We start from the raw sequence: 72089 nt of genomic DNA on the forward strand, positions 1-72089 counted from the left end.
TTCTATTTTTCCAGGGCTAATGAAAGCCCCTTGTACAAGTCAGTGCTCCTGAGCTCCCTCTATATGCAGAGTTTTCCCAACAGAAAAGCATTGTGGGAAGAGATGTGTTAGCAACTTGTTCTAATCCAGTTGTTACCTTTTTATGGAAGGAGGGAAGCTTTTTTTAAAAAAGACCAGACCTTCTAGTTTTCCAGGACTGCTAGTTCACTCTTTTGTAAAGCCTATATCTTTGCTATCCTCCTGGCAATAGCAACAGAGTCTGTGTCCATGAAGCCCAATATAATTAGTCTCATCCTTTGCACCTTTTCCTTTGGTGTGCTCCATCCCTATGGTAACAATAATTTCACCTTGTCACTTTGCCTGTTTTTGAGCTTGTGTTTACTGAAGCAAAGGCCATGGATCTGGAATCTGATTAGGACGGATGTGCCGGAACTGTGTCTCTGAAAGCAGGAGTGGAGTTAGTGGGAGCTGACTGACATAGCAGAAGGCCAGGATTGTTGTAGAGGTGCCTGCCGTGTTCATTAGGATGTCTCTTCCTGACTTTCCCAAGTGTGGTGCTGATGTTCTCCTCTGGTGGGGTTGTTCCTCAGCTGTGTTAGTGGTGAAATGTCATGAAGTCATGAGCACATCGGCAAAAGAAATGGGTTCATGAAAGCTAATTGCTTAAGTGAAATGACTGTCCAAAGCTTCCATGATGTGATTTTGAACTTCTGCAAAGAATATGGAGAAACCCAGGTTTGAAAACAAACTTTTATCAAGCAGCTGTATAACTGCATTTTTATTTTTATTTGAAGGATATGATCTGCCCAAAGTTAAGCACATTCCATGTATGCCCACTGATTTCAAAGAGGCAGGTAAAGAGCTTGCTTCACTCTTTCTCATGGCGGCTGTGGAGGAGGCAGAGAAAGAGCTATAAAGTGGAGGGGGGAAAGGGGGTGGCAGTGGGGGGCTGAGGCGGCTTGGGCAGGCAGGGGGCAGGCAGGCAGTGGCTGTAGAATGGGGTGGTGGTGGATTTTGGTAAGAAAAAGTTTGAGGGTATGCCATGAGATGTTCTTACTATTCTATAGTTAAACCTGGACAACCACATTTTTGTTCATCCAACACAAGATAAGATTCAGACGAATTTGCTTCTGAATAATGATGCTTCAGCATCAGCTGGCCTTCCAAATACCTTTTATCTAAGTTACTTCACACAACTACTGAGAGTGTTAAGGACCTTCCTTCCTTCCTTCCTTCCAACTTGGATCACAGATTGTTCAGTGGGGAGCATGCGATTACTTCCTCTCAAAAAGTCTTGAGTGATTGGGCCTGTGGTGGTGCATGGTACCTTTCCATGACCTGAGCTTTCTTCTATACTGGGGAATATTTACTTGACGATAAAAACACATTGTATCACTCTCCTTTTCCTACTTACCACTATCTTCTTTTTTGGAATAATCATCCTTTCCAACTATAGTCCAGTCAATGTTGTGGAGGAAAGAAGTACATAACGTTCATCCATCATTTTAGTTTGGTAAAATAAGAACTTGGATAAGCAGACAGGTGGGAAAGGGAAAGGGAAATATGTAAGTGCATTACAGACTTTTATTATTATTATTAGAATTGCTACTTTTTTCTTCTTTAGCAAAATTTCAGAGGGTATATTGAACATTTCATTGTTACAAAGCAGGGATAACTTGAAAAGCTAGAAAGAGGCGGGATGTTCATATTTGCCGTTATTTGGGTATTGGGTAATTGGAAGCACATTATTTAACACCTTATTTAGGAACTCTTCCTGGTTGCTTGTAATTCCATCAGGCTCCCCCAACCATGGCCGCAGCTCCTCAGCATCCCATTAGGCTGCTGGAGAGGGTAAGATGGAAAGCAGAAACCCTATCAGCTCCTCTGAGAAGCCAGCTTCATAAGCTGTTTCCCTCCCGCAGCTGCCCTCCACAGCAGCCATCCCACCAAGCTAAAGAACAGGGAGAAAAGGGAAATAGGGCAGCTCCACCAGAACAGCTTCTGTTCTACTTGAAATATTTCCATTCCAGCATATACCTGTAAAAACTTTGTAACTAAGAACTAGAACTGACTTTTCTCTCTCTCTTCTCCTTCCCAGTCCCTTTTCCTCTTGTGCCATGTCTTGTCGATTGTAAGCTGCAAGGCAAGGTCCATCTTATTATCAATCTCTGTAAGTTACTGTGGGAGCTTTATTCAGATAAAGCCCAAGGTTAAATGTCTCGGACTAACAAACAAACGCTATCACATGCTTGCAACATATTTTCATGTTTTGACAATATGGGGTATATCTTATCTTTCTCTTAATGGCTAAATGCAGGAGCCTTGAAAAATGGCCATGTGTGTAGGAGGGAGGAAGGAATCTGACAATTTTGGTGACTGTCTGTTTCTCTTTTTTCCAATCTTAAGTTTAGTTCTTCACATTTCTGCATCAGTTTGTGATATTCTTCTTCAAGTCCTCATAAAAATTCAACAGCTTCTTAGAACAATTTGTTCCCAATATACAAGTTTTATGCCATTTGGCCTAATACACTCATTTTTACAAAGCAATTTTCCTTGACATAATGTATCTTTGTAGGTTAGTTTTTTTACTAATATATGCATTTGTGTACACATTACTTGGCTGTGAGAACTGCAGTGCAAAATTAGGAGAAGTGTGAATTTTGAAGGATGGCTATTTCAGTTCACATATTGTTTCAGAAAGTGTGGAGTAAGTAGGTTTGCCTTTAGATGAAAATTGAAGCACCCCCCCCCCCCATCAAATCCCTAGTGTGCAGTGAACCTTGTTAGTTCTACAGCAGGAGTTGCAACCCTCAGAAGCACTATGGAGAAGTTTATATCTTAGGTAAATAAAACTGAATCACCAGCTTGTCTCATGTGACTCATGGGGGCATTTTAATAATGCTTACAATATAAACATACAATATACACACCACCCCAGCACTGCTCAAAAGGTTCTGACCAAAGGGATTATTATTATATTATAGAAAGTGAATGCACAAATGGCTTGTGAAATGTGTTTGTGGGTATCTGCTGCAACAAAATAGACAAGTGTGAACTGTGTGCAACTCACCACACAGGAGGTTAATGTGTGCAAAAAAGATCATTCATAGAATCATTCATGCAAGTCATTTGCACACCCATTTGCACTTTCCACTTGTGGGGGGGAATTCCCTTTGGGGGTTTGGTATGAAAGCTCACACCAGGTTCCCAAGTGGTCAGACTTTATTGAATAATGCATTACAGGAAAGAGTCCAAAGAGTCTGTGAGATCTTTTCATTATGACTCATGCTATACAGTGGTACCTCTAGTTACAAACTTAATTCATTCCGGAGGTCCGTTCTTAACCTGAAACTGTTCTTAACTAGAGGCGTGCTTTCGCTAATGGGGCCTCTTGCTGCCGCTGTGCTGCCGGCACACAATTTCCATTCTCATCCTGGGGCAAAGTTCTCAAATAGAGGAAACTCTTCCAGGTTAGCAGAGTTTGTAACCTGAGGCGTTTGTAACTCGAGGTACCACTGTATAGGGAAAAAAGACACCATATTGGTTGCTTCCCCCTCTCCCCAACCACCTTCTGCCACCCTATCACCACACCATATCTTATCCCACCACAGTCCTTGGAAACACTCAACTCATTTTTTAAAATCTTTTATTTACTATACAGGTAACTCACATCTTAGGCTTATCTTACTTATGCTACCACAGCTTTACATGGGTGGGAAAAAATAAATAAATGAAGAGCAGAGGAAACCCACTCTCCCACACACACCTGTGCAAAGTTGCAATCACAGCATTACCCAGCTTTGAGAAGGTGGTGTGAGGGCTCTGGCAGCATCCCAGAGCCTTCTCACTGGCTTTCCAAAGCCAGGCAAGTGAGGTGCCAGCTTTTTGCAACTTTGCTTATATGCATGATGGCCAGGAACGCAACCCCCATGTATGGTAAGCTGCAAGCTACTTTTTGTGTGGAGCCCTCCTTGTATCTTATCTTGAGTTGTTTTTCACTCTGACATTCAGCTGTTTGGTTCTTCCTAAAGTAATTTTTACCAGTTTTGTGGTCAGGCTGCACTCTTGTTTACAAGACACTAGCTTCACTGATACTCGATTTTACAGAAACTCTTACTTCACACTGCACATTTCAGTAGAGTATGAGATTCTTAATCTCAGGGTTGTGGGTTCAAGGCCCATGTTGGGCAAAAGATTCCTGCATTGCAGGGGGCTGGACTAGAGAAGCCTTGTGGTCCCTTTCAATTCTATAATTCTATGATCTATCAATTGCAGCCCCCTATTTGTGTTCCTTTCTTAACCTACAAAGCACTCCATAACAAAATGCGACTAAGCCTCATGCATGTAGGAACACAAAGAAACACTCTTGTCTGAAGGCCCAATTTGCTTTGCATTCAGGAGCTTCCCTGAGTTAAAATATATCGAACTATTCCACATTGTCGAGCATGAGAACTCCTGGTGTCTTTCTTCGGTATGCTTGGCAAGCAGACTGCTCCCTTTCCCCATTTCCTTTTGCTACTAATGCTATCAGAGCAATGCTGTGCCGTGGTCTCATGGGGACCAAATGTCAGTTTTCCAGATGGCAAGCTGCCAGTCCGGCGATCGTGTTGAAAGCCACTGAGGGAATTTACTTTTATTGCACAACCAAAGAACATCACTTCATAATACACCTTGTGTACATGATTGGGGCACAACAATGGATTGGAGTAGCCAGGAGAGAAGCGAGGCTCCTCTAATGTCTCTTTATGGGTCATGTTTCCAGGAGACCCCTGCAGCTGCTTCAAGTTATTGCCCATGTGCCGAGGGAAGAAAATCCCTTTTCATAATAAGCAAGCAGTAAAATCCACAGAAAGGAAACAAACCATGGGATGGTTTCTTTCAGGCTTGGAGAAATATTTTTTTCTTTCTTGAACTACAACATAGGAAAGGGAGAGAGGGGAAATCTTTAATTCGAGGGCCCCTTTATGACTATTATTATCCCTTGTCTGTGGAGGAGAAACTTGACTGCATCAACATAAGGCCAGAGTCGATCCATTGCATTTCCCATCATTAATACCGCAGGCTATTATCTTTATTAAGATTGTGAGTTATTATCATTATGTGCCACTGAGGAGAAATTAGCCATGGGGGGAAATTATACTTTAGTGAGGGTGAGGAGGGTGGGTGGGAAATCAGGGGATTTGTCTGATCAGCACTGCTATTTTGGAAGCTGAACACAATTTTCTAAATGTGTGAGCTTAGAGAGCTATATGCAGTTTATGTAAAGTTTGGGCTGTGTGGCAGTTGAAAATACTTTTGTTGCTAACACTGAATTTGCTGACAATGCCCTGCTTTTCACTGTGAAAAAGTGTAATGAAATTAGAGGGAAGGGTTGCAACTTAGTAGACCATTTGTTTTGCATGTGGAACATCTCAGGGTCAATTCCTGGCATCTCCAAGTAGCCCTGGAAAGCTGCCAGTCAGTGTAGACAATACTGAACTAGATGGACCAATGTAAGGGAGCTCCCCATGTTCCTAAAATATGATTTCTACAGTGAAATGTATTTCATGTGTGTGTGGCATGCGCACACACATCGATGCCTTTCTCTATCTCAATCTCCATGTGTGATGTGGATTCAGCATTTTATTCATTACTGGCAGATGATTTCTTCCCAAGCAATTCACACACACAAACACACAAGCAAATTTCTCCCACTCCATTCCTTTCTTATGCCATGGATTCTTGTGCTTGTATTCCACTGACTCCTGGAACCCCATTTCTTCTTTTTCTTATGTTCAGGTGTTGAGTGTCATTGGTTATGTAGCCAAAACAGCACCCCAATGCACAGGAAGCTTGGGGGAACCCTAAAGTTTGCAGAAATAATAATTTAAAAATCCCAAGAGAGGTGAACACCCAAAACATCTCAATCAGGACTGAACTCACTCTTTGTGCTAGAAAGGGCAAGAAAAACAAAGCCATGGCAGAGCCATAAGATGGAGTGAGGTACTTGGCTCACATTTAGGAACATCCTATAACAAAATGCCAAGATGTTGCTTCAAAATCTGTTTTAAAGTTCTCTTTGAATGAGTAGAAACAGACATTCTTGTGAAATTTCCAGTCTGATTTGCCAGATGCAGTATAGCTGGACAGAAGAGACAGCAATGTTTATGGGAAGAGCTGGTTTGCCAGTATGTGTTTAGTGTTTTACTTTTTATTTCATATGTTAGAAAGTAAATGTGCAAGAGCTTACACTCTTCTGTCCATAACAAATGTCATCTCCTGCTGTCATATTCTCAATGCTGAAGCCAGCCAGGTACAGCACCTGAAAACTTTATTCCATTCACTTTAACTTAATGACCTTTCCACCAGTCTTTGCTTATCAAATTGGTAAGAAGAAAAGAAGTGGTTCAAGCATATCAACTAGTTCATCTTGGATGATTTTGAGTATCAGAAACAGAAAGGAAATGGCTCATGTGGGCAATATAGTCCAAGTCATATCCTCATCTAATAGGTACTGTTTGGACTCGATTGCCCTCTGGACGCATTTCCTTTCTATTTTGATACTCAAAACCATTCAATATGAACTAGCTAGTTTGCAAAATGGCCTCGTGGGTCAAATCCAGAGGCCTGGAAGGCCTCGTTAGACCCATGGGCCAGAAGTTTCCCACCACTGATCTAAATCATCTACATCAGATGTCTTTGGGATGTTTTTTTTCCTTGAAAAGTTCAAAGAGATTCTGAACTTCCTTTGACATCTTAGACCACTGCTGATCTGGTACTGCATGCTACAGATAACAGTTCATAGTAAATAAGATTTAATTGGCTGTTTACACCTTCCCATTTATTCTGCATCCAGTGCACTCCCACAACTGGTTTGGAAAGCTGGGCACACACAATGTTAGTCACAAACCATATCTATCCTGTCATTTCTTATGAAATGCTGCATTTTGATACATTTGCCCTCCAACCAGCTTTGATCCAAATTGAAAGAAAGAAAAACCTAGCTGTGTTTTAAACTGGTAGTGTGTACATAGCTGACTTTCCCTTTCCCATATCTCATAATAAAGCAGTGCATGCCCCATTCACAAGAAGTGGTCAGATTGGCTCTGCTGGTGTTTTTATACCATGCCAACCTCTTGAATGGCTCATCCTTTTCCATCCCCCGCACGTGCTAAGCAACTTCCATCCCTGCACCACCTGCCAGCATGCTAGTGTAGCAGCTCTACCTCACTTGCTGAGCTGCTTCTGCCAATTGCCTAACAGTTAGGCCAGCATGCTGCTTCTGAGTAGCAGCATCAGCAGCTGCTCCAATATGCACGTCTTGTCTGAGCCATCCAGATCTTGCTCTCTGACATGTGACTGGCGTTGGTGCTGTTTCTTAGCTCTTGCTTAGGTGATGTCAGGTTTAGCGCTTCTCCCACACAGGACACAGAACGCTGGCAGTTTAAGTAGCTGAGGTTTATTTCTCAGTAACAGGCTTACAGCAGTCCAAGCTTCCACAACTCATCCTTCGCCATCAGAGTCGGTTGACTTGACTGGCTTCTGACCCCTCCCAAGGCCACATATACACCACGTCCTTCTCTGCCTCCTGCTGGCCCGCCTCTGCTCTAATCGCTTGCTCCGCCTCCTACTTTTGGAGACTCAGGTGCAGCCAATTCCTCTCCCTCTGGAGATTCCTCTCTGCTGGGCGTGTCCCTGGCAGGTGAATTTTCCTTGGTCCATCGACACCATGCCAACCGCAAGGTGGGTTGCAGTTTGTCCCTGCATAGTGTGCAGACTTGTGAACTGAGAACCTGATGAAGCAATAAGATTCCTCCATCATGTGCTGACCTTGGCTGTCCCAAGAGAGGACCTCTCTTTGCCACAAAGAAAGAGTAACTATTAAAAGAGACAGGTGACATTCATCAATTAAAGGAAAGCTCCCTGCTGAAACATTTCAGTTTAATTACCTCCCCTCCTGAAAAATTGCTAGGATGGCTTCTCCATTTGGAATGGACCAGGAAAATGGAGGTGAACGCTTTCTTACAGTGTTCCAGTTCTACGGTCCATTCACCCCACATAGTCACCACATTTTTGGTTGTGACACCAAGGAAATACTGTACATAGGGTTGTTTCTCATTCTAAATAACTCCCAAATTGGTATAAACGCTTGAAAATTAGTCTTGCGTGAGAGAATCTGTGCAAATATATAGACAAGGATTCTGAAACAGCTGGTTTTCTCATACACAGCATCTAGGAGTCACTGCAGTAGATGATCACTTAGGAATCAAAGTTACAGTTGTCATAAACCCTTTCCATCATTTTGCCTCCACACATAGGTTTAATGAGGGCTCTGTTTCCTGTACCCAACATCACATACCTTACTAGCCCCACTCCAGATGTCAGCATATTAAGTGCAGATGGCTGAAAAGGGGTCTTTACACACTACATACATACATACATACATAGAATAAGGCATATTCAGAACACTGTCTTCCCTTTTAAGACCTCTGCCCTCATGTGAATGATAGAGCTGAGAGTGTGCCCAACATCAGGACAGGGCCCTACACATGTAGGCAAATTCATCAACAGACTTTTAATTTTCCTTCAAGAACTAAATGTTTTGGGAATGTGTTGGTTGCATTTTTCTGGCTAGTTCAACTGACTGTGGCCCTTGGGTGAATTGGTAAGAGCTGTGATTATTTTTCATGGATAGCCCCTTTCCATCCTAGCAAATTTTCCTTGGGCTATTTATCCTATAGGGACAAACTGACCATCTGTCTGAGAGATGAAGAATCGAAACAGAGGCAGCAGGTGCGTTCCCCAATGATGATGTGGTTAATAGCCTATGTTACAGGGGATGGAGCCTCTTGTCACCCAAACAGGAAAGTTGCGTTGATATCATCATTTAAATATGGATGAGATTAGTCTTGTTCATTGACATAGCTGGATTTCTATTTCACGAGTCACAAGTCTCCTCTTAAGGTGCAGTCGTCTGGAATTTCCTGTACTACATCTGGAACGTTTTAGACAGAAAGAGAGAGATGCCAACAAATCTTTCAACTCTGAGAGTCTAATAATAGTTTGGCATGCCTTTTGGTTTGTTCAAGTATTTCTGAATGCCTCTTAATAGTTTTTTTTTTTAATCTATTTAATGGCTACAGCCACCTTATCTTTGTTTTTCTCTTCCATTGCTCTGGAAAGTTGGAAGCCTCTGGACTTTCCAGGTGAGGGCTGCCCCAGCTTCTGAATGTCTGTTGATAGCAAGCTTATGTCTCTGAGGCAATCAAGTCATGAGTCCAAAGCTTCTAGCAGTATTAAAGTTCCTCATAATTTCATGTGCAAAGCCCTGGAAACTGAGCTTTCTTATTGGAATGTAAGCTTTAAATGTCAAAGGCAACTTTCCAAATTACTGCCTGATATATAGTGACACGCCACACTTTGGACCATAGCCCTGGATTTAAGGTATTCAAGAAGCTCAGCTTTTGAGTAGCTTTCAGCCTTTATATTGGAAAAAAAAAGGCCAGATCCTACAGAGCTAATATTTCATGTCATAAATGAGCTCTCTTCTCTCCCTTTGTAATTTCCCCCCTCCTTCATATCTGCTACTATTTTTGGCTAAATTGTACGAGGCACAAAATAGCTGGATCACTCTGCAGCCTCTGAGGACCTTAATATGAGCAGTACCCTACAGGATCCGAAACAGAATAATATCCTACGGTAATGTAAGTCAAACCACAGGACATATTATATGTGAGAGGAAGGCATGAAAAGCTGGGGGAGTGAGCAGAGAGAAATGATCGCTCAGAGGGAGGAAAAGACACTGAGAGATCAGTGTCTCTCTTAAAGGAGCGACACTGAGAGATCAGACAGGGTGGTCAAAGTCCTTCTACCAGTTAGCCTGTGAGGATCACGCACTAGAACTGTTGAGGGTTTTGGGTGTTTGCCCTACCCTCTTGTGGGATTCCAGGGACTGTGGTATCTGTGTAACAGACAGAAATTATGCACGTAAAAAAAGTATTTGTCCATTCTGCCAAGAAATGATCCACCCGCTGAAGTTTAGCCTGCCTTGCGGCTACTGAAGACATGGAAGTACCAGCAGCCCAAAAATGTGGGTGGCCTAACATCAGTGGCTAGCAGGGGGATAGCTTCTCCTATCGCAGCCCAGGGTGGGTGTGCTGGGGGTTAGGTGGGGCGTGCCGGCAGGGGGTGCTATAGCACAACCCTACGCAGAAATAAATCCTGCTGAGTTCAATGGAGCTTACGCCCAAGTAAAGTGTGTACAGGATTACAGCCTTAGACTGTGGAGTAGCTAGGGCAATTTTGTAATTTAAAACTATGCCAATTATGCAAATCATTTCTCATTTGGACTCGACTTTTGTGTTTAATGCTGTAGTTTTCTATTACTGCAATTTATCTTCTAATTTAAGCGAAACTATTACTGCTTTTTAAAAAAGCTTTTTGTTCTTTCCTGTGAGATTGAAGATGCAGTCCTATAGCCCTTTAACAGGGAGTAAACCTCGCTGAAACCAATGGGACTTACTTCTGACTAGAAATACAGTGGTACCTCTGTTTACGTACTTAATTCGTTTTGGAGGTCCATTCTTAACCTGAAACTGTTCTTAACCTGAAGCACCACTTTAGCTAATGGGGCCTCCCATTGCTGCTGCGCCACCGCGCGATTTCTGTTCTCATCCCGAAACAAAGTTCTTAACCGGAGGTACTATTTCTGGGTTAGCGGAGTCTGTAACCTGAAGTGTATGTAACATGAAGCGTGTGTAACCCGAGGTACCACTGTAATAGAAACATGGAATTGTAGAGTTGAAAGGGACCCCCCCCCCAAAAAAGTCCAATTCTCACAGGATGCAGGAATAGCAGCTAAAGAATTCCTGACAGATGACCATCCAACCTATGTTTAAAAACCTCTAGTGAAGGAAAGTCCACCACTTTCCACCATGTATAGGACTGTGTTCTTAACTTGCTGTTGATGCTTCAATCCACGTTATCAGTCGTCTTCTTAGTAGAGTGATGCATGCTTTCACCCATGCCTCACTATCTTTAATATAGGAGAGCCAGAAAGGCGGGGGGGATATTTCACTTAATCATGTGGTATGGGTGTAGATGTTGTGCATGCATAATAAGAAACACTTCCTCCGCCGGGTTCTCTTCAGCATCTTACATATTAAAATTCCTCACAGCAGCTATTCTTGATAACACTTAAAAAGTGATTATATCTGTTGTCAATTTGTGTAAATTATTAAAAGCAGCAGGCTCACTGACATTGTGTATGAAGCTTGGGGAGAGGTGGAAAGAAGCCAATGAGTGGGAGAAATAGAAGGGGAGGCAAAACCGTCAAGGAGATGAAAGGAAATTAATTGATTAAGGAAAAAAGAGCTTCAAACGGTAGGCAGCAGTTAGAGCACTCTTTTGTTTTGGTTCCAGTATGCTGCTCTGGTAAATTCAATGAAGGTGTACAAAAAGCTAAATGAAGCATCATATTATTATTGTTGTTGTTGTTGTTATTATTATTATTATTATTATTATTATTATTATTATTATTTCAATGCCTTACATAAATGTTCCCACCACCACCACCTGTGAATGAGCATCCTCACCTTTCACTTAACAGCTTGCAGTTATTACAATTTATTCAGCAATTTATTCAGCCAGGAGTTCCACACTGGCTTTTCTAAAACAAGATTTTATTGAATTCTCGGAGAGGAGCAATGAAGATAAATTGAGATGTGTCGAGATAAAATTAAAAATTATGACTTGAACAAAATTCAGAGTGCGGCTGGCCATACCGCCACATTTTCAGTTAACGGCGTTAGGAATTAAAGATATGTAACTGATAAAGATGGATGTCTTACTCTCTTGGAGCCAACCTGTGCCGTTTAAAGTAAATATTATAATAATTGATCTCTCTGAATGATGTCCATGGCTAAATGGGGCCTGATATTTGGCACGGATTTCCTGTTTCTGGCACTGACAGATGAGCCTCGCAGTCCAAAATGAAAGGCTGGTCAAGCTTTCTGTTGCGCCACCACAGACTGAACTCAATGAAAACAAATATGGCCATTTAGACAGCAGCAAACCACCATTTGAACATTAGCACAGACCAGAAGATATTTCAGCTCAGTTTTTGCTGACAATGAAGTATGTATCATTTTGTATGAGCGCAGGGATTTATCGGGCTTCTGCGCTGATGGTAGAAAATCAGGGTTTGAATGTAATGAGAGCATTCATTTTCACGAGGCTGCTATGAATGAAACATGAAAGCATCCTCCTGGTAAGGAATCTGTGGAGCCACAAATGAATCTCTGAAGCAAGGGGTGAGGATTTCAGTCAAAGGGGCCAGGAAAAAATAAATAAATTGGGGGTGGGACACCCACAAAGATTAATTGCATTGGCTATGTACGGTATGTTCTGAATTGTGTTACCTTCCATACTGTATGTAACCTTGTGCTCCAGGAACTTTGTGTGATGCCCTCACACTTCACACACTGCCATGCATTGGACATACCAGCAATCACCTTCAGATGATACCCTCATCCTGGAGAACCAGTACCACTGCCAAGGTCTCACGACTGGAGAATGCAATCAGCAGAGGACAAGTGGCCAAGCCCACTAGATGGACGGGATTGGACACTATGGAAAGATTTCTGCAATCATCACTCTGTGGCTGTGGCCACATCCCTTCCCACCCACTGGGCATGCGAAAGGGGAGCAGGAAGAACTAAGCCAATGAATCCTACTGTCGGGTGGTAAACCAATTTCACTGCTGTCACATAATCCAGGCCCAATTACTGCACCATCTCTAGACCAGTTCTCCTCCACCTTCAGCCCAGCTGCCGTACATAACAAGGATGTTGATGTGGTGGCCCCATGCTCTACAGTTTCCCACCAGTTGATACTTGTGATTTGGATTGTGCTCTTATATTTTACCTAGCAGAGCAGTCCTCTGCAGAGGGATGGGAGGGATAGCAGAGAGATTTTTATTTGTTTATTATTTCTTGATGTTTCTCAGATATGTTTTTATCTGAAAATGTGGCATTTTAAAACCACTCCTTACTGGAGTGGGGAAATATAGCAACATAAAGACTTCTTAATGCATACAAATGTACACATGGAGAAGAATGAGTGGAACTGCACAGCTAGCTCTGACCCGGCATCAGGTGCACCACTGGTCCCAACCTCTCAACAGATTAGAGGGGCACCTACTCATGTCCAGCCACCCTACCAGGTTACACCATATAAAGTGTGAGAGGTGGGGTGGGGAGTTGCCGAATTTGAGCATCGCACAGGGCACTACTGAAATTTGAGAGCCCAAATTCCACCAGTGGGACAGGCTGGGTTGAAAATCAATGAACAGATAAATACTCAGTTACATGAGTAAGACTAAAGTCCTAACCTCACTTACCTGGAGTAAGAGTCACTGAATTCAATAGGACTTCCCTATCTGTCCCAGTCCTGTATTTCTGTGTCGGTGTTAATTTGCCCCTGGTTTTGTCAATTTCCATGATTTTAGATAGTGAAGCTAGTGCAAAAGGCAGGGAGATATATGGAATTTGTATTAAAGCTGCTGGTTGTTTTTTCTCCTTTTCATGAGAGAGACTAGTAAAATAGTCCTTTGGTGAACAGGGATGGAGTAATTTAATCAGTAATACATTCATTGGCCGGGACTGCTTTTGGGCGCTGGGAAATTACTTATCAATAGATAATGTCATTCTCACACATTTAACCTACATTTTAAATAGTGGTTTCTTTTTGCATCTTTTTTCAGGCTTTCAAACTGCATCTTTTAGCATTTCTCTGCTTTATTTTATTATTTTTTTGGTTCAGGCACCACATTGATCAGTGAAGCCAGATGAGAGGAAAATCTCGCCATGATGTGTCAAACAATACAATTTGGAGAGAGAGAAAAGGTTAGATTCAACCCGCCCCACCCCCTCCCATATAACAACCAAGACTTGGTAAGGAAAGGTGGCAGGGAAATCTCAGATTTTTCTCCCTGAATTTCTCTGAAACAGTCATCAAACAAAGCTGCTATATAGAATTCTCTGTGTACAGTAAGGATCATATAACAATAAAAGGGTTGCTCTCTCCCTTTGCTAGTCAGAGTACTTCAAGGAAGAAAGCAGATATTAATGCTTGGAAGGGAGATCTTCAGCTATTGGAAAAGAATACTGAATTATGAATTGTGCTCTGGATTACTAAAAATAATGTAAGTAAATAATATATTACAAAGTAAACTTTCTACCAAGGAAAGTAATGTGCCATGGATGAAGAGCTTCTAAACTGTTATAAATGAATTAATAAAGAGATCAGAATGTATGGATGATAAAAGGAGATCCTTGTTGCAACTCACTTGAACAGTTTTTATGAGAGAAACAATGGTGCTAATTATTCTGTAGATTAGAAGGTTGAAAGCTTTGATCTTGAAATTTAGGTTGAAAAATAGAATGAATTCCACTTAAACCGTCACCGCCTAAAACTTCTTTTCATTGTTTTAATTAATAGGAATGCTCTTGTGAGTCATGCCCATGACATAAATCCCATTCACGTTCCAATTTATGTAGATTCATACTTCCAAGACAGAAACAGGCATGTTGTTGTGTGGCTCCTGCACTTTATTAGTACAATGATGCCTCTTGGATATAAATTCTTTACAGAGTATCGTTTTAATCACTTGGCGAACTTGTAGGGGTGAGCAAAATTGCATTGTACAAAGGAGCTTTCAATCTGTTCATCCAAGTCATTTTCTGTTCTAATTAATTAGCTTGAATTAAAAAAACCAGTGCTGAATGGTTGAATTCTGCTTAATATTCTGCAACATGTTTTAAACCACAGACAGGTATACGGGGTGATAGCCCATCATTGCATTGCCTTGTTCTAAGCTAACTTTGTGACATTGGAAAGTAGTTATGTTGTCAGAAACACTTGGCAACCTTGTTAAAAATGGGCAGCATTCTCTTAAACTGTGAAAGATTTAAAAGATGGCATTGTGGTGGCAAAGCAATACATTTAGGGGCCTCACAAAGAGTGGGAAATAAATAACAAAATAGCAAACGATGCAAGGCAATTTCTTGTGTTATGTCAACCTAAAAATCCAGCCTCAAGTACGAGTAACATCAAAAGAGGATCCTCCTCATTACCACAGTATTTACCGTCTGACAAAATGGAAATTGTGAAAAACTGGCTGGAAGCCCTCTTGGCAATTGAAAGCAATCCAGCACTCATGGGCTGCCAGTCCCCTGAGCATTTTAAATAAATTACCATAGCAGTGTTCCAAACATTGAAGTTGAGAAGGCAGGTGAGAGGTAGATGGTTCCATTCCTGTCACCAGGACCTTAGCAGTCACCACTACTAGATATGGAATCCTGAGTTTGAGATTATGGGTGAAGAAAGGCTAGCAATTATAAAGCTCTTCAATGTTGTTCGTAAGAACTGCCTGCCCCAATCTTAATTGAATCTCCACCGCCCCACTCCCACTAATAACAATGGCAAGATGTGTTCTTTTTTTTTTTTTTTTTAAATAATATTTATTAAAATTTTTCAAAAATACAAAAAATATCACTTTACGGGACTCCCCCCTTCCCCCACCCCTACCATATTCCCCTTTCATATTGTTGGCCAAACAAGTTCCCCATTCAGGCAAGATGTGTTCTTAATTGGTTTGGGAGGGTGATACCAGGAGAAAGACCAGCTAAGGTTATTAGTAGGTAAGGTGAGGTGTGCCCTGTGGCCTGAGCGATGAAGATTTTAGCATGTGAAGAGTAGATTTTGAGAATTTTGAAGAAACGGTAGAGCTCACCTGTGTTTCTGAGTGAGGAGGAAGTAGTAAAAGTCTCCTGCTATTTGCACTTTTGCAATACTCTGAAGGTCCTCAACAATGCAAGACTATCCTTTCAAAATCACCGAGGATATGGAAAGGAATAACCTTCAGTGGCAACAATGTCCTTAAAAGCACCATTGTTATCAGGTGGCTGGTGAGTCTTTTGTTTTATTTTTTAAAGGGAAGTTCAACTTGTTTATGCAAACTTTTCCCTGCCTGCAGACAGGGCAAGTGTCAGTTGCCAATCAATTTTTCCTGAGGGCAAAGAATGTAATGCAAAATTCTGGAGATCTAAAAAAGCAATAGGGCAAACCTTGTGAAATCTCCCCCTTAGCTCATGTGTGAGTGTGTGTGTACCATAACTGAAATGAAAGACCTTGGAGCGCTTTGCCACTGACACCCTCAGTATTCACTGGAAATGTGCAGTTTCAAAGACTTGGCCTGTCAGGCAATTGACCACTAAACATAATGGATTAAATATGCAGATTGGGACATACAGAGATTAATTCTGATCTCATTGCTTACAACAGTAGTAATAAATAAGTTTGTGATGAAGCCTTGTGCTCTAGATATGGAGCCATTGTTGCTTTTGTTCCTTCTGAATTCCAGACACCTTGGGAATGTGTTGATACATCTAGGTGCCCATTAACAGGTTATGCCGGTCCTCAATGACCTGGTGCTTTCCATATGTTTTGAACTTTGGCTCCCATCAGCCAAGCTGATGAAGGCTGGTTTTATTAAATATACACATGAAACAATACATGGGTGAAAAATACTTACAACATAGATTTCAATATAGATAAGCAGGCACTACTCATTAGCTCATCCCTGTGATCCTGTGTTTTTCAAGTTGATTTATTGAAGAATTAATTGAACTGGTTTACTGTTATCTCCTCATTGTTATGTACTGTAAAATAATAGGTTTAGTATTTTACCCCCTAGTGACACATTTTTGGTCAGTCATGTTTTATTATTTATGAATGTTTATTATGTATATTATGTCTGTAACAGAAAAATAATAAAAATAAAACATGGGTTTGTGTGGAAGGGGAGACGGAAGCAGGAAAATTAAGTCCAAGGACCTCTTAGATCCTTTAGCATCTAGCCTCAGACATAGAAGTTCAGTCTTTTTAATGTTATCTCCACTTTCCTTTTACTGTCCTGATGAAGGACTTGAGAGGTCTGTAACCCACTGGATTTTAAAGCCTTTTGCTTTCTGCTTACCCCACCCCCCCACCTCTTGTCTGCATGGGCCCTTTAGAATTTTTAAACATTGCAGCTCTGAACTCTGATGCTTCTGGTGACATGTCATTTTTTGCCATTCTGAGATTCAAAATTGTTTTGTTGGGTTACATCCAACTAACTTTTACTCAGAGTAGACCCACTTAAATAAATGGGGCTAAGTGGGTCATCTTCATTAATTTTAATGAGTCTACCTTGAGTAGCACTAGCATTGGGTACAATCCATTATTTTAATTTCTTTTCTTTTTTAAAAAAGTATCTGTGTCCCTGGAAGTATTTTGGAATTGAAAGGTGAGGCATTAAGTATGGTGCATAAATAAATTAAAGAGCTGAAGGGTACCCGGGAACATGTTGAGCTCATTTCAATGGTACTCTCAAGAACACATTAAAAATGAATCTCCATTAGGAGATGACTGCTAAAAAGTCATGTTATTGCGAGAAATATGACCAGAGCAACAACAAATTTCAGTAAGTTGTTATTTTGGTGTCAAAATGTGCATATCTGACAGTGCCATAATTTTGTATGTTTTATGAAACAGGCTTCCAAACAATTATAAAAATGGGAACTGTCATGCTGTGAGTTTTGTTGTTGTTTTAGTCCTGGATACAAAGCCTTACTCACTGGGAACATGCAGGAAGCTTGCATGGGCTGTGTTCAAATAAGGATACAAATATCGTGGTACCTTGGTTTTCAAGCGTCTCAGAAGCCGAATGTTTCAGTTTTCAAACGCCAAAAACCTGGAAGTAAATGTTTCCATTTTCAAATGCACCTCAGAAGTCGAATTTCTGAAGCAACTTCCTGTTCAAGTTTTCCGTACGTTTTGAGGCTTCCGTATTGAGTTTTTGGTTTCTCAATGTTTTGCAAGTCGAACAGTCTTCCGGATCGGATTACGTTCAAAAACTGAGATACCACTGTAACTGAAAAACAAGCAAACAAAGTGAAATCAAACTCAGCACAAACCTGTACACCACAAACAGTAAGTTAGCATGATAAACATAGGAGCAGCATTTTATTTCCATGGATTAGAAAGAAGCACGGATACCACAACTAATCCATTACTTACTATTTGTAAACTGTACAAAGCTTTACACCAGGGGTACCCAAACTTTTTTCAAAGAGGGCCAGATTTGATGACGTGAACATGTGTGAGGGCCGACCCCATGAAATAAACTGCCACAGGGGCCAGATTGAGCCAACCGGCGGGCTGGATTAGGCCCCCGAAACAGACTTTGGACATTCCTGGCTTTAGACTCTTCACTGTGTTTGGTTCACAACAACCTTATTATGTAGGACATTATCATTCCTCAGATCCATGGCTGTTGCTCCAGTTCTTAAGTGCAAAATAGCAGTAGTTCATTCAGTTCTCATTTGTTATAACTTCTTCCATCCTGAGCACTGATGTAATTTCCAGTTCCTGCCTTTAATCTGGTAATAGGGAAAACCTGGGAGTCATCCTTCGGTTAACTTTCTTCCTCTTAGTATCTGAGGCAAAATGAATTTGAACAAGAAATAAGTGATGGGGCCTTTCAGAAGAGACAATGGCTTTTGTTGGATGGGTTAATTGTGATGGGTTAATTTTTCCAGGGGGTTAAATGAGCTTGATCCTCCCTCCACACATACATCCCTTGTTTAACTTCATTATCAGCTTCCCTTCTTAGTAGAAGCCATTTACTTTGCCCTATCTTTCCAATTACAGAACCAAAATTAAATAAGGAAATGCTGCATTGAACCACATGCCCCCTTCTTCTGTTTAAGTGCAGGATCAACTCATACAGTCAATCCTTCAAAGTTCCTTTAGGTTCATTTAAATCAGCACCTTTCCCCTAAGATATTCTGTCTAAAAATCCCAGCTAATAGATTGCTTAATTTTCCACTCTCATACTGAATCTTTGGTAGAACTGAACAGAAAGTAGCATAAGCAGGAGCCTATGGAATCTACTAACAGACTTCTTTTATGTGCAACATGCTAGAGTTAAACCAAGCATTTTATTTCTTGTGGTAAAATCCTACAGGTTAGTCTACCAATTATTATTTGACTTACAAATATGACTGCTTTGCCCTTAGGGTCAACCTCATTGTGGTAGATGATGAAATTCCCCAGAAAGGTTAAAATCCACTGTTAAGCTGCATAAGACTTTTAATAAGGTTTTTGGAATCCATTTTTGAGTTATAAGGGTGGCAAACCCCAGTTCAGATAAGATATGAATTATTCACCTTTGCCCCAGTGCTGAGAGTTCAGACAATGGGCACAAGTCTTTTGCAATGAATAATCAGTTCATATTCTTTTGACCATTCTGCACTTTTCAAGTGAATCCAAGGCAATATTATCATTCTGCAGATTTTGCAAACTTTTTTTCCGGGACCAGATAGACCAAAAAGAACCGTATGCAAAAGTTAGTACAATGTTGCATGTGTCCCCAGAAGTAAAAAGTACTGAGTATAACAGAACTTGGTCCCAGATAAGTGCACGCAGGACTACACTCAGAAAAAATATCAATCATTTTATTTGTATATTGTCATTCCGAAGTTAAAACCATGCTCAAGGCGGTCTACAACATGTAAAAACAAAGCAGAATAAAACACAAAACAAAACACATTGCAACAAACATAACAAAAGTAGTCATAAACAATAAATAGAACATCAAAAAGTACATAACCAAATTCAACAATTTCCAGATTAATCATAAGATGATCTAAAATAAATAAACAAAAAAATAATAATATCAATAACAGCAATAACGTCTCCCCACAACACTGTTGTACTGTCAAGTATTTGCAGGTTATCAGAGGTGGAGCAACCAGAGCTACCTCAGCTACCAGAGATGATGATGATGATGATGATGATAAAGAATTATTTATACCCTGCCCATCTGGCTGGGTTTCCCCAGCCCCAGATAAAAGCTACTGCATCAAGGAGAGGAATTACTGGTGCACCATTTATTGAGCCCAGCTCTGGTTTCAAGTGACTCTCTCTGCCTCTGTGTGCCTGTCCATACTTCTCCATTCTTTATTTTGCTGCTAACAGTGGGATGTGGGATGTTCTGTGATGAGGAACCAAGTAAGAGCATTTCCAATGAACTCCAAATGGTTTGTTTGAAAATGGGGGGAAATCATGTTATCTTGGGAAATAATTATGTGAACCTACCCTTAGTTTATATTTAACATGCTTCTTTATCAATGATCAGACTTAGCACATTGTTTCAAAATGTTATACTTGATTACTGGAAAGTTAATACTTTCCTAAAGCTGTGTAAAAGAAGAAGAAAAAAAGACAGCATTCCAAATATCCCTCATTCACAGATTTTCACACACAAAAGCAGCCTGGAGTGTTTCCTGATCAAACCGAAAAGACTACTTATTAAACAAACAAACAAAAAAAGATTCCTGTGGCCAACTGACCTTTCCATGGTACCAGATTAATCCTATTCCTAACCAAGCAAAAAGCAACATGATTAGCATGCGTAGTGAATTCTATGATGATGAGGCAAAGTTTGAGGAATGTGGAGATTAAAGTCTTTGGCTCCAGTAAATCAAAACGACAACTTTGTCAAAAGTATGCTCACAGATCTTTTGTGTATATTTATCCCATTAGATAGTTATTATGCAATCGTGATTTTTTAGAAACTCTTATCTGCACTGAGTAGTGTGTTCATCATCAGAAATGTTTCTTAGATTGAGAGTATGTCAGATTGCTCAAGATATCACTAGAAAAACACTCAATTCAATGAGTTGTATTCAATAATGTGTTGGCAGTGTTGCACAGGTGCAACAGGGCTTCCAGTTCCTCTCCCTCCCCCACCTCAAAATCATTTCCAAAGTGTTCCCCCCACTGAGCTGATTTTGAGGGTGGTGGGGGTAGGGGGGCTGGAAGGGACAGGAGAGAAAGAGAATGCTTGTTGGATGCATGGAAGTCTGTATCACCACTGGGGCTACAATCTTGGATATCATCTGTGGTCTTAAATAATCTGTAACACAACCCCAGTTTATAAAGAAGCCTTTGTGTAGCGAAGGAATGGTGCCTCTTCTCCTCCACCACAGCGATAATTATGAACCAAGGCCTTTATATCAATCCCTGCAGGGAATATTGTTGATGCAGCCTGTGCAATAGAGTGACAGCAGAGAGATGAAGAAAGACAGCAAAGAGGATCCCATGCCAGGAAGGGTACAAACTACACAGAGATTTCATATGCAGACACATGTGCCCATGTGAGGCTGTTCAGGGAACATGGAAGCTAAAGTCCCAATGATCCTGGATCCTTTACATCCAAATAAAAATGGGATGTTTTTCAGGAGATCGCTCTAAATCCCAAGAGGTTGTTTTTACTGACTGTGATGCAAGTAACAAAGCAAAGGACTGTGGGTTCAAACCAAGAGGTGGGGGAGAGAGAGAGACCCCATGGTCACCATCCAACAAGGGCTTGTTGCCCTCCCTGCCCTAACCCTGATTTCTTCCCTTCGGTGTTCCTTTCCACATCTCCATAGGAACTATTGGGGCTGCTATGGCAAACAGTCTCTGGGGAGGAGATGGAGGCCCATAGGGATGACTTTCAACACTCACTTCCCTCTGTTGCTTCAACTGAACGACCACCATATGAACTAATGGTCTCCACTGGTTCCTATGAATGCAGGGTACATATGCTTGGGAAGTGAAACTGAGTGGTGGAGCAGGGAGTTGAAAGCCACCTAACACAAGTTATCCACAGGAACTGATTCTTGAACCCCACCTCCAGTTCCATCCCTGCAGTGGTTTCCTTGCCTCCACACAAATGAATGGTTGGATTAATCCATTGGCAGAACAATCCAAAGGGAGAAATGAAACTGGTTGAACTTCCTTTGACAATGCCCTGCCCTGCTTGCACTGGCTGAGAGAAAAGAGGCTGATTTTCCCTCCCCTGTTTCCTGTTTTGTTGAAACAACCCCCTGCAATTGATTCCAATGGGAAGAAAACAAATTATGCCAAGTGGAAGGCTGATTTAGTTTGTTTCTGGGACCCTGCGAATGAACTCCTGAAATGTCTTCAGAAACAGTCACAGGGAGTGAGTTTGGAGGGGTGTTCCCATGGAGGTGGGTGCCAGTGGAGGACTGACCATAGGATTTTGGTCTTAGCTGTGGTAAAAGTGTTCTCTAAAGAGACTCTCTGATTGGTTTGGTATTCTTCCCTTTTTGGGGAGGAGAAAAGCACTCCAGTACATTCTGTGTTAATCCAAGGGGAGCTTTTGAAAGCTCACCCATCTCTACTGCAATTAAGCAGACAAATTAAATGACTTTTGCTAGAGATAGCTAGATTCAAACTAGACATGAAACTAATTGTTGGGGAAATGTCACACTCAGCTTTTGAACCGGTGTTTGTAGGTAACACGCCTATACAAGTTTACAGATTTCATTAGGTTTTGAAACTTCTCAGATGCAGAGAAACACAAAGTGACCTTCCCAGTGTACAATGGTATCCCTCCTCCTCTCGGGCAGGGTTCTTACAACCTTGTTTTTGGAATTTCAACAGCTGAACAATGGAGGCAAGCAAACACATCCATTTCAAAACTTTTAGAGAATCGATCCATAATATTTTGCAGTTAGATTTCCACAATCTGAAGAGGTGACTGTGCCTTTGTGAATTACGGGCATTGCATGCAGACAATGGTGGCATTTATTGGTCTGCTGTATGCGTGCTCACAGTGCTTGTAATTGAGGATGATTATGGTTAATGATTCTAGTAATGTGCACTTTCAAAGCAACAGGACAGTATAATTTGTATCAACCCTATTCACTGTCACTTCAGGAATTTTGCCTGGTTTAGTCTTAGCCTGGCACTTGTCACAGGAGAAACCTCTGGAAGCTTCACAGCTGGCTCAGACAGGAGATTTCATGGTCTTTCACAGTACACTCCAAAGGAAATAAAGCTTCGACAGGATTCCTGTCTTTCGAATGGTTCCTAGGGTTGTTGTACTTTAATATGACAAGGCCAAGATTGCTAGTACAGGGGAGACGGAGATGTTACATGTAGAAAGGAAACAAAACAACTGTCTCTATACAACACAAAAACCCCCTGACAACTCACTAAAAAGCTGAAGCGGCTCTCACAGAGAATTTTCATCTTGTAATAAAGATGGCAGTTAAGAACCCAAAACTTAGTGTGTTCCCCCCCGCCCGACTCTAACCTTACTTATCATATGTTAAAATGTAAACGTAATTATTATCAGGACATAAGCATGGGAGATGAGGCATGGAAAGACTACACTGTGTGAGACCCTTACTGAAATTGATCATTAAGATCTGATAAACTTAAGGGAGGAATTCAATGTAGTGTTACGGTAATAAGTCTGCCAGTGCAAGCATTTCAGCTTGCCAGATTGTTATGTACTAAGCTTGGATCCTAGAACAATAGGCAGGTAGGATCCTAGAATGCAACAACTGATTGGCTTGCAGTAGAAGACCGATCAGGCTCCAGGGGGAAGTTAATCAGCCTATTAGGCTGGTAGGAACGTAGAATGCAACAGCTGACTGGCCTGCAGGAAAAGACCAATCAGGCTTCAGGAGAGAAGCAGTATCAGCCAATCAGATGGGACTCATTGTGTAAATAATGTATATAAAAGCCTGAGGTTTTTTGGGGGGAGCAATTCAACACTATTTTACAAGCTGCAATAAAGAGCATGAAATCACTGCAGGACTCCGAGTATATTTCACAGGTGAAACAATACCCCTTCACTTTCCTGCTTGTACTGCTCTATAGGTTTTCCCAACCATTTTTTTTTTTGGAGGGTAGGAGTGGAGGGCACATGGGGGGAGGAGAAGAGGAAGCCCTGTTGTGCTAGTGGAAGTCCTTCTGTGGACTTCTACTACCAGAACTCGTTTTTTTAATCCAGCCCAATTTTTATCTATTTATTTATTAAATTTGTATACTTCCTTTCATCCATGAAGCTGACGGTGCTTCACAGCACAGAAATACAAGATAAAAACACAAAATACATAACCATAACAATAACAAAACAAAAAACCCCTCCCCCTTCCACAAACACATTTAAAAGCATATAGGATGTTAGTCAAAGACCTGGTTGAAGAGGAACATTTTCGCTTGGCACCTGGCTAGATGGTGTTGCTCACAGTGCTTCTGGTTTTGGGAAACTATACTAGTATATTTATCGATTCTGGAATAGCCTGTGCTATAGAAAGAGAATATAAATAAGAAACAAGAAGCCCAAACTAACAAAAATGCAGCAGTTTCAGCACAATCCAGACATGTTATAGATCAATCTGAATCACTCTGTTTCAGTTGGTGATTCAGTCGAATCCAGGGCACAGCCCTAGTAGGCACTCCATCAAAGGACAGGAAGGAAATATCCATCCTCTGCTTGATTATTTCCCTCATACTCTGCCTTCCTCTACACTAATCTGTCATAAACTTGAAAGCCTCATTATCACCTCATTCACTTCCCTGAGTAAACAGAGTTCATTGATAAGCTTGGTGCTCCAACAGATTACATCATCACTCCTTCCTTGGAAAAAGAATCCTGGGGCTGTGCTCCTTTGTGTTCCTTCTCCACTATGCCACTGTTCTGATATTGAGATGGGAGAAGAAGAAGAAAATAACATTTTTATCCTATCCCAAGTTCTGTATATTCCAAAAATGGGGGAAAAGGCACAAACCTTGAAATAAAATGAGAAACCTATTACCAAGATAATGCACATGATAAATATGAAAATCTACAGTAAGTTGGTGGGATTTTTTTATCAACAACTTTCTGCCTTGTCAAAAAGAGACGAATGAAATCTCACAAAGAATCTCAAGCACTCATGTATTTTCATAGTTTCAGCTGTAACTTTCAAGGGTTCCGATATCAAATGACAGAAGCTGGCAGATGTGCTTGCATGCAAAACGTGCGGCAAGTCCAAAGCCCAAGGGAGGAACAATTCTGAGTGACATTATTGTAATGCAACCTACTATTTGGATTCAGAGAATTTACAGGATTCTAATGCAAATATGCTCACTTCGCCTTTTGAAGAGGCAGCAGCATTTTTAGTCCTGCATAAGGGGCTTTACCTGGAATACTCAAATATTAAGCATCAGCCGAGTAAACAGTGATCCCTAGCAGACGGGCACAGCCCTCAACAAATAGTTGCATTCAAATGGATAGGGAAAACATTTTTTACTGGCCTCTGCACATGCATATCAGGTTGCTTGTTTCTTTTATTTAGATCTAATATTGATATCTGCTTCTCCACCCAAAGGTGCCTTTGTACAACTCTGGAAACTTCATGCCAAGAATGCAATTGAATGAAGGGCTAAGCCCCAATAAAAACCTAACACCATAATTAAAATAGCAGTTTCACAAATTGACCACAAAGCAGTAAGAGTAAGCAATAAAAGTCACACCCTATAAAACTACTCTGCTCTACCAGGGCTGCAAATGGTTCTGATCCATAGCCTGTTTCTGATGAGTGGCTGCTGGTGCCTTTAAAAATTAGGGGTGCCACAAGTCCCCTCCCTGCCAAGTCACTTTACAGTATTGTGCAATTTAAGAACATAAAGAATTTCCTTCCGTGTCATATGGCTTTTATAGTTCAGCAGCCAAGTAGATGTCCCTGGTAACACACAGGGGTAGTCAGGAATACCTTGCCTCTTAATTTGGAGTCTACATTTAGCTTTCATGGCAAAGTGTCGCTGATTTACCTATACTCCACTAATGCCTCAAACTTTTAAAATCTGTTTGTATACAAACACAATCAAGCGGTATACAAATTTCATTAAATAAATAAAATAATAAAACTTTGACTATACAGTGGTACCTCAGGTTACATACGCTTCAGGTTACAGACTTGGCTAACCCAGAAATAGTATCTCAGGTTAAGAACTTTGCTTCAGGATGAGAACAAAAATCGTGCTCCGGCGCCATGGCGGCACGGCGGCAGCAGGAGACCCCATTAGCTAAAGTGGTGCTTCAGGTTAAGAACAGACCTCCGGAACGAATTAAGTACTTAACCCGAGGTACCACTGTAATCACTCCCTGGAAGGCTGGCTAAATTCAGCTTTGCTGATAGAGGTTCCCCACCCATGGAAGTGAGAGTAAGCTGTTGAGATGATGTACAGAGAAATAGAGAGGCTGAATGGGTAGGGTTGCCATATTTCAAAAAGTAAAAACCAGTACGCCCTGAAAGTTGTTGCTTTTTAAGTGGAACCAAAGCTGTCATGTGGAGGAAAACTTAAACACATTGCAGAGTCACCCCCCCCAAAAAAAACCCCAACAACAATAGACCAGAGGCAATTGTATTTCCTCCAGCAGAGCTTTACTGCTACTGAAGGCAAATGAACCTATTGGTCATAAATACAATACATCCAGAATTGGCACAGTCCATAAGAAATTCAGTCGCAGCAGATTCAGTGCTTTTTTTCTGGGGGTATGCAGGGGTACGCATTCCCCTAAACATTTTGTGAATCTTTTTACTTTTGTCCATTTGCTGTATTTATTTTTCCCAATTTGAACTAGAAAATGGTGGTTTTCTTGAGTCAAAATGAGAATACCTCTAAACATTTTTTTAGAAAAAAAGCACTGAGCAGACTTATCTTAAACTTACAAGAACTTATAATAAAACCAAAACACTATAGCATACAAAACAGAACACCACACCAGAACAAAGAGACAGAGAAAATATGAAACCTAGGCTCCTCCTGGCCTGACTATTATAGCCAGCATGACCTTGACAGAAAGGATAACAGAACCAGTTTAAACCATCTGTACTCAGCTTCCCAGAAGGAATGACCCAAACATCAGAAAGTTTCTGCCTGTCTCTTTCACACAGAAAGAAACCTTCCAGAACCACCTTGAACTAAGTAGAATAGGAAAGATCTCTACACATCAGATTAATACTTTCTGTACTAAGAGATACAAACTGACAGACATGTCCTGGAAAATCAGGACGTATGGCAGCCCTATGAATGGGTAATATGTTTTCTGCTATAGAGTTCTGTTAAAGAGAACATTTCAATATATACAAGAGGTATAGACAGGTAGGAGAAGCCAAATTTATAAGAAGGTGGTCTAATCTCCCTACTCCCTGCTTTCACAATGGTTGACGGAACTGGGTATGTTTAACTCGGGCTTCCTCAACTTCAGCCCTCCAGATGTTTTGAGACTACAGTTCCCGTCATCCCTGACCCCTGGTCCTGCTAGCTAGGAATCGTGGGAGTTGTAAGCCAAAAACATCTGGAGGGCCAAGGTTGAGGAAGCCTGGTTTAGCCTGTAGAAGGCTGATATGGTAATAGACATCTTAAAATATCTGAAGGCTGTTACATGGATGATGGAGCAAGCTTGTTTTCTGCTGCTCCATCCAGAGGGTAGGGCCCAAACCAAGGTATTCAAATTACAAGATAGGAGATGTTTTGACTAAACATTCTGATGGTAAGAGCTGTCCAACTTCCTACCTGCAAAGGTGGTGGACTCTCCTTCATTGAAGGATTTTCTGTCAGAGTTTCTATAGTTGTGATTTCTGCATTGCATGGGGTTGGACTAGATGTCCCTTGGATTCCCTTCCCACTTTACATTTCAATGATCATATGGGAGTCTTGATTAGAATGGATATCAGGAAGGTTCTGTGCATGTATGTGCCACTGTGTGTCCACACCCCTTCATATAAATATTGCCAAGGGAGAATGGTAATGTCCTGAAAAGGTAAGATTAATCACAAAACCCATTTTGATACAAGGTTTCTTCACAGGAAAAAGGCCTGCAGCAGAAATAGCTCAGTAGAATAATATTCTGGCCAGGTGCCTCATCCTGTTTTTAGGGAACCCATGCCTTTCTCTTATTGATCCCCAGTGCCTTAAAGTCCCGATATCCCAAACCCTCTTCTTAAATGTCAATGAGAAAACATGCCTTTTTTGTTCAGTCAAGTGAATGAGCAGACTTTCCATTAGTTAATAAATGCCGTGGAAGATTATACAGCCTTGCTGGTCACATTCTGCTTTGTTTTCTGAAACAATAGAAGATTTCAAAGACTGATCTCTCTAATTAATGCTGCAAGGTTCACAAAGTCAGTTTTCAAGTCATGTATTATGCTATTAAAGCTTTACGAAATGGCTTCTCTTTTAAAGCTAGAGAAATGCAGGCCTGTCTAACATTGATAGCCCTTGTTATTGATTTCCTGTGATTCAGGTGATGGGAATATACAGGCCCAGGTAACATCCTCAGATGCACTTTATGTGCACATCATGCCAGCTGCAAAAATATCCCTCCCAATGTATTTCTTTTATGCCTCTGCACAAAGTTAGGTTTTGTGGCTGCAAGTCATTTCATTCTTTTATATTCATGACTCAGTAATTTCATGGTGCAGCCATTTAAAGCGACTAGTGGTTATAAAAAGTATCTACTCAGCAGTTGCCCAATTTTGAAGTGTTAACACTCTGTTGGCAATATGGTCCGTTTGCTGACTTTTTATTTTGTAAATATGACATCAGGGAGCCCTGGACATTCACAGATGCAATGGGTTTGCTGCTGTCATTACTCAGGACTCACAGAACACAGAGAGCAAAAGAGCTATAACAATAGTGTTCCCCTGAAGTTACCTGCATGGACTTTGTGAAAATGAGGTTTAAAGAACTTGCCTGATATGCTATCAGGCTACACACCACTGTGTGTGTGTGTGTGTGTGTGTGTGTGGGCGCACACGCTTGAAGATATAAATACAGGTTTCTCATTCCACTTTGAGCATCTGTTCTCTCTCAAAGCTTAAAGTGATAATGAATCTGTTCAGGACTAGAGTATAGATTTATCAGAATTGAGTGACAAAGCTTATTTTGACAAATCCTTATTTTTTAACGATACCATAGAGCATTCTTAGTTTTTGTTGCCCCAGATGGACATGGGATTTCTTCTGCAATTGCTTTTTATGTCGTTTGATGAAATAAACCAACTCAGACAAAGCCTTGATGATAACTATAAAAGATGTAGTATCCTGTGCCACTCTTCTTATTCTCATTTATACTGCCTAAATTATTTGTATCTACAAGCACATGGTAATACCCAAGGGAGAGACTGCTATTATAATGCATCCAGGAACTGACATGACTCTGCATGCAGACTGCAAGAAATGTCATGAGCTAGTGGTACTAAATCAAACAACAGAACACTGAAATAGCATAAACATAATGGAACAAAGTTGACAATGAATTTTCCCCGAGCAATTAAAATGTAAGGTACTATGACCGCAAACATCTAAATTTAAATCTGAACTAGATTTACGGTTTATTCTGACTTCTTCAGACTGTAACAATTCTTTTTTTCTCATGCTGCAGTCTCCTTTTTGTGAACAAAATGCAAGTTATAGAAACCTTAAGAGATCATTTAAATTTATGCACCAAAAATCCCAGGCTATTTGATGGGGTCAAGAAGGTTATGTATGATTATACACAAATCCAGGGGCAACCAATTTCCTTGCTGCTAAGATCACACCTCCAGCATCTTCTATGCTGCAAAAGGATTTTTTCCCTTTCTTTAAAAAAAATATCTTTAGAATGCTGCATGTAATTGCTTCCTGCGACAGCAACTACATTTCAATAATCTCATTAAATATAGAAAAAGACTAAACACCAGCAACATCTTCCTCACTGTAAATTATTCTTTTCCTCTAAAGCCAGCTGGTAACCTTTTATTGCCTGACATCAACTACAGGGAAACATTGCAGAGAATCTCTCTTTAATTGACAAAGAACCTTGAATTCTGTAGATTATTTCAGCAGGCAGCAAGCAATCAGAGCTGAAGGCTCTTCCTTTGAAAGAGCAGCTTTCAAACAGGGGGAAGCATGTTACTTAAATATAACGAAAAGAAAACTTTCAAGATAGCATAGGTTTATTCTGGGGCCAGCCCCACGAAGTGGACTTGAAAAACACACAGAGGTGGGGAGCAGGTCTAGCTATTTATCACAGTGAATACATAGGCAGGCTGGTGAGAAGAAGGATCTTTGGTCTTGAGGTGCTCAGCAGTACAGTGACTCAAAGTGGTGTTGATTTCCTGCAAGATCTCACAAGTGTCAGAGGGATCCCATTCACAGGGTGTGTTGAAAGGACTTCCCCAGAAGGCTGAGAACATGAAAGCCCCTTTCACACCTGGCCCGCTTGGGGTTGTCCAGCACAAAAAGTGCTTTTAGCTCCCTGCAAATAGTGCAGAGGTTCTGGGAGTGGCAGGAATTTTCTCGCAAGAGCAGGGATGCCAACCTGAATGAACTGGAGGGGGGCAGGTAAGCCCCATGCCACATAATCAATCACATAATGAGGCACATGCACACCATTTGAATGGCAATGCCCATCAACCTTAGGGGTGCTGCCCCATCAAATGTTTTATTTAAGGGGGGCAAAGACCCCTCAGCCCCAGGAGTTGACTTCTATGTGTAAGAGCATCCCCAACACTCCCAGAACAACTGCACCAGTGAGCAGGACTTTCCCCCCTCACTGACAGCCTTAGAAGGGAAGCTTCAAGGGTTATTTTGGGCTATACATTATTTTCATGTATACGTATAACCCTTGGAACCTAGCCTCATATAATATGAGATTCCCTTTGATATGCATAAACCCATGAGTAGATGTGTGTCTACTATGCATGGCTATTGGGTGTGATGAAGGCCTGGGACCAGCAGGCAGGGTCCTGAGCCCTTCCTCCACTTATAGATCTAATGCCTGCATTGGACTATAGCAGGAGTGGGGAACTACCAACCTTACTGTATGCTTGTGAAACATGGACCACTTATAAACATCATCTCCAACTTCTCAAAAGATTCAATTAACGGTGTCTCCGAAAATTTTTACACATCACTTGGGAAAACTGTTCAGTTTCTGTTAATTGGTTCTCATGGGAAACTTACAGATTCTGGCTTCACACAATTAACTCAAGGCCGTGTCAATTTACTCTTGGCAGAAAGCCAAGGTCAGCTTGACCTAGAAACTACTTACTCTGATTGGTTAACGACCAGCACTCAACTCTGTTATCTAGGGATTGCTAGCACAGTTTGGTGTGTTAGGGGTGTGTTAGGAGTAGAAGTGCTGTGTATGGTTAAGAGAGAGAGAGAAAGAAAGGATTTATTTTGCTTTGTTTTGTATGCAGAAACTCTGCTGGTTTTATTTTTCCTTTTAATAAATCCTGTAAATAGTTATTCTGAGTCTAGCTGACTAGTCATTTCCACCTCAACTAGCTTCTTCGCTGTGCAGGAAAACTCTGCTACGTTTGGGCTAAAGCCATTAGAGCTATGCCTGACACTTCAAAGTTCCATGAGGTTATGGGCATTGTGCTGCCAGCCTGAGTTGTGGTGGTGTCAGCATCAACGGTGTTGGTTCCAGTAGTTCCAGAAGTTGTTGTTCCCGTTGGTGCAGCAGATGAACACTGGCTGGTTCCTGACTGTTGTGAGCTGGTGACACAGTGGACACAAGGACAACAGCTGCAGCGTGTGAGTGCTGGGTGCTGTGGTTCCTGTTTTCTCTCTCGGTGGTCGTGAGTAGCTGGTTCCGGGTTCCAGGGACATCGCTCTCAAGATGGCCTCACAACCAGTTCAGATGGCTTTTGAGCGTCTGAATGACTCCAATTACTTGCTGTGGTCGGAACGCATGCAGGCAGTGCTGCAGAGGGATCGTCTCTGGCAAGTGGTGAGTAAGTTTCCTGCGAAGCCTGATGATGAAGACCTCGATAAAGACCAAAGAGCAAGGGCCACAATTGTCTTGGGGCTGGAAGATTCCCAGTTGCCGTATGTGAGGGGAATCAAGACAGCTAGAGGTGTGTGGCAAGCACTTAAAGAACTCCATGTGCGTGAGACAGCGGTTTCCAAGCTGTTCATTCGCAAGGCATTGTACAAGGCAATGTTACAGCCTGGGGTTACAATGCAGGAACACCTACACAGTTTACAGTTAAAGTTTGCTGCGCTACAGGAAAGAGACTGTGCATTAGACCAGCAGGAGAAGGTGGCTATTATTTTGAGTTCTCTCCCGGAAAGCTGGGATAATTTAGTTTTGTCTCTAGAAGGCATACAGGAGCGTGATTTATCAGTCAGTTACGTTACTGGGCGTTTGATTGAAGAATGGCAGAAGAGGCAAGAAAGGTCGTTGGCTGCAGAGGCTTCTACAGGCGGGCGGTTTGGAAGGAGTTCTCATGCCGTGCCAGGGGTGAAGCAAGAGCAGCGTGCCGGTGAGGAGTCTGCGTTTGCTGTTAGGCGTTGTTTCCGATGTGGGTCTTCAGCGCATCTAAAACGACAATGTCCTGAGTTGGTCAAGTCTCAGTTGCCGGTGCAGGAGCAGAGACGAGATCAGCAGCAGCAGCAGCGTAAAAGGAAATTCTTCAAACGAAAACAGTCGGCTCAGCTGGTGACCGCCAAGGTCAAGATTGCTGATGAGAAACAAGCTGTCTGGGTGGTCGATTCGGGAGCGTCTCGGCACATCGTAAATTCAGATGAATTGTTTGTTTCCAAGAACTCAGCACAGCGCAGCCAGGTGGCTTTAGCAGACGGAAGTACTTCCGAAGTGATTTCGGGGGGTGCAGTTTTTGTTCCTTGTCTTCGTGAATGCCTGCAAAATGTACTTTGTGTGCCTTCATTAAGGAGCAATCTGATGTCTGTAGATTGTTTGCTAAAAGCTGGGTTTAAAGTGTATTTTGAAGGAGACAGTTGCATTATTAAGAAGGCTGGTGAGATTTTAGGCACTGCTAAGTCAGAGGGAGGCTTGTTTTGGCTTAAAGCAGGATCTCAAGTTGCAGCAGTAGTCAGTAAATCTCAGCCTGCAGTGAATAACAAAGCTATACATGACAACTGTGTGCACTTATTGCATAGGAAAATGGGGCATGCTGGCTGGAAAAGTATACTAAAAATGTCTGAATTGGCTGATGGGGGTAATTTAAAGAGTTGTAACAAGTACCTTGATTGTAATGTTTGTAAAAAGGTTAAAACCCACAGAGTCTCTTACCCCAGAAGTGACAGAGTTAGTGAGTCACCGCTACAGCTGGTTCACATGGACGTAATTGGTCCATTTGCTGTAAGCAGGGGTGGATCGCGTTTTTCATTAACAATTGTGGATGACGCCACGCGTTATTCTTGGGTTTTTCCCATGAAGAATAAGGGTGACGTGTTCACTAAGTTTAAAGGCTGGGTGGCATCTGTGGAAAGATTTCTGTCCATTAAACTCAAAAGGATTCAGACGGACAGAGGTGGCGAATTTATGTCAAATGCTTTTAGAGATTGGTTACAAAAGCGTGGCATTGGGCATAGAAAAACGAACGCTTTTTCCCCAGAGGAGAATGGCGTTGCAGAGCGAAAAAACAGATCTTTACAAGACATGATGTTTGCCATGCTTGATGATGCTGATTTGCCCATGTCTTATTGGGGGGAGAGCATGCTCACCGCGTGTTATCTCCAAAATAGGCTCTTTCATCAAACAATAGGTACAACTCCGTACTTTAAATTGTTTCAGAAAAAACCCAAAATTGACCATTTGCATGTGTTTGGATCAAAAGCCTGGGTATTAATTCCAAAACAAATGAGAAAGAAGGGAGACCCTAAGACCAAACAGTTAGTGTTTGTGGGTTACCAGGAGCTGGGAAAAGGTTTCCGCTTTGCTGAAGGGACAAATGGCATTGTGATCTCCAGGAATGCCAGTTTTTGTGAACATAGTGGCTGGGAGAGACTACATGCCAATACTGAGGTTTGGTTTGAACCTTCCCAGGAGCTTCATGACTCTGAAGGTAAACATAGAGAATCAGAGTCTGAGGGGGAGGAAAGTTCAGATAAGAGCTCTCAAGAAAGTGGAATTAGCCAGAGACCAGTTGCTAAGCAACAAAAGAGAGGTCATAGTTCTGAGGAGGAAAGTGGGTCAGAAGAAAAATTTTCTCCCAGAAGATCTAAAAGACAAAACAAAGGAGTGCCTCCGGTGCGTTTTTCTCCAGATACTGCAAATGTGTTTAGTGTAATTGCAGAGCCCAAGAGTTTTCAGGAGGTGTTAAAGTTACCAAAAGAGGAGGCAGAGCTCTGGAAGCAGGCAATGGAGGAAGAGATGTCCTCTCTGAATGAGCACAAGGTTTTTACACCAGTAGCAGCGCCTGAGGGGGCAAAGATTGTAGGCTGCAGGTGGGTGTACAAACTTAAACCTCTGGTGACAGGAGAGTACAAATACAAAGCTCGTTTAGTGGCTCAAGGATACTCTCAGAGGCCTGGAAAAGATTATGACGAGACTTTTTCCCCTACTGCTAAGGGGGACAGTGTAAGGCTGATTCTAACGCTTGGAGCAAAGAGAAAACTCCTGTTAAACCATTTTGATATCCAGACTGCATATTTACATGCATCAATATCAGAAGACCTGTATCTAGCCGAACCGCCTGGTTATGAGACAGGTTCCAATAGAGTGTTGAAATTAAACAAAGCTCTATATGGTCTCAAACAGGCTGCAAGATCTTGGAACAAATGTTTCCATGAGGCTTTAGTGTCATTTGGTTTCAAGCAGAGTACAGCTGACAATTGTGTTTATGTACGTGGTACAGGCAGTGATCAAGAGTTTTGTCTGATTTATGTAGATGATGTATTGTATGCTTGCAAAACAGATAAACAAACTAAAAGGTTTGCCAAGCAATTGTCCAGTAAGTTCAAAGTGAAAGACTTAGGCCCGGTTAGGACATATCTAGGGTTGGAAGTGTGCTGGGCCCAAGATGGCAGCTGCCTAATTAGTCAGCAGAACAAAGTTAAACAACTACTGACTACATACAGGATGCAGGATTGCAAAGGGGCAGTGGTGCCTATGGATCCAGGTTTCATAAAAACACTTCATACAGATGAGAGTCCTAAATTTGAACATCCTGATGTATATCATTCTGTAATTGGAAGTTTATTGTATCTAGCACAGTGGTCCAGACCTGATATTAGCTATGCAGTAGGCATATTAAGTAGATTGGTCTCAAAACCCACACTAAATGCCTGGAAAGGGGTAAAACAAGTTCTGAGATACCTCAAACAGACAATTGGCTATATGTTACAATTAAATTCTTCAGAGGATGAAATGTTGAGTTGCTACTGTGATAGTGACTGGGGAAATTTGCCGGATAGAAAATCTGTCACAGGACTAGTCATAATGGTCGGTGGAGCTTTAATCAGCTGGCGGTCACGCAAGCAAGACGTTGTAAGTGTGTCATCAACGGAATCAGAGTACGCCGCGTTGAGTGAATTGTGCAACGAGGTGATTTATTTCAAGCATTTGTTAACAGATTTAAATGTAAATTGTGGAGAACCAGTACAAGTTTACATTGATAATCAAGCTTGTATAACCTTAAGTAAAACAGAGGGTTTCAAATCGCGTTCCAAACATATCTCTGTAAAATACCAAAATGTGCGTTGCTGTGTACAAGACAATGTAATCACCTGTACTTATGTATCAAGTGAAGAAAATGTAGCAGATGTGTTAACTAAACCATTGGCAAAGGTAAAGAACAAGCGAATGTGCAAGGGTTTAGGTTTGCTGGAAAAATAATCTCCTACATAGGTGTATTTGATGTTAATTGTCCAGCAGAATCTGTGAGGGGGTGTTCAGTTTCTGTTAATTGGTTCTCATGGGAAACTTACAGATTCTGGCTTCACACAATTAACTCAAGGCCGTGTCAATTTACTCTTGGCAGAAAGCCAAGGTCAGCTTGACCTAGAAACTACTTACTCTGATTGGTTAACGACCAGCACTCAACTCTGTTATCTAGGGATTGCTAGCACAGTTTGGTGTGTTAGGGGTGTGTTAGGAGTAGAAGTGCTGTGTATGGTTAAGAGAGAGAGAGAAAGAAAGGATTTATTTTGCTTTGTTTTGTATGCAGAAACTCTGCTGGTTTTATTTTTCCTTTTAATAAATCCTGTAAATAGTTATTCTGAGTCTAGCTGACTAGTCATTTCCACCTCAACTAGCTTCTTCGCTGTGCAGGAAAACTCTGCTACGTTTGGGCTAAAGCCATTAGAGCTATGCCTGACACTTCAAAGTTCCATGAAAAACAGGAGAACTAATGCCAGTGTACTGGAAGAAGCAAAGATCACCAGTGTTGAAGTAATGATTCTTCAACATCAACTTCGCTGGACTGGTCATGTTGTGAGGATGCCTGATTATTGTCTTCCAAAGCAACTATATTCCAAATTTAAAAATGGAAGGCATAATGCTGGTGGTCAATAAAATAGGTTTAAAGACTGTCTCAAGGCAAATCTTTAAAAATGTAGTATAAACACCAACAATTGGGAAACACTGGCCTGCGAGCACTCCAATTGTAGAACAGCCTTTACCAAAGGTGTCATGGGCTTTGAAGACACTCGAACTCAGGACACAAGGGAGACACAGGCTAGGAGGAAGGCACGTTTGGCAAACCATCACCATGATCAACTCCCACCTGGAAACCTATGTCCCTACTGTGGAAGGACGTGTGAATCCAGAATTTGCCTCCACAGTCACTTACAGACTCACTGTTAAAACTGTGTTTATGGAAGACAATCTTACTCAGCCATGAGTGATTGCCAAAGATAGCAGGAGTGGGGAACCAATATTGCTGAACTACAGCTCCCATCATCCCTATTTGCTATGCTTGGTGGGGCTGAAGGGAGCTGGTGTTAAGGAACATCTGCAGGGTCACAGGATTCCCACTTCTGGCCTATAGTACATAATATTCCCTTTCCCTCATTAAGTTCATATTTATTTCTAAATAGGTTATATGTACTTTAGAGTTTGCTGGGGATTTTTCTTTTCATTGCATCAAAAAGAATGTCATGCCACTGTGCAGCTGTAGTAAATTGAACGCTCCTGGGAAAAAACCTAGAAATTACAATAATGTTATTCATGAAAAAAAATCAAGAACTACTGTGTGGGTTGTATTTAAGGATCATTGTTGAGAATCAGTAATGTGGAATAAGATGCTGAGTTAACAGCCTGTGCTGGTTACAAATGTAATTGTAAATAAATGTTTTATATGATGCAGAGACATGAGTATCTGATGACTACATGCCATTAAAACACAACCAGATTTATTGGTACTATTGTCCACAGGGTTTCCATGTAAATCACACATTTCCCTAAGATGTGCTGTCCAAACAAATACATTTTGTTAATAAATCAGGTCCTTAATTAGTCACTTTCATATTTTAAATGACCAAGATAGTGTCATTTGATACAGCAGACAAATTACAGGGGACTGCAAAAAACAAGCTTTGACAATTTATAAAAGACACAGTGCACCTCCTGATATTAAGAATGGCCAAAACTCCATTAGCTGTAAAAACACAAAATCATGGCAGTTAATAGAGAATGTTAGATAGACCTAATCTATTTTAAGTAAGTGTATACAGTGATATGATTTAAAACATCCAATGTGGTGAAAAACAAATTGCCATCTGCACCAATAATGGGGGGTTGAAATAAAGTTGCCCAATTTTGAAATGTTGAGATTAAAATTCAGCCTCCTTGCATTTTGAAAATGCAACTTTAGAAATGAAATCTTGTTGCTAAATTTCAGCCCATGGCTGGCAGGAAAAGCAGACAGACTACTGAAACCTTGACGGGCTTCCATATGTGGCTAGTGATTGGCTTCTTTTACCTTGATGAATCACAAGGTGTGCAGGCTAATGCTTGGAAGATTCCACATATGGGCTGTGAGTCTGGGATTGACCAGTGTCATGGGGATGACAGTATATGGCATCCATGCATAGCTGTCCACAAGTTTCTGGAACCACAAGCCTTTCTCGGCACGAATCAAGCCCTCTTGAATGCCTCTCATATTCAGAAAGTAATGAGAAGGGATTGGCAGAGACCCAAGTTGAGAAGATGCAAGGGTGCCTTGAGGTGTCTAGGCCTCTTTGAGCAGCCAATACCAGAATTCCAGGATTCTGCTCATTAGATCTTCCTATGAAACCTTGGACATTATCAAGTGTATTCTGTCAAAGCCAATGTGTGAACTCAGCAGCACAGAGTGCTATGTGTTTAAATTCTGATCCATTTTTTCTCCTGGGGACTATAAATGTGGCACCATAATTTCTTCTCTTTGATGCACAGCAATGCACTGTTTCATCCATTTATGTGCTTCCTCCCAGCTCCCTCTGCTCTACACCTCAGAAACCTGACAAAGCTTTATGCTAATCAGTCCCCATTTCTCAGCTAGCATTCAGGATCTCAACCAGTTTTCCCACAGTTCTGGATATGCTAGCTGATTCAGAACAAGCGCCTGCCTCCTTTCACTCCCAAGGAAGCCTTAGATCAGCCTTTCCAGCCTGGTGCCCTCTGGACATTTCAAACTACAGCCCTTATCAGCCCAGCTAGCATGGCCATCTAGAGGGCACCAGATTGGCAGAGGTACCCTAGACAAGCCTAGCACAAAGCACAATGTGACCCAAGGCATTGCCCCTTGCCTTTATCACCTCTCAAATGCATTCAGGCTACATACAGGCTAAAATCTCTGCATGAGAACACTTCTTGGTGTGCCAGTAGCTAGCTGCATTGCTTCCCAAAGCATGTGGTAGGAACTTTGCCACTAAATAGCAATGGGATGCAAACATGACTGCGCTTCTTAATATACAAAGTAGCACATGAAGAAAATACACAATGCTCTGCTAGCAACATTGCTGAAAAGAATTTTCTTATTGTTGTATCTGGTGGAGAGTGGAAAACATAAAGAAGAAGAAGAAGAAGAAGAAGAAGAAGAAGCTGTCTCCTAGTTATATATTTGCTTAGGAATTATGACTTGAAATACATATATTCTTGTAGAGCACATTGCGTCACGTGGATATTTCTTTCAGTATTTTTCTTTCTGTTTCTCCCAGTACCTGTTCTGGGGAACACATTCCACTGTTCTTCCTTGCTTTTGTGCCTGCTAACTGCTACCCTGAAATGCCTCTCTCTCGACAAACACAGCTCCTAATCCTGGTTTCTTACACCTCAGTTGGCAATGTTGCTACTGCTCAAGGATGTATGTGACTCAAGCTGTCAGCTGACTTTTCATCCTAGCCCCTGGTTGAGTTGCAAATGCAGTACTCTCAGCAGGGAGCTTTCATTCCTGCTCCTTTACCTGAGAGGGGAAGTTAATTAGTCAAGGAAGCCTGCAGTGCATGAAAATACAGGGATGTCTTGGCTCAGTGGCGGTATGCTCTCATTAAAACGACATGCCATATTTTTTTTTTAAATAAAGCATTCTACTATCTCTGCTACTTATATCTATCAACAGTCTGTGGTTTGAGTAGCCATGGTGCTTCTGTAATGCCCTGACATTTGCTGTAAAGGAGCCTTTCATTCATGTTTATATTAAATGCACTAACTTTTAATGTGGATTCACAACACAGTCTCATGGGCAGTGATGCTTGAACTTTCTTTTACCCTGCAAGGAAAACAACAAGGGGAACATGGCATATTCCAGATTTAGGGCTCTCATTCCCAAAGGCCCAAGCTCTTGTGCTTTATGTTGCTTTTCTTCTTCTTCTTTTGCTTCCAAATTGTGAATTGAGTTGAAGTGTCCACTGCACTCTATTCTACCCCACACCATGAAATGCATATTACTTGAAGGGGGGGGGGAATCTTTTGCAGGACAAAAGAAGATGCAATTAAATACACATTTACCAGGGAGCAATTTCCATCAAACTTTGTAGAACTGAAATGTGTTTAGGATTGGGCTTAAATTCCCATTGCAAGAGAGTCATATTGTACAATGTTTGTGCACGTGTATATGCTTTTTCAAGAGGATTTCTTAATGGCATTGCAGATATAAAAGTTTACTACAGTTTTGCGGTGACTCTATCCATATATTGCTTTTAAGCAGCGGTAAGTTGTTGTGTCATGAATGTCAGAAATGGGTCTGACTAGCACTGCGAGAACCACAACATCTCAGGTTCTGAAACAAGGGGGTAGAGGAGTAGCCGTCTGTTCTACTAAAGCAGTGATGGGGAAGCTGTGGCCCACCAGTTATATATAAAACAATACTACTACTACTACTACTACTACTACTACAACAACAACAACAACAACAACACCTTAAACTGGTATTTCCCAACCTGGTGCCCTGAAAATGCTTTGAACTGCAACCCCTGATGGGAATTGTAGTTTACAACACCTGCAGAGCAGCAGCGTGGAGAAGCCTGTCCTAAAATGTCCTTTAAACTTAGACAGCAAAAAAATAAAAAATAAAAAATGCAAAGTATAATTAGGGGTAGGGAAATCTTAAGTTCAGGTCTCCACATTTCTATATCCATGTTTTTGACCTCATGAAAATTATAAGCATTTTAGTGTGAATTTCTCCCAGTGCACACATTTTTGCAAGGCAAATTCCTCTAATATAATGCATTAGAGAGCCTCTGATGAGGCCCTTCTGCTGGTTCCCCTTAGGTTTGGCTGGCCTCCATTAGGGACCAAGTTTTTAGGGTGACAGGCCCTCTCCTGTGGAACTCCCTGCCTGTAGAGCTTTGGCAAGAACTGTCCCTGCCTTCTCTCAGTTCTCTGAAAACTGCACAGGTCTTCACAATATGAACCTTATAAAAAAACCATTATCTACTAATGTTTTATTGATGTTCTTAATTAAATATTATATATATTTATAGAATGATTTTGTATGTTGGAAGCCACCTCATTATATGTTATAAAAAAGTGGACTGTACATATTCAGATAAATAAATATATATAGTTATGCTATTTTCACAAATACGTGCATTGTTATGCACACTTTACCCCAGTATACACATCTTTATACATATATTACTTGGCTGGAGAATTGGGTTGCAAAATTTCAAAGGATTTCTAAATGCAAATTTCAATCCAATTTCTTCCCCATCTGTAAGTATAAGCATGCTGAAATGCAGAGCTTGCCAATACAAATAAAATAAAATAAAAATATTTACCCCACACCCACTGCCTGCTGCAGCTTGTATTTTTTGAGAAATAAAGGTCTGAGGCCACCGAGCTCAGCAATTAAAACAAATCATTCTAAAGCAGCAAAACCAGACCTGAGAAAAACGGATTTACCACTCTTGAGCTGGAATGGTCACACATAGGTCTCATTTATATTCAGTGATATACAATGATCTGAAGATGGGTTTTATTCTGGTTTGACATCTTTATATTACTGTTGTAAAGCAGTTATTTCTATTGCTTTATTACTGTGGGTTTTCTTTTTTCAATGTCATGTAATTTTAAAGCTTGGTAAGTAACACTAAGGATTTTGATAAAGCAACGAAAACATTAAACCAGTTTGGTTAGATTCATTAAATCAAAGCAATTTAGATAATAATTAAATTACCAGTAGGAGCCCCACAATTATCAATATAAACAGTACATGAGCCAAGTTCTTGTGGTCTGTTTATAATGCTTGATATCAAAATACAGATTTGGTTTTTAAATAATAATAATAATAAGTGTTTAATATCACATCTAGTCTGACCCTTAAGCAGAACATATGCCTTGCATGCAGAAGGTGCAGGTTCAGTCTGTGGCATCTCCAGGTATGGGTGCGAAAGGTCCTCTCAGAAACCTTGGAGAGCTACAGATGATGCTAAGTTAGATGGAGCAATGGTCTGCACTGGTAAAAGGTCACTTCCTAGTTCTCCATTCACTGGCAGATGACCCAACTTTCAATACTGTCAACAAGATCGTGTCCTCCAATGAGTTGGTGTAATTTTGGAATATGTGCAAAATTGCACAAACAGCTTGGTCTGTGTCTCGAGGTGGCCTTCACCCACATCTGATTCTGTTGAGGGTTAGGACACCAGCTGGGGTGAGCGTCTTGAAATAGCTCAAGTCTACAAGCCTCTGGCATGATTCATCCATCCCTGCTTTTCTCCAAAGAATGTGTGTATGTGCCTTGGTGAATATAAAGCCAAGGCTGCATTCAGCAGCAAGTTGTTGAGTGGTGGATCTCTCTTGAAACTTGGCTCTGTCTGTATATTTTAATCTCTTCAGTTTAGCCTCTAAGACCAGGTTACTGTACTTTGTAGTATAGGTTTATGATGGACCAGCATCTCTTAACCTTATGTATGTAGTGTGCTGGAATTGTCTTGTGTCTTGAGGCTATAAAACACTTTACACTGAGCTGTGTGTACAAGGAGTTTTCTTCACCATCAGCTTTGGAAAGACTAAAACTGGAAAAGGAGAAGGTTTGCTGGACTACTCTGCTGATGTTGCACAGCTCTGCCCATCACACTGGTATAGGTGTGATATCAAAATACTATCACACTGCACCTGAGGGAAGTCATTTTGTTTAGGAGGAGGTAAGGCAGGACCCATGGCGTACATGCTCTGCCCTCCATCATCTTGCTTCCATTTCTTGCCCCTCAGTATTTGTGGCCTGAGGTAGTCACCTTATTTTGCCAAATGACAGACCCAGCTCTGATTCTGCTTCAAAGATCAAAGCATCCTAACAATAGTACATTCATCCACCCACACCAACCTTTCCTTTTGAACTTCTGGCATTTGACTCATAATTTTGTATTTCAGCAGGCATTTTACACATGTTTAGCTTTTATGGGTACAGTGGTACCTCGGCTTAAGTACTTAATTCGTTCCAGAGGTTCGTACTTAACCTGAAACTGTTCTTAACCTGAAGCACCACTTTAGCTAATGGGGCCTCCTGCTGCCACCATGCCCCCGGAGCATGATTTCTGTTCTCATCCTTAACCTGAAGCACTATTTCTGGGTTAGTGGAGTCTGTAACCTGAAGCATATGTAACCTGAGGTACCACTGTAGTTCAATTGTAAGCACAACACTTAGAAACTTGTGTGACTGAGTGGTATGTAAATAGGTAGAACAAACAAGCAAGGAAACAAACCAAATCAGTTATGCACCAATTGATGTTCAGAATGAAAACAAGGTTAGGAGGTAGAAGCATAAGAAAAGACGATAGAGAAGACATTTCTGGGTTGTATCCCATGCTAGCCCTGCTCTGAGAAGGACCATTAAATTATTGAATATGACTATCTTAGGTTAGTCTGTTAATTTCATTGGGTCTACTCTGAGTAACACTTAGTTGGCTCCAACTCAGTGTTGTATATTGGTATGAAGGGGTGACAGTGACCATATGAATGATTAGGCGATCAAAATTCCAACTATACTGATTTATAGGTAAGTGTACAAAATCCTAAATATCCCACATATCATGTGAAGGACACATGGATTTTTCAGGTTGCTTGTAGAATGGAAATAAAATACATTTCCAAAAGCAGACTATGTAAGGTAATGGAACATATTTAAGAAGCACAATATCATCTTTTGCTTTGATTGTTAATGTGGTTTTGACACTGATCCATAATCTGGCTCTTTCTCTCTATAAAGTTGCATTTATATAGATATTTTTGTCATCTCAAAAACAAATACCTACTTCACTTAATTATTTAGTGCTTGGCCTGACCCGTTAAAAAGGCTCACTTTTCCTCTTTATTGCTCATTTTCCTTTCAGCAGTTAATGGATGTTTTATTATATTTACACTGTTGATTCTTTGCAGGTTTTGACAACTTGATGAAGAAAGCAAATAACTTCCATAGGAATTGTGGCCTCATTGAGAATGTAGGGTAAGAACTAAATTGTAATGGCATATACACTTTAGATAATTTTCACACCAGCCATATAGGTTCCCACAGCGGTGCTACTCCACTCTTGCTTGAAACTAGAACAACTGGTAATAAAAGCAAAATCCAAGTGACAAAAGAACAAAGGGCTTCAAACCTTATCATAGTGCGCTCCCAGTTCACATAACTGTTGTTTAGAAGAATAATTCAGATTTCTTTCATTAAGCACTATTGCTTAATTGACAGAGCTTGCCAGCTAGCACCTATTCTCATTCATGGGAGTTCTGCTCTCTCAGACCCTACAGTGTATGCACCTAGGTTGGTATCTGCTTTGAAGATCATGGCAATATATCGTGCTCTCCTTGCCTTCTTGGCCCCCCACCCAGGCCACCCTCAGCCCCACGACAATATTTTCAGTCACTTTGGGACTGAGTAGGCCCCCTCTGTCTACAGACTGACTGAATAGGGCAGGTCTTCTTGTTTACTGGGGACTGGGTGGTGGTGATGGGCATTTAGGATTGGGTGCTGTTACAAGTTTGATCACATTGTTGGACAGGAAGGTGTGGGAGAAGTTAATGGGAAAGAGGGGAACAAGTGAGCACTCTTAGGCATCTCTGAATGTGAAGAATGTTTTTGGAAGTCAGCTGCTCTGGGTTGCAGGATCCTTAGCCTAGATAGAGAATGTTCCCACAATTGCAGGGTCCCAGGAAGGCTTTCCTACTCACCAGATGGTGAGGCCAACTTTGGAGTTATGTTTTGTCCCTTGCCATGAGCAAGGTATGGTTCACCCAAGGTTGATGTTTGGGGTTAACTACCCACAATCATCATTTCCTCTGCAGAAGTTATTAGTAAAATGTAGTTCCAGTTCGTTTCTCTTTTTACACTTTTCCTGGGTCCAGTCAAGATATAATGTTTTGTTACATTTAACTCCAGAGACAGCCTCCTTGCTTTGCCAGTCTTGTGGTGATGTCACTATTTAATTGTCTTTATAATTTCTTGTAGAATCTAGAATCATAGAATTGTAGAGTTGGAAGGGACCACAAGGGTCATCTAGTCCAACCCCCTGCAAAGCATCCACGACAGATGGCCATCCAACCTCTGGTTCAAAACCTCCAAGGAAGGAGAGCCCACAATCTCCTGAGGCAAACTGCTCCACTGTCAAATCGCTCTTACTCTCAAAACGTTTATCCTGAAGTTCAGTCGGAATCTCCATTCTAGTAACTTGAATCCATTGGTTTGAGTCCTAAATATTTAAAAACTCTTTAGCACCCAAAAATCTCAAAGGAAATAAATAAAATGCCAACAACCAAAATAAACAGCGTAAGATACAGTGCAGACTTCACAGTGACCAGTATCATGCAATAAACGACTACTTGAGGAAGGCCTGCGTGAAAAGAAAAAGTCTTCAGCATGCATAAGTTCATTGGTGCATGCCCTGTTTTAGTGAGAAAACTGTTTCACATGGCAGGTCTGTAATTTTTGGTACAGAAGAAAAACGCTGACAGCCTTTGAATCATATCCATTTGGGAAAGGAAAGGGAGTGGGTTGGTAGGACCATGTGTGCTACTATAACAAAACTAATATTTATATGTAGAGTATATATGCTGATGTGCTTTTGCCCACCCTAGAATCAACACAAAGATCTTAAGTGACCATATGCAATAGCATAGTTGTGTATAGCATGTAATTGGAAATCTCCCAAGCAAGCTTCTAAACAACAGTAAATTGATAAAATGTGGGAGGTCATGTTTATGAATATGTACAAACTTACTCGGGAAGTGAAGCAAGCAAAGGTTTCTGTTTTGTGTCTGTTTTTCAAAAGGGTGTTATGGTGCAATGGTTTCCATTTATTTCTTATATCTAGGAGTCATTTGAGCTTCTGATCATATTCCAATCAAATGCAGATGCGCATACTGTCTTCTTATTGCATTGCCTTGAGTTGATTTTAACAGTGCTGGTATTTTAGATTGTAGCTTTTTACTGCCATTGTTCACTGCTTTGAGACTTTCATATTCTATGAAACAAAAGTAAACATATTTTGCTAACTATAACTTGATTGCATAACTTACACAGCTGATCTCTGTCAATAGTTGGTGAGCTTCTCCTTAGGGTGGTTGATCTAACTGTCTTAGAAATTCACACAAGTTGTGTCAGTGAGTTTCCTTTTCTCTTAAAATAAGAAAAGGAAGAATTCCACAACAGAATAACAAAATCTCTTATTTTAAGAGATAACAACTTGTTATTCTGTTGTGGAATTCTTCCTTTTCTTTCCCTATATTTTAATCTTTATTTCAAAATAAACTGTTAATGCTAAAAGAAAATACAAGCTGCTTTTTTCAAATCCTAAAACTGAACACAAAGTGTACTTTGCTTCTTGATTACACCCTCTATCAGTGGCATTTTCCCTATAAGAATTAGTAGTTCTTATCAATGATATGATGATTCATTACCTCCAGTGTCAAATCACAAGTAGGGAGGTTGCTCGTATTCTGGTTGCAGACTTCCCATAGCCATTTCGTGGGCCACTATGACAACAAGATGCTCAACCAGACCAGCCTTCGGTCTAATTCAAGAGGATTCTTCTTATGTTCTTTACATAAACCTATCTGAAGACTGCAACCTTCCCCAGATTTCAACAAACAACTTGCCTTAATAGGGCACAAAAATTCTGTTACAAAATATTCACAAGCTCTGTTTCAAATGGAAGACTCATGACGCTACCCTTTGCAACATAGATGCGGATGGTATCTCTATTTCAGGCAAAGCTGTCACTGTTTCTCAACCATTCCTTCCTATTAATGTTGTTTAAAATACCAGAGTTTTCCTCTTAATCATTCTCAACACGCTTAAGACCAAGTGTCCCTTTAAATAATATTTCATTGTTTTACATTTGCTTGTGCAGAAATGATTGGATTTGCAGCTTTATCAGCTAGAACGCCTGTCCTATGAACTGCAAATGGTGTTTTGCCATTGTAGTAATTATCTTCTATCAAGATTTGGTCGTATTATATTTGCAGCTTAATCAAATCATTGTTGTATCATTGATGTACAAAATTCCAAGTACACGATGATTGTTCTAGATAACTGTGACCATCATTCACCTACATTTATACTTTACGCAAAGGCTAAAGGAAACTTGTTTAGCAAATCTCTGAAAATTTAAGATTAACAGTCTAATAGACAACTCTCCATTAACCAGATTTGCTTTCCCATTTGTCAGTATCCCTGCAGAGCCAATTGAAAACTTCCCCAAGATCTATGGTATATATTAGTCAAAACATATTGCCTTCCAGAGCAAATTTGGTTGACGGGGGGGGGGGGAATCCTACCTAGCCCTCATGGAGCTCAGAAGTTCCTACGCTCACCAAGAAACCACAAACAAAGTCAGCAAGGCTTCACACACCTCAAGTTTTGCCTCATATAGACTGATATGGAAATATGGTGTGTGCTGACACTGATACTTCAAGGCTTCACCTTCATCAGGGGCCATACACAGAGACACATGCATACATCTTTTACCGACAAGGAATGAGATTTCCATAACTGGCAATTTTCTTCGAGTGTACCACATAGTATACAGTTAGATTTACAGTCTAAATGCTTGCAGACTTCCTGTAGCCATTTGGTGGTCCACTGTGAGAACAAGATGCCGAATTATATGGGTCATTGGCCTGATCCAGAAATCTCTTCTTATATTCTTATTGTTTCTTTACTAATGTATGCAGATTAGTTCTAAAAGAAATCCAGGTCTTCCTTCAGTGAGCTTGGGCTGAAAAGCTATCACACAATTTAAATCATTTTCCTATTTTTACTTCTTTCTCTATTTTTTTCTGTTATTTTTGATGGTGGGAGAGGAGGGGGCATAACAAAAAGATCACTGGTTACCCGTCTGTGATCAGTGATGGCCATCACATTCCACAGAAGTAGTGTTTCCTTATTTTTTTGAACTGAGAGCAAAATGTTAGGTGGATTCCACCAGAAAAATATACTGTCAGCTGTGCAGATTTTATGTGTGTGTGAATCTTTTATGTTTCCTCGCTAATTTAAGTGTTTTATGTTATGTTCTGAAAGTGTTTGGGAGAATCATCCCTGTGGGTTTATTTACCATGCTCTGAAGCACAGGTTGTCTGCCATTCTCAGCAGACTGTGAAATCCAATTAATTGCATCATATGAATCTATATTGTTTGTTGCAATAGCAACAGTAGGAGAGCTGCTCTTGTTTTGATGGAAGCTACTTTAAAGCCCTGGTTCTATAGTCTTCACATTTCCACACAGCAGAAGACAAGCTACAAACCAACTAGAATGGAGCACTAACTGTATCATCCCACAGGACTATTCTGGACTATCAGTGGCAATGGGACGTGTGGGGGGATGAGGGAAAGGCAAGGCAGCAAGGAGCAGAAGAAGCCATTGAGGATAAGGCCTTATAGCATACTTGTTGCATTTAGTGATTTAGCATTGTGTGAACGAGCCTTAAGCCATCATGATTCCCCTGAGTTCTTTCCATCGTTACAGCCATAAGGAGAATATCTGGTGCCTTTGCATCTTCTACTAATGGCTTGTCATTATACCTGAACCTGGAAAAACTGTGGTTAGTCTAAACTCTGGTTTGGAGAAAACTATATATACACACATACCAATTCTCAGTTGCAAGCAACCCTCAAGGCAGCATACAAAATGAATTTCTAAAAGGTGAAATAAAATTGAAGAAAAGAAAAGAAAAAATGTTTAAAAATAACCAGTGAACTGCAACACGGGGGGGGGGGGAGAGCACTGAAAGAACCAGCCAGTGGTCATCTTGCAAGAATCTATCAAAAATGTCTTAGAAAACAATCATATTTTTGTTATTTGCGTGTGAAAGGTCATCATAGTGAAAACAGGTGGGCATATATGAAGAGCATAGCTCATTTGGTAGAGCATGGGACTCATAAGCCCCACCTTGGGCAAAAGATTCCTGCATTGCAGGGGGTTGGACTAGATAACCCTCGTGGTCCCTTTCAACTCTATGATTATATGATTCATAAAGTGGGTGCTCTAACAGAGATGACCTAGCTCTCAGCTCTCATTTGTTTTACTTGAGTGAAAAGGAGACAAAACAGAGGTTCTCTTGCCAATTTTCAGCCTGGGAGAGGCAAATATGGAAGATGTCTCAGCTTGGCAAAAGTCCAGCCATGTCCCGTTTAAAAGTCAACAGCAGTATGTTGAATTGGACCTCAAAGCAAGCAAGTGCAGCTGATGCAGTAGAAGCATTATATACTCTCTACAGTGTAGAGAGCTGAATGCAGTGGTGCCCACATGATCTGGAATACAGTTCAACCAGGCTTCCAAATTGCATGGAAGCCTCAATATGCCATGGCTCTAGTCCTCCTTTCATGCATTTGCACTATATGTGCAGATGCCGGGGTGATGGGCTACTTGGTGCCACATCACTTCCTGTTTGTGTCCTCTTTATTCATGAATACAGCACCCACACAGGGATCATGCAATGTGAAAGTTCTATGTGTCAGGTAGTGATGAAAGGATCTGTTAATTTCACTTCTATCAGTTTCCCAATCATAAGTTTGGTTCCCTCCATTTCTGCAGCAAAACATGGGGTTTTCACCTTCAATCTTCATGGAAATTCTCCAGCATTTTACTGCTAATAAACACATTTTTGTATGCTCTTTTGACCAACGTACACATTTTTGCAAGCATTTCCCCCCGAATACAATGCATTTTTGTAAGTAATTTCGCTGATATATTCACTTTATGCACACTCTTCTAATTTATGCATTTTTCTAAACATTGGTTGACTGGACAACTGCATAGAAAATTTAGGGTAAATGGGAATTTTTAAGGAAGGCTTTGTTTCAGTTCTCATTTTGCTTTGGATTTTGACAAATTCAGATTTAAATGCAAACAGAATCAAATCTCTCCCTCATCTCCAGTGTCAGTCTTGATCCCTGCCTTTCAGGGCATTGGACTAGATAACCCTTGGAGGTTCCTTCTAACTCTACAATTCTAACTTTTTGTTGGCAGATCACTTTATATCACAGTCAATGAGTAGAATTCAGCCCCCCCCTCTCTGAGTACAGATTGTTTTAGATTGGATTTATTGGACCTAACTAAGTCATGTTCATTCATTTGAGTGGGTCTACTCCAAGTAAAATTTAGTTGAATATAGAGAGGTGAATGTGCATGTATAACAGAGCCCAGCTAAGTAAACAGCAATTTCCAACAGTGGACTCAAGTTGTAGATAGACTATTCTCTTCAACAAAGGTTATTTTGAGCTTTGACACTTGCTCTGATATATTTTCCCTTTGATGAAACTCTCTAAAAAGTGAGATGTAGATGTATCATTTGTTTGCCTCAACACTAACAGTGGATATATATTCAAGCAATACAGCAGTTTGTTCCTTAAGGAATATTGTGCTCCTCAATATCAAATGTGTCATGATTCCTTAAAACCTAGCTTATGGCATTCCACCTCCATTTGCATCCTTTTAAAACAAAAAATCTGTGCTGAAATCTTAGCCGCTCCTCCCACTACCTCAACACCTCAACTCATTTATTTCCCAGGGAACTTGAAAATCACATGGGTGATAGGTTCCAACAGATATTAGATCATTTTCTTGTTCATTTCTTCTCACTTTTGGCTAAGTTCTTTTTGCAATTTACACATCCAGCAGCTAATGCGCTTACTCTGAACACCCAGAGATGCTGTAATATTATTATCTTTATTCAAATGTTGGAAGCCTTTAAAAACAAGAGCTTTTTAAAAAATCATCCTGGGCTTTTCTTCCTTAGAAAAAGAAGTTGAATGGCATATATCAGTAGCTTGCAACCATGGAACTTCTGTCACAAGTCAGGATTGCATAAGCATTTAAAGCCCATAGTGCTATTTTGGGTCAAAAAAAGGTATTTATTTTTATGTCACACATAGCAATTTTTTTCCAGGCTGCAAATGCCCTGAAGGCTCTTCAAACATAGTGCCATGTAATAAAACAATAGTGGCCTCCCAATTCCAAATCATAAAGCTTTGTTGTATGTCTTTGATGGGCCTATCACTCCTTTCATCAAGAGTATATTTATGTCTGAAGCTTACACAATGAACCAGAAACTGCACAGCTGGTTGGCAACTCAAATCTGCCAGGCACTGCACTGTCTTTGTTATTGCCACATTCTCTATGAATAATGGGGCTTAGATCTGCCTTTTTCAATAAAGATGGGCAGTCACCAAAAGAGAGTGAAAGAGTACATACAATTGCATGCAGATTGGACTGGCATCAAGCCACCTTCTGGAGCCAACCTCTGGCTGCAAACTTAGCTGAGTGTCTACAAAGTATACAGCAATGTTCTTTTCCCCATCCACAGCAAATAAGAAGGATGTAATACATTCTAATTCATATCTATGCATAAGGATGTGGTAAAAGTTTTTGTGCTAGACAGTGGGCTGGTAAATAGCATGAACTATACTATTATCTAGAGAAAGATAACCTACAGTTTATCAACCTAGATTCGCTCCCCCCCCCCCAGTAAATACTGTTCTAAGCAATGTATTGCACAAATTTCAACCAAAAGAAATAAAACTTGGCTGCAGAATTGTAGTGCAAAACTCAGAGAAGTGCCATTTTTATAAAGGAGTGCTATGTTTCAGTTTTTGTGTAGTTTCAGAAATATATAAATACAAAATGTCACACACACACAGAGGCAACTTTTAGCCATTCTTTTGCTAAAAGCAGGAGTGTTGGTTCCTAGTCTATGCTACTTCTGTAGTCAGTAAATAGTAGGCCAATTATGTGGAGACTCGGGAAAGCTTGAGGAAATGAAAGAAAGATGCTGTTCATTATAAGTCTGCAATCAGTTTTTTTCCTATGGAACCTTGCAATCTAATATCTGCTTCAGGGAATGGACAGCTATAAGAATACAAAGAACCGTTTTCAAAACAAAGGCTTTTAATACTTGGAGGAATCCCTATAGCAACCAAGGTTTCCAGATAACTCGCCAACCTTCATCACATGTGCCTCTCATTCACAAGGAGTTTTCTTCTCTCAAAACTGCATGTTTTCACTGCAACCTCACAGATAAGAGTCAAGGCTGACAGTAGGAGAGGGATGCGTGCTCAAAGCATTAGTGGAAACAAGTAATCTCTTGCTAATTATCCTTAACTGATTCTAAATGGCAACAATGTCATGACACAGCAAGCAGCAAAAGGGGAAGAAATGGGCTGACTTTGCTATCTGCAAGAAGGAAAAACATCACCAGGGAAAGCAATTCTGTTAGGACATCTATGGTGCTATTAGTAACACTTTTTAATCTTGTACTGGTGGTTTTTTTTCTTGGAGAGGATCCCAGCTGAATTCCACTGAAGGCTCATCTATTTCAGCATCCTGTTCTTACAGGATGACTATGGGAAACTCACAAGCACAAGGACGACAATGCTCTTTCCACTTCTGCTCCCTAGCAACTGGTATTCAGAGGCATGTCACCTGTGATACTGGAGGTAGTACTCTTACACTATGGATTGTAGCCATTGAGAGCCTTATCCTTCATGAAAGCCATCCAAGCTGATGGACGGCACTATCTTGTCATTGTGAATTCCATAGTTTAACTATGGGCTTGGTGAAGAAATACTTTCTTTTGACTGTCTTGAATCATCTAACATTCAGCTTTGGTGTCTCTGTCTCTTCCTCTCCCCTCTGCCACCACTTCAGCAGCAGCAACCAAGATAAGCACGTGGGTGGGAGAAGATCTTGGATTAAAATCTAAGTTTGAGAATAATTATAGGACATAGTGCTCCCCCCACATTTCACTTTTCTGCTGAGATTTTTATTTTTGATTGATGAAACTCAATGGCGTGGCTAATATAAATCAGTTCAGAGATTATTACAATGGAGATGTAGGTAGAAGTGAAGAGTAATATTAATATATTGCATCTCTGGGAAATTTACTTTGTTCAGATGTCATTTCAGAAATAATCAGTTGAATATGACAGGTTTGGGGATTGTGTTGACTTTCATTGAGCTGGGAAGGTTGACAGGAAGGGAATTTTTGAAAAGAATCCATTAAGTCACAGTCTGCTTTCAACCTCTAGTTGTTTACATTGACCAAATTCTGGGGTAGCCAACATTGTGCCCTCTAGATCACTGGACTACAACTTCTATCAATCTCAGTGATCTTGGCCAGTGGTCAGGGACTATGGGAGTTGTAATCCAGTAAGATTTGGAGGACACCACATTGAGTACCCTGACCAAATTGCACCTTCACCTTTATTCATTACTGAGGTTGTTATGTTATACCCAAGCCCTTGACTGTAACCACAGATTGAAGAACTCTTGTTTCACTGGGTTCTCCACTTTGGTGTTCCTTGGTACTGGATTTTTATTTTATTTTTCCTGCTTAGTTTGAATGTCATGTGCCAGCTGCTAGTTTCTTGTGAGTCACTGTGTTCCTATTTCAAGTGATGCTAACTGGAAGGCCCATTCTGAACAACACTGGAGGCAAAATAGAGACATGGCCACAAACAAATGAAAGTCTGCCAAATTTTGTTGAAATATTCTTTTGCCACAGGAAAGCTAAAAGAACTTTGGAAAAAGTCCAGTTTCAGATTACATTTTAATATGTAACACTTCTATTCACAACAGTCATGTAAAAGGTTTTTTTTGGGGGGGGCGTTTTTAGTAGTATCTCACTGTACCATTTTTTCGCTCATTAATCAAAACATTCCTCATTGCATTTACAACAGGTTTTTTTTCAGATCAAATGCTTTTTCACTTAACATTCCATTTATGTGGGCTGTCCTGACCTTTATAGTTCCAAACAGTTCTGCAGTCCATTGGTGAAATATTACAGCAATAATTCAGCACTATTATGCTTAATAAAAAACAACAGCAATATTGTGTGGTTTTGTGCTTCAAATATTTTGTGCGTGGGGAGGGGGAGATGATTTAGGTGTATTTACTTTAATAATTTAGCAATGAGTCTGAGCTGCACAGATCAAAGTGAGAGGTTGTGAGGAAGAGATAACGAATAACAGATCTCAGCATGAGGACAAGAATCTATCCGCTTTAGTACAGGGAGTGAACCACTAAGTGTTGGCAAGAGAGAGAGAAATGTGCCTTGCCTTTATGTAAAAAAACAATAAAAATAAAGGCAGAATAAGACTCTGTTTTTCTTTAAAGCCACGTGGCTTGTGTTTGAAACTGCTCCGCCTCTTCATTAAAGCAGGTATTAGATGTGACATGAACAGTACAATCCTATGCATGTTTACACAGAACTTAAGCCCTACACTGAGCTGAATGGGACTTACCGTATTTTTTGCTCTATAAGACGCACCAGACCACAAGACGCACCTAGTTTTTGGAGGAGGAAAACAAGAAAAAATATATTCTGAATCTCAGAAGCCAGAACAGCAAGAGGGATCGCTACGCAGTGAAAGCAGCAATCCCTCTTGCTGTTCTGGCTTCTGGGATAGCTGCACAGCCTGCACTCGCTCCATAAGACGCACACACATTTCCCCTTACTTTTTAGGAGGGAAAAAGTGAGTCTTATAGAGCAAAAAATATGGTACTTCCAGGTAAGTGCATAGGATTGCAGCCTAAATGCATGTTTGCACTTAGCCAATTATTAATCAAACTGAGGGAAGCTCACCCATCACTTAATGTTTAAACATATTCAGGTGAAACAAAACAAACACCCACAAGCCTTAGTGTGTAGTGTTGAATTTATTATCTGGCAGGAGACAGTAAGGGATGCGGGTGGCACTGTGGGTTAAACCACAGAGCCTAGGGCTTGCCGATTGGAGGGTTGGCGGTTCGAATCCCCACAACGGGGTGAGCTCCCATTGTTCAGTCCCTGCTCCTGCCCATCTAGCAGTTTGAAAGCACGCCAAGTGCAAGTAGATAAATAGGTACCAGTCCAGTAGAAAGGTAAACAGTGTTTCCGTGCACTGCTCTGGTTCGCCAGAAGCGGCTTAGTCATGCTGGCCACATGACCCGGAAGCTGTATGCCACCTCCCTTGGCCAATAAAGCGAGATGAGCGCTGCAACCCCAGAGTCGGTCACGACTGGACCTAATGGTCAGGAGTCCCTTTACCTTTTTAGGAGACAGTAAGTGGGAGGGGAGGGAGTAGTTATGTGGGAGGGAAAGAGAGAGAGTAGTTACGCTGCTGTTTGCAAGGCATTGTACTGTTTAACTCTGAGGTGGGTGAATGGTTGGTTGCCAATTAAGTTTAATACTGCCAGGGATTCTTCATAGATCAGCCATTCACTTTCTGACAAGAGGGTGGCTGGGGATTAACTGTATTATGGTTATGGTTCATGGGAATGGCTGAAAATGAGGTTTGTATGTGAGACAGTATTAAGGATGAGCTTCGGAAAAGTTACTATGTAAGGAAGTCTGTGTCATGTGACAAAGATATCTGAGAGCAGAAGCCGTAAAGGAAGCAGTAAAGGAGTCTAGAAATGTTGTGAAATGCTGAAAAGCTGCAGAATCATTTAGCATGCTGAATCACTGTGACTCATCTTGAGGATGACTCATTCTCTGTATAAATATTGTATCTGCTTGCAGGCAGACTCAGTGCAGTGACTCTGTGTCTGTATCTCAGTGTCAGTGTGTGTGCCTGTGTTCTGTGGAGCCTATGCTCAATGGTAACTCTGTGTATACTCTGAAGCTAGTTTAATCTTCCGTTCATTATGCTGCTTTTGCAAACAACTTTATTTTAACTCAGTAAAGCTTTTATTCTTTCATTGAAGAAGACTCTGTGTTATTAATTTATGCTGTGTGTCAGTCTGGGCACAGCTTCTGCCTTATTTAGTTTAGCTGCTAATGATGCTTTAATATTTTTATAATATTTATTACATTTTGTCTTTGTTGAAAGGACATTATGGTTTGCTGCTGATGATAATAATGATGCTGCAAATGTGGACCTTTATTGCATTTTTAAAATTTTGTTTTCATTTTATATTATTGTGTTTTTACAAAATGCTGCAAAGTGCTTAGAAGGTTTTTTTTTATTCGAAAGTGGTATGCCTATATAAATATATAAATATTATTCCTTATGTCGAAGTTAGCACTAAATTCTTCAATTTTAAGAAGCCACTCTTTCCCCGGTTATTAAAAGCAGATGGATGAGACTGATACTCTTTACAAACACTGAAGGCTAAGGCATATAGAAGTACAATCTAATAAATAACAGCTCCTTGGATACACAGCAATCCGTAAGTGCATTATCTAATACTATTGCAATACTATCTCCATTTACATGGGAATAAGCCCCATGAAACGCACCAAAGGAGTCTTGCTTCTGAGTAGACATACATCCTGCAGATTGCCCTGTAAGAGGCTGCACTTCTGAATTTGTCCCTGAATGACAGTGTACCTGAAGGTTAAAGTATACATTTTGGGATCCCTATTACAAACCTCATGGGGTACAAATGGGTTACACAAATGATTTCTCTCATCCTTGACACCTCACTTTCCTAAAATGTCATCCTATCTTTTTTGAATTGAAGGTTGTAACCTTAAACACTGGTTTAAATTTCATGCAGTAAATGACTCAGGTATCAAGTCCTACTGAAGTCAGAATAACTTACTTTTGAGTAACATAACATAGGATTGGGCCACATGCCTTCATGGAGGGACTGTTCTATTTAAGTGTCCAGTGTGTGGTCCCTAGCTGCTGGATCTGTTTTGCACATTCATTTCACTAGGATGTACATAGAACATGGGTAGGCAAACAAAGGCCCGGGGGCCAGATCCGGCCCAATCGCCTTCTAAATCCGGCCAGTGGACAGTCTGGGAATCATCATGTTTTTAAATGAGTAGAATGTGTGCTTTTATTTAAAATGCATCTCTGGGTTATTTGTGGGGCATAGGAATTCATTCATATATTTTTTTCCTAAATATAGTCTGGCCCCCCAACAAGGTCTGAGGGACAGTGGACTGGCCCCCTGCTGAAAAACATTGCTGACTCCTGCTCTAGAATCTCCTTACAGGCTCTTTTAGAAGGGAGTAGCGTTCTGTATGTCTAGCTTTTGAATTACCGTGGTACCTTGGGTTACAGATGCTTCAGGTTACAGACTCCACTAACCCAGAAATAGTACCTCGGGTTAAACTTTGCTTCAGGATAAGAACAGAAATCGTGCTCCGGTGGCAGCAGGAGGCCCCATTAGCTAAAGTGGTGCTTCAGGTTAAGAACAGTTTCAGGTTAAGAACGGACCTCCGGAACGAATTAAATACTTAACCTGAGGTACTACTGTACTTATTTGTGTGATAAATGCTTTCTTGCCCTCCCTTACAGTTACTAGCTCTTCTGCATGTTCTTCTAGGACCTTTAACGGTTTATAATAAGCCAAACAAGCACAACTTGTGCAATTTCAGCCTAATTTATAATTTCTTATAAGTGTAGATGGGGGGGATCACAATACAGTGGTACCTCAGGTTAAGTACTTAATTCGTTCCGGAGGTCCGTTCTTAACCTGAAACTGTTGTTAACCTGAAGCACCACTTTAGCTAATGGGGCCTCCTGCTGCCGCCGGATTACGATTTCTGTTCTCATCCTGAAGCAAAGTTCTTAACCCGAGGTACTATTTCTGGGTTAGCAGAGTCTGTAACCTGAAGCATCTGTAACCTGAAGCGTATGTCACCTGAGGTACTACTGTATGGTGATATGTTATAATATGTTATCTAATTTTCATGGCAAATGTTGCAAGAAAGGGGGAAAACTAGCTTTAGGGACAAATATTCACAGGAAGGTTGAGTGCAGCTAAAGAAAACTCTGAATCCTTTAGTGTTCCTTCAAAATAACTATCTGGCTGTCATTTTTTTCCCAGTGAAATTAAATAAAGGAGCTCCTTAGCTTTTATTTGCAGCAATGATCGGCTGCTGCCTTACTTTTTCCAAGCAGTTTTAGGAGAGGCACATTTATTATTAAAGGAAACTCCACAAGGAACACTTTTTTACCGCACAAAAATAGGAATAATACTGTAACAATAAAGATCAAAGATTGATGCAGTTGTGAGTACAAGTAATAGCTGCCTTGTGAGGCTGCAGTTTCCTCAAGGGAATTCTTTAGGAAGGTCTTTCATTTTATAAAATGTGTTTGTTTCAACGCTCTGCTTTACGAACAAGGAACGGTGCCATTGTTGCTTTTTCCCTCTCCTGCACCCTCATATAAAATACATCTCTTCAGGGTTTTTTTTGCACAGTATTCTCAGGAACAGCACAGCATGTGTTTTGCTTTAAATCTTCATAGCACTTCTAATTTTAAGGCAGCAGATAGGAAACCAGAAGCATAGCAGAGTTTTTCTGCCCTGTTTGTTTCTCAGCCAGTATAAACCAGGATCTCTGATGTTCCGGGAGGGAGATGCTACTGCCAGGCATTGTGTCATAGATGTTGATAGCGCATGTTTGCCAACATCATCTGGGCATCTTGCAAAACAACATTTTCTCACATAGATGGCATGCAGGAAGACAAAGAGAAAGATACTGGTTAAAAATACCCCATAGCCTGCTTTATAGTGTTACCATAGTCCAAATGCTAAACTAGTCATAGAATCATAGAATCATAGAATCATAGAATCATAGAGTTGGAAGAGACCACAAGGGCCATCGAGTCCAACCCCCTGCCAAGCAGGAAACACCATCAGAGCACTCCTGACATATGGTTGTCAAGCCTCTGCTTAAAGACCTCCAAAGAAGGAGACTCCACCACACTCCTTGGCAGCAAATTCCACTGTCGAACAGCTCTTACTGTCAGGAAGTTCTTCCTAATGTTTAGGTGGAATCTGTTGAGAGAGTCAGAACTTACAGGGTTAAGAGTTCTGAGTGATGACGCCTCACATTCTGAGAGGGCGGGCATAGAACACGGAAAGGGAGTGGTTTCTCTGTGTTCTTTCAGTCTGCGTGTTTGCTCTATGGAGAAAGGAGCAACATGAGTTGCGTCTCACCGGGAAGATTTACGATGTGTTGATCTGTACGAGAATAAAGACTTTAGATAAGGAGAGCTGCGTGTCAGCCTGAGTTATTGCCACCACACGACAGAACGTTTCAAGCTTCTACTTCCGCTGTGTTTTACGCTCTGCTGAGTCAAAGGTCTTCGGAAGGGTCAGAGGAGGCGCAGGGAAGTGTGCCGGACCCCTGGACGTAATTGACTCACCCGAATAGAATCTTCTTTCTTGTAGTTTGGATCCGCTTCTCTGGAGCAGCAGAAAACAACCTTTCTCCCTCCTCTATGTGACATCCTTTTATATATTTGAACATGGCTATCATATCACCCCTTAACCTCCTCTTTTCCAGGCTAAACATGCCCAGCTCCCTTAGCCGTTCCTCATAAGGCATCGTTTCCAGGCCTTTGACCATTTTGGTTGCCCTCCTCTGGACACGTTCCAGTTTGTCAGTGTCCTTTTTGAACTGTGGTGCCCAGAACTGGACACAGTACTCCAGGTGAGGCCTGACCAGAGCAGAATACAGTGGCACTATTACTTCCCTTGATCTAGATGCTATACTCCTATTTATGCAGCCAAGAATTGCATTGGCTTTTTTAGCTGCCGCGTGACACTGTTGGCTCATGTCAAGTTTGTGGTCAACCAAGACTCCTAGATCCTTTTCACATGTATTGCTCTCAAGCCAGGTGTCACCCATCTTGTATTTGTGCCTCTCATTTTTTTTGCCCAAGTGCAATACTTTACATTTCTCCCTGTTAAAATTCATCTTGTTTGTTTTGGCCCAGTTCTCTAATCTGTCAAGGTCATTTTGAAGTGTGATCCTGTCTTCTGGGGTGTTAGCCACCCCTCCCAGTTTGGTGTCATCTGCAAATTTGATCAGGATGCCCTTGAGTCCATCATCCAAGTCGTTGATAAAGATGTTGAATAAGACCGGGCCCAAGACAGAACCCTGTGGCACCCCACTAGTCACTCTTCTCCAGGATGAAGAGGAACCATTGATGAGCACCCTTTGGGTTCGGTCAGTCAGCCAGTTAGAAATCCACTGAGTGGTAGCATAGTCAAGACCGCATTTTACCAGCTTCTTTACAAGAATATCATGGGGCACCTTGTCAAATGCCTTGCTGAAATCAAGGTAGGCTACATCCACTGCGTTCCCTTCATCTACCAGGCTTGTAATTCTGTCAAAAAATGAGATCAGGTTAGTCTGACATGACTTATTTTTCATAAATCCATGCTGACTATTGGTGATCACAGCATTCCTTTCTAGGTGCTCACAGACTGTTTGCTTAATGATCTGCTCCATAATCTTCCCTGGCCAAAGTCTCTGGCCGATTCCACAGACAAGAGTTGTTTGAATATAAGTGCATAAGGTCTTTGTCCGGACTGTCCACGAAAGTGTGTTGACACATCTCATCAGTAGCACCTATAAAACTGTTCACCCAATACAGCTGTCTGGTTAAGGCCACTTCCATCTGACTCTCCTTTGTGGCTGTTCTTATGTTACCAAAAGAAATGTGGGAAGGTTTTCTATTTCCACAAAGACTTTGTGCACCTCCATTTTGGCTCATCAATGGCACAAACTGGGTTTGAAGTAGTATAGAGAAAATCCATGGACAAATGCCCTCATTGCCATGCTCATCTTCTACAGATCGTGAGCTGTCACAATGAGCCATTTAAAATACAGTGGTACCTTGGGTTAAGAACTTAACTCATTCTGGAGGTCCCTTCTTAACCTGAGGTACCACTTTAGCTAATGGGGCCTCCCGCTGCGCCACCACCGTGCAATTTCTGTTCTCATCCTGAAGCAAAGTTCTTAACCTGAGGTACTATTTCTGGGTTAGTGGAGTCTGTAACCTGAAGCATCTGTAACCTGAAGCTTCTGTAACCCAAGGTACCACTGTAGCCCCCACTTGGCAGCATTTTGAGTGCTCTTCTCCCTTAGCAGTCCTCAATTGCCATTGCTTGATTAGCAGCGCCAGAGGATCAGCTGGTGCAGGCTCATATAATGCACTAAAGCAGAAGTAGGGAAAATACCACATAATTTGTTATGTCCTCATCCAAAATAACAGACAGAAAATGTCATATACTAGAGGTGTGCATGGGCCCAATATTCATCTGTTACCCGTATTTGTGTCTTTTTAACAATTCCAAACTGTTTCTGGGTGACTCTGTGCTCTCTTCGCTCAGATCTATGTTTTCAATTCTGAACCTCTCTGCATAAATTAAGCCTTTTGCTTCCCTATTGCTATGATGGGAAATCCAAGAATGGCTGTTGCTTTCCCTGCGTTTGGAAGGAATTTATTCCAGAGGCGCTTCGGTCAAATTGCAGACAGGGATTCACTTTCCTCCACAATCCATTATGAGGTAGGTGGGTGTGGCTTTGTCTCTTTTTTACCTTAAAATAATCAAGAGGCAATCAAATGGTGAATCTTCTTGCTTGTAAATATGCCCCCCAAAACACCACAGCTTTCCACCAGCCTTTTTTCTGGTGGTTGTTTGTGTCCTTTGATAGTCTTGTGGACTAACAACATGTATGTGTTGCTGGTCCAATGCTGTGAAACACTCTTCCTCCATACTCTCAGCATTTTCCCTTTCACGTCAACACTTCTTGTGCTGACAGGCCTTTGTAGCTTTTTAAAATTTCTTTTGTTTTTATTAGCCCAGTCATTTTGACGATTATCTGTAGTGTTTTAATGGTGTTTTATGTATTAACATTGTACATCACTCTGATCTTTTATGATGAGGCAGTATAGCAATGCTTTTAAAACTACATATTTTCAGTCAGGGAGGAGAGGGCTAGCACAGAACAGTATAGCTATAAAAGACCAAGCATCAACTTCTGTGCTGTCAAGTCAAGCCTCCCACCACCACCCTTTGAAATAGAACTGTGCAGATAAAACACTCAAATTTCTAATCGATTCAGCTCATTACTTCTACTCACCCTGCCATGCGATAAGGCAGAAGTTACCATATGTCACTGTTCTACCATCACTGATTTATAATGTCTCTGCTTCTAGTAATTTATCCCAGCATTCTGTTCCTTTCTTGACTTAAACTCTGCATTTCATTGAAGGCACGCAAGCACACACACACAATTCTGCAGTGCTCCTCCAAAATACATGCACATTGTGCTTTGGCTTTCCTCAGTAGTGATGCTCTAACTAGTTGTTTCCCACAAAGTTTTGCCCTCATATTGAGTTGCATTCAGAATGTTCTTGCTCAGAAGCATTATTTTCTGTTATATTATTATCACTATTTAATTTATATACCGTCCTATACCTGGAAGTCTCAGGACAGGTGATAGTAAAACACTTCAAAGAAAATTTCAGTTTATTAATAAAGTAGAGAAAACTAGCTCATGAAATGGAAACACAAAATAACAAGACATCTTCTTCTTTGGTGATCACTCGTAGCTGAGTAAGATTGTCTTCCATAAACACGGTTTTAACAATGAGTCCATAAGTGACTGTGGAGGCCATTTCTGGATCCACACGTCCTTCCACAGTGGGGACATTGGATTCCAGGCGAGAGTTATTCACAGTGTGGATTTGCCAAGTGTGCCTTCCTCTTAGCACGTTTCTCCCTTGCGTCCTGAGTTCGAGTGTCTTCAAAGCCCATGACACCTTTGGTAAAAGCTGTTCTCCAACTAGAGCACTCGCAGGCCAGTGTTTCCCAGTTGTTTCAGTGTTTATACTACATTTTTTTTAGATTTGCCTTGAGACAGTCTTTAAACCTCTTTTGTTGACCACCAGCATTATACTTTCCATGGCTTCATTTGGCTGTCATTGTGAGTCAATATGAATTCAATATGATTAAATATGAAGTTATAATCTGGCGTGGTGAAGAGAACTAAAGTGAAAGTCCAGTATGGTGAAGGGAAATAATAATGCAATCAGGCTTCTTTAATCCCAAAGATCAGAGAGAAAAAAGTGTGTGTGTGTGTGTGTGTGTGTGTGTATCTAGAATTGCTACTGTATTATTGGCACAACTCTACAGAAAGAGCAATAAAAATATTCAGAGACTAGAGAGGCTAACTTCTGGGAAAATATTTAAAGAACTATATAATACAACTAAAAACAATACAATGAACTTATTCAAGAAATGGAAAATCGTGTATATTAATCAAGGATAGGAGTATTTTGGAAGAAATCCATAACCCTGTTTTCAAGGATAACATTATCACAATACCTTTATACTCCATCAGTTCCTCCAGTCCAAGAAGTACTTACTAGGCTCTTAGCAAAGAGCCACATGTTCTCAAATCCCCCCACAGTCTGTCATGACAACTCAATTTGAAAGGCACAACAAGTGTTTTCTTCCCAACTGCAGGCAATAACAGCCAACTTAAAGTAAAACAGCAAAGTCCTTGTTTGTCTCTGCAAGAAAAAGACAAGGTAATGCTGCTGGAGTATGAATGGTTGTACAAACTGGCAGGAGTGGTGGTTCCCTCCTTTGCTGAACCCACAGGTAGTTAGGGTTTAGAGCTGCCTCTTTTACCATGGATGCCTTTAGTGGTGGTTAGAATCAGTGACAATCACAAACTTAGAAGGTTTCTGTACTTGAAGTTTCTCACTAAAAAGCTAATGTATGAACTGAAGCTGTGAGACAAACCATGCAAACAAATTGTGTATCTCTGAAACAATATAGAAATGTGGCATTGAGGATAAGCGGGGTGAGTGCCGGCATGCAGTTAAGCAGTTGTGTTGTTTTTTCATCATCTCAAATGCCAGTGAATAAACGCATTTTACTGGGCAACTTCTGAACACAAAGAAGCCTTTTCACTGGTGTGAGATACTGCTAACCCACGATGAAAATTTAAGTGCATCAAAGACATGACATCTCAAAAAGAGATGTTACACATTCAGAATACCTATCCACAAAATGCTAGATAATTTTCATAATGTAATTTCCTGAACTTTGTCCATTGTTTTGGGTGGCCTCATAATTGTAAATTGCTTGTGATCAAGCAGTAAATAAATGTTAAAGAAAATAAAGTAAAATAAAATAAAATAAAATAATATCCTTTTATTTTTAAAAAGCAAAGAGACCTGTTCAATTGTTCTTTATATTCATTTTGGAAGTGTGTGGATAGCCTTTTATAATTTTAAATGTAATTCTACAGAAGTGCATACATTATATATGCACACATTCTTGTATATATATATTTCTTATACAGGGAAGAAGTGAGCTGCTCCAGGAATAGAAGAGATTAGCTCAATTGTCCATGGTTCTCTATTAAAAGCCATAATGATATTTTGCATAGTGCGGGGCTATTGTTCATCAGTGCTCTGAATTCAAAGTGCAGACCAGATACTCTGCATCCACCTTCGGTCTATAGAATTGGCTTAATTTTGCAACATCTTGTGAAACATGAGACTTACATTATTATTTTTCTTTCCAGGAACTGCAATAAGTGTTTGGAAAGCTGTTTATTTAGAACTCTTATCCACAACCATAAATATTGAAATTTCTGTAATTGATGGATCCTGTTTTTCAGATCTCAGTGACATGGCCAGTCAATATAAGAGAAAGCATTCTGTCAGATAACCTGGTCCCGAATTACAATTTGGGAAGGAGGAGGGAGAGCTCTCATTCCTCCTTCCCAAAGCCTAGTGCCTTGCTTACCCAGCTTTGGGAAGGCAGTGTGAGAGCTGGGGTGGGGAGGTGGGGGTGGGTTGACGATCCAAGGTTGCCAAGGGCTGTCAGAACTGGCCCCAAGGGCCACATGTCGGATTACCCTGATCTAACCTATTGTATGGAGCACTTCACATATAATGTTTAGATAGCTAATAGGTTTTCTATATTCACACAAGATTGTTAAGTATACATGACAAAGAGGTACACTTGTCAAGGAGCAGGGATTGGCCACAGTTTCCAGTTGTTGCAAAATAGGGTTTAATGTCATTTCATATGTGAAATGGCCCAAGGCCCAAATTGACACTGCTTTTTAAAAAATGCCAAGGAATAGCATGGAGGGTACTGTCCATGGTGCTGAAATGAACTACAGTTTCTGGTATTAGAATTTTCACAGCAGGAATATTGCACAGAATTCAGGAGTGCCTGTCCTTGCCTTTTTCTTCATGTTGTCCAAAACCTAGTGTGCAGGCGTCAGGAGGTTTATTATTTATTAAATCTTTGCAAACATTATCTGGTATTATAAGAGTAAGGTAAAGGTAAAGGGACCCCTGACCATTAGGTCCAGTCGTGGCCGACTCTGGGGTTGCGGCGCTCATCTCGCTTTACTGGCCGAGGGAGCCGGCGTACAGCTTCCGGGTCATGTGGCCAGCATGACTAAGCCGCTTCTGGCGAACCAGAGCAGTGCACGGAAACGCCGTTTACCTTCCCGCCGGAGCGGTACCTATTTATCTACTTGCACTTTGACGTGCTTTCGAACTGCTAGGTTGGCAAGAACAGGGACCAAGCAATGGGAGCTCACCCCGTCATGGGGATTCGAACTGCCGACCTTCTGATCAGCAAGTCCTAGGCTCTGTGGATTAACCACAATACCAAATATAACAGCAGGGGCAATACAATGAAATGCCAAAATTCAGGGCCTTTTCTCAGGGGGAGCTCATTGCAACTCAGTTCCGGCACCTCACAGGTGAACACTATTGCCATTCTAAGAGGACGAGAGAGGCATTCATGGTGCGTTCCGGCACCACTTTTTCTTGAAAAATAGCACTCCTCCATCAGCCTTCATACTTCCTTCCCAAAGTCTGATAAGCAAGGCACCTGGCTTTGGGAATGAGGTATGAAGGAAGGTCCTAAAGCTCTCCCATCTCCTTCCCAAAGCTAGACAAGTGTTACCTAGGTTTGGGGAAGGAGGAAGGAGGACTCTAGGACCCTGTCAGAGCCTTCTTCCTGAAGCAAGTGCTTACTAGGCTTTTGGAAGGAGGTGGCAAGGCTCCTTCAGCTTGGCCCCATGTGAAGGGGAACCAGTCACACTGCCCTAAATCTGCCTCTGATAACAGTTATTCATTTTAAATGTAATAGGAAAATCACATGGAATTTAAGCACAACTCATATACATCTCTGTGTATGTTTGTAACAGCTTTAAATGTCTCATATTCTAAATGAGTGCCAAAATAAATTATGGTGAACAGGATAACCTAGTATTTGAGTGGATAAAGAAAAACAAGTATTTCAAACTCAAGCCATGCCTTTCAATACAGAAAGCTGTTGTGATAGGGGGATAAGGGGTCCACTTCTTCTTAGAGCTGGAACAAATTGATATTTTACATGGCATGGGCAAAGCATGAATAGTTTCCTTTAAACTCATTCTCTCACACTCTCTTCCCTTTCCATTTTTGTTCTTTTCCTCACAGTTTTAAACTGCAACGTCCCCTCTTCCATGCTGTCTTTGAAACTGAAGTCATTTACTGCACTTTCTCAATGAGAATCCCATTTTATGGAAAAGCTTTTATTTCTTACTCTATACTTACGGATTGCTCTACTTTTCAGCCTCATCTGCCAGGGCACATGCACTCCTAGTTCCCATCCAACACAGAGAGACAGAGGCTCATGCTAGTAAGTAAGGGAGAGCTCTTTATTCAGAAAAGTAATGGCACAGGATTGTCAGCAGATGCTCAGGAGTCACATTTCAGAAGTTCAAGAGTAAGACAAGAAGTTCAGAAATGGACAGTAGTGATGAAGATGTCCCAACAAGTTTCTCCATACCTCCTGCCAACTTTCAAAGATGAGCTTTGACATGGCCTGTTTATCTTCCTTGTGAGAAAATTGAAATTGCAAGTGTATGCCCTTTTAGTAATTCCCATCTGCTCCCATTTTAGTCTGCTCCCACCTGCAAAGGTGGCACCTGATTGTAGGTGACAAGGCTGCACTGCTCTGTTCAGGGTGCTGTTCAGTTACTGCTGTCTCCTGTTAAGACTTAGCTGATCAGAGCCCTTTTCCCAGCTTCCACTGAAGCTCTCTACTCCACCTGAAGGTCAGAGAGGAGAGCCAACATCTCACCCACCCACCCTTCCTAAGTGACTGGTGGTGGCCTAAAAAGGAGATTCCATCTCCAACCTACATTCCCAAGCCAAGCCTGATCCCAAACAGTGCTGTAGGGCTTGTTCCACATGCCTTCTTTCTATTTTTTTTAATCCAATAATTGTTGCTTTGATTTTTTTAATGCTTTACACCAGGGATGGGAATCCTGTGACCCTCTAGATACCATTGGACTCCAATTCCTATCATCCCCAGACAGAATATCCAATAATCAGAGATAGTAAGATACTGTGGTGGGGGCCACAGGTTCTCCACCTCTGCTCTACATGTTAGTTATCTGTCTTTATAATAAACCATGTATTTGAGTACCCTAAACTCTAGCGTCTTGTCTCATTCCTCCTCTTGGATGTACCAGTTTTTATGGGTGCACCATGAGACTTTATCAGCCTATGTTAGCCAGGTGCTCTCCAGATATTTTGGTCTCATAATCTCTTACTATTGTCCATGTTGGTTGAGGATGATGGGAACTGTAGTCCAAGAAATCCAAATATAATATTGAGAAAATATGCTAAAGGCCCCACAAGAGTTTCCATGGGTAGGCATGGGTAGACAAAGACACATTGTAATAGCTAGCTTTCACTGAAGAATGCAGGAGATTTTTGAAGCTATATCCCCTTCACAATGCATCCCACCCCCCTTCTTATTCTTCTTTCACTATATCAGCTTTCTGTTCATTTTGGACTGTGCTTGTGGCAATGAATGCTGATTTTAGATTTGGTAACAATCCAGAACTATCCAGTGGCTTTAGCTGTAACATAGATTCAGCACTGAGTTGTCACATCAGTTCCCCTTGTCTTTATTGTGCTTGTGGCTTAGAATCTTTCCCAGTGAGTCTTTCTCCCAAGTGACTCATCTAGCCCCCCCAGCTCTGTATACTACAATAGGGGATGAGCAGGTTACAGCCCACAGGAAATGATTTAAGAAGAGGCTTCAGCTTGAGGGAGAGAGGCAGCAAGGGTCAGGTTTGATTCCCCCTGCCTCCTTGGTGTGCTTTGAATTGTGGAAAAATATTAAACTGTAAAATACAGTTTCCCAAATGGAATGTGTCTGCCTTAGGACTCTATAAAAACTTGACAGTATGGGTGGATTCATCAAAGATGTTGCATGCATGAAACAAGGTCTTCTGGTGCAGTGGGACTTCCCAGCTCTTTCCCCGATCACCCCCTAAATCTGCCCTGGAGGATTAGAGAAATGATCCCCTGAACAAGTTTAGGGGGTTGTTGCTGCACAAGTGGTCCTCATGGTCCATGTGCATACCCAACTTAGCACTGTTGAATTCCACACAATATGCTTAACAGTTATACTGCTCGTCATTGTTTCTTGGAGATTCTGCTTTTAATGCAATAGGATGAGCACTTTTCCATTGGGCAGAGAATGCCCGTATTCCTAGTCACAACCAGTTCCATTTTGCTTTTTAGATACAAAATTAATTGCTTCAAGACAAGGTATTCAGTACCTCCTATACTGACTCATTTGGATTGTTGTTTAATTGAATTCGCTCAACTATGCTTTAAATGGATTGTCAAATAAAACCACAGCTGTAAGGACTCAACATACCTTTAGAGACTCGTCAGCAAATAAACAAACACTCACATACGGGGTAAAAGTGTGAAATTAAAAGAAAATGAGCATTGACCTTTACTCTGGAGACATCACAAGTATATTTTCAGTGCAAACTGACAGGGTAATTTTTCTTAATATCATTGTTGTTTTCCCCATCAGCTTTGGAAACTAAATAGGAATTTGCCAGGCTGTACTGGGCTGAGGAAGATATAGCAACAAAGCCCCATAACACCATTTAGCAGAACAGATGTGTTTGCATATCTGTAAACATTGCCCTTAGCAACCAATGTCAAAACATTCCCTTGTCTTATATCATTGAGATCAGACACCGGGAATGGGGGTGGGGAGGGTTACCTACATCCCAGTAAGAAGAAACAGAAAAAGAGGAAAGGGAGTTGGGGTAGCTCAGACTGAAAAAGCTGGCAAAAGCTAGGAAACAGCAAACCTGGAAAGCAAGCATGCAATGCAAATGAGTTGAGCTCTAATGCCTTCAAGTACATTTTTGATAGAGAGAGCTTATTTGGAAAACTAAATTTATGGAAATGAATATATCTTCCATCAAGTCTATTTATTCTGTAGTAAATTTCCATGTTAGATTTTGGATAGCACTTCTCTGTGGACCTGTTGGATGACCGAGGCTGGGAGGAATATGGGGAATGCAACCCAGGTGATTCTCCTGGACTTTTTGATACCATTGACCACAGCAACCTTCTGTACCAACTAAGTGAATTAGGAGTTGGGAAAATGGTGACATGGTGGTTCCATTCCTATCTGCATGGTTCCTATTTTCCTATTGTATCAGAGGATAATTCTGTTCAACAGCTGATCAGACTCATGAAACTTCTGTTATGCTTTCATTTTGTCCCTCATGCTATTAAGCATCCATATCAGTGGTTCATAATCATTAATACACTACTGCCCATCAAGTACATGGAATTATCATAAAATGGTCCCTAATCTGCATGCAAGTACAAAACTCGGACACAAAACCATCAGTCAGGCACTGGGCAGAGGGTGAATGGTGGAGACCACATCCGCAGCCTGACCCTTCCAGAGAAGAAGAAGACAGTTCAGAATTGCAACAGGGGGTTGAGGGAGGTCATAGCTCAGAGGAAGATGAGGGGGGAAGCTGGGAAATAATGGGAGAGGAGAAAGAGGAACCACCAGGAGCCAGTGTGGTGTAGTGGTTAAGAGTGGTAGACTTGTAATCTGGTGAACCAGGTTCGTGTCCTCACTCCTCCACATGAAGCTGCTGGGTGACCTTGGGCTAGTCACACTTCTCTGAAGTCTCTCAGCCTCACTTACCTCACAGTGTTTGTTGTGGGGGCGGAAGTGAAAGGAGATTGTTAGCCACTTTGAGACTCCTTAGGGTAGTGATAAAGCAGGATATCAAATCCAAATTCCTCCTGGCAACCTGTCGTGGGAGTTGTTTCCTCTGCCATCTGACAGCAACTTTATGCTTTATGATGGTTGGGATTTAGGAATGGCACAGTCAACACTCAGATTAGCCCTAATCACATTTAGCCATGAGTAAGGGATTCACATGTAGCAGCAGGAGCAAGGCAGCACTTATCACCAGAGCACGTCTCAGTTTTGCATCTCCATTGCCACACTAACCTGACCATTGTATGTTGAGTGCATTAGTTTGAAAAAAGAACCCTCCATACAAGCAACTGCTCACACATAGGGCCCCACATTTCCCAGACACCCAACTGCATGGGTGTTCTGCTTATATGGAGCCCCCATGATCACCCTCTCCATGGGAAGGTTGGGGTGGTATAGTCATAGACCTACAACATCAGTGGCATGCTAGATGGTCTGCCCCATTCCTGCTGCTGCATGTAATTTCTCTACATGCCAATAAATACATGAATAGTACTAGTCTCCTTTAATTCCCTTCATTGCATGAACTCCAATAATATCTGTCTTATGGAGGGATATGTTACATTAGTAATGTAAGTCCAAATATTGTAATAATTACTGTACGTATTTAGACAATTTCCTGAAAAATCAGACACCTGAAAGTCACTATAAAAATAGTAATAGCAACAAATAATTAAGTTGTCCCCCCTCCTGCATTATATTAGCCAACACAAAATTTGAAGCTGTGAAAAGTGTCCACTGTGTTCTGCTTAATGAAGCATGATTTTCTTTTTGGCCATATTCTGGGGAAAAAAAGATTGTTGAGCAAAACCATAAAGCAAATGTATTTAGTAAAGAAACTGTGATAACATTAAAGTTTGGTTAATGGCTCTGTTTTATCTTCTAAAAGACAGTTGGCAAGGTAATTATAACATGCAAATTAGTTTTCACTGGGCTGCATATTTTTTTTAAAAAAATGTACTAAGACAGCTGCGAATTTTCAGATTTCGAGAAGTTTCAAAGAAGCATACACTGCTGCAACTTACTTTTATAAATCCCTCCATGTTGGATTCTCTGTATTGTTGATTTATTTTATTACATTTCTATATCGCCTTTCATTCTAGGACAACAGGGTGGTCTACAATATAAAAACACAAAAACACATTACATAATAACAAGCAAAAACAATAACGCATGTAATAAAGAGTGCAGTGAATCACCACCCGCATTGCATTGGAAGAAGGGCACCTAACTCTGCTTCTTCTGATTCAGTTGTTGCTTTTAATAGACACAAAATTATTGATTGTCCCCTTACTACAGAAGTGTGCAGTGGCTCTATGTGTGGTCCAAATAGAAAGAGTGATTTGGGGTGCTTCCCCCCTCCCTGTACGAAACCACAATGTCAATAGCACCTTCGCACTCATGTTGTATGGTTGCTCTGCTGTTTCTGAATACAAAACACAAGTCAAAATGAGGAGAGCATAGATCAGAAAGAGATCTGAATTTTTAAAGGTGCAGATACAGATACAAGGTGAATCTTGTGACTAGCACATTAGATGCTTGCACAAGACTGCAGACTTAACAGCTCCTGCCTGCTCCTCGCACTCCTCATCCTTTTCCCCTTTTTGCAGCTATGGCCACAATCTTACCTCCCTCCCCAGCCTTCCCAGCCATCACCGCTTCCCGTCTTTCTTCCATGCTGCTAACTCAGAGCAATAAAGCCACCTAACCTTTCACTTCTTTTCTCTTTTGCTGCCATTCAGGCTAAGTGGGACATGAGCCAATTACCACCTTGAAGAAACAGACTCCAAATTGTCATAGGACCAGCTCTCTCTTAAAGCCTGGCAACAGGAGGCCTATCTGCGCAATCAAAGACTGGGATGTTTTACCATTTCTTTTTTGACTTTGGTCCAAGATTCAGTGGCAGGGAAACCTAGAGAGAAAGGAACCAACAATAAACAGCACCAGCACCACAGAAAAGAAGATAATATAAAAATGTTGGTCTTCTCTTGTGTCCAAGGTGACTTCCAGAACTAACAGCCAAATATCTTTTTTTTTTTTAAATAATATTTATTAAAATTTTTCAAAAATACAAAAAATATCACTTTACGGGACTCCCCCCTTCCCCCACCCCTACCATATTCCCCTTTCATATTGTTGGCCAAACAAGTTCCCCATTCAAATTGAAACTTAATTTGTTTTACCCTTAATAATAATAAAAAAAAAGAAAAAAACCCAGTGTTCTTTCCCCAAGACCCACCCCATGTCATTCCACAATTTCCATTTTTTAATAAAAGAAGCACCCCAGATAATAGAAACAGAAAAGGTAGAAAATAAAAAAAAATATAATGAATAATAGACCAATTCAGCAAAAAATAACAAAGTTGGCAAGCCTTTGGAGTTTTAGTTCTCCCCCCCCTGTCTCCGGTTTAATTTCCCCCTGACCATCAACCCCTAGTGTCTGCCTGGAATTCTTAAGGCCATAAATCACAACTTTTCCCCAACTCCTTGCTGGCTTTTTCTTTTTAAAATTAAAAATAAATTTTTTGAAAATCAAAATTATTATTATTATCATTATTTTTCAAAACTTTAACTTCAGTCTTTAATAAAACTGTAATAGAACTCCCTCCATTGTTCTTTCCAGGTTGTAGTCTAATTTCCCTTTGTTCCGCTGCTAAAACGTTGTAATTCGAA

The 72089-nt window shown here is 41.0% G+C and overlaps 1 long non-coding RNA gene across 1 annotated transcript; it reads left to right on the top strand.

Moving 5' to 3' along the window:
• The first annotated feature begins 14109 nt into the window (after positions 1–14109).
• Positions 14110–44667, top strand: LOC310766691. The gene is made up of 3 exons (XR_014550363.1): positions 14110–14182; positions 43471–43537; positions 44537–44667. It is a non-coding gene; the product is annotated as an uncharacterized lncRNA (long non-coding RNA).
• Positions 44668–72089: the final 27422 nt, after the last annotated feature.

Source organism: Podarcis filfolensis (assembly GCF_964270895.1).
Source record: "Podarcis filfolensis genome assembly, chromosome: 7".
In the NCBI taxonomy this organism is placed as follows: domain Eukaryota; kingdom Metazoa; phylum Chordata; class Lepidosauria; order Squamata; family Lacertidae; genus Podarcis; species Podarcis filfolensis.